Source organism: Dromiciops gliroides, chromosome 3 (assembly GCF_019393635.1).
Source record: "Dromiciops gliroides isolate mDroGli1 chromosome 3, mDroGli1.pri, whole genome shotgun sequence".
In the NCBI taxonomy this organism is placed as follows: domain Eukaryota; kingdom Metazoa; phylum Chordata; class Mammalia; order Microbiotheria; family Microbiotheriidae; genus Dromiciops; species Dromiciops gliroides.
In genome coordinates, this window is record NC_057863.1 from 597,025,938 (window position 1) to 597,098,026 (window position 72,089).

The 72,089-nt window shown below is 40.4% G+C and overlaps 2 protein-coding genes across 2 annotated transcripts; one reads left to right on the top strand and one right to left on the bottom strand.

The window, feature by feature from the left end:
• Positions 1 to 22,207: 22,207 nt before the first annotated feature.
• Positions 22,208 to 22,618, bottom strand: LOC122751191 (histone H3.3C-like). Its single transcript, XM_043998159.1, has one exon. The coding sequence runs from the start codon at positions 22,616 to 22,618 to the stop codon at positions 22,208 to 22,210; it is 411 nt and encodes a 136-aa protein (XP_043854094.1).
• A 13,566-nt stretch (positions 22,619 to 36,184) lies between these two features.
• On the top strand, positions 36,185 to 49,303 carry LOC122750778 (antizyme inhibitor 2-like). The gene is made up of 10 exons (XM_043997597.1): positions 36,185 to 36,198; positions 36,611 to 36,770; positions 40,100 to 40,273; positions 41,178 to 41,350; positions 42,561 to 42,695; positions 43,097 to 43,262; positions 44,871 to 45,018; positions 46,815 to 46,912; positions 48,297 to 48,514; positions 49,226 to 49,303. The coding sequence occupies exons 1-10, from the start codon at positions 36,185 to 36,187 to the stop codon at positions 49,257 to 49,259; spliced, it is 1,320 nt and encodes a 439-aa protein (XP_043853532.1). The 3' UTR covers positions 49,260 to 49,303.
• Positions 49,304 to 72,089: the final 22,786 nt, after the last annotated feature.

Below are 72,089 nucleotides of genomic sequence, written 5' to 3' on the forward strand. Positions count from 1 at the left end.
CGAGCGAGCGAGAGAGAGAGAGAGAGAGAGAGAGAGAGAGAGAGAGAGAGAGAGTGAGCCCACTTCCATTCTCTCCTTGTTTTTAAGCTCGAACCCCAGAAGTGGAGTACTTGGTCATGCTCTCTCGAGCATCAGCTGGTGCAAGGCTGTTCGTCACAGTCTCCTCCCTGAATGGGTGGTCCTTCAAAAACTGGCGGTCTTTCAGTTACTGTTAGCCAACTCTTAAATGTTCATTAAAAGCTTTCATTTTTTACCACACTTCTAAACCCTCTGAAGTCTGGCTTTTTAAACTTATCATTTAACTGAAATGACTCTCTCTAAAGTTCCCAGAAATCTCTTACATGCCAACTCTACATGTATTTTTGTACTCCTAATTTTTCTTGATGTCTCTGTAGTATTTGTCACTCTAGACTGCCTTATGTTCCTGGATACTCTCTCCTCTTTGCATTTTTCCTTTTTTTCATATTTCTAATACCTGTCCAAAAACTCCTTCTTCCTTGCTGGATGTTCATTCATGTGACATTGACTAACTATAGTTATCTCCCAAAGCTCTGTCCTAGGTCTTCTCTCTCTATGTTCTTTCAGTTGGTGATCTAATCAGCTTCCCTAAGATAAATTATCATGTCTGTGTCAATGATTTACAGATCTATTTATCTGTCCCCTAATCTTTTTTTCCTGAGATGAAGCCCTACCTATACATACTGTAAACTGGATGTCTGATAAGTCAAAGCCAGTATGTTCAAATCAGAACAATTATCTTTTCTCACAGACACATATCTTTTTATAACTTCCTGTTGTTTCTACCTCCACAAAATGTTTTATATCTCTCTCCTTTTCTCTGTTCACATGGTCAACCTTAGTACAGCCCCCTTCCACACCTCCCACCTATACTGTTTCAATAGCCTGTTGGTTAGTCTCTCTGACTTGTCTCCCTACAACTCTAGCTCATCCTCCACACAACTCCCAAAATGATTTTCCTAAATGCAAGTCTGCTTAAGTCACTACCCTGCTAACAGTAGTAACACTGTTAGGACCAAATGTAAATTCCTCTGTTTTAGAACTCTTTACACTCTGGTCCTTTCCTATCTTCCTGGTCTTCTTACACATTACTCTCCTCTCTGTACTCTGTGGTCCAGCCATTTTGCTATTCCTCACACATGAGACTCCATCTCCTGTCTCCATACCTTTGCACTGATTATTTCTCTGCTCCCTCCCTACTCATGGATAGAATGTTCTCTTTTTCCATTTCTACCTCTTAGAATCCCTAGATTCCTTTAAATGTCCACTCAAGTATCACCTTATGGAGAAGGCTTTTCCCTCCCCCCAGCTGCTAGTCTTTCCTGGGAAGATCACCTTATATCTCATCAGTATGCATATTACATGCTTCTCTGGATAAATCACATTCATTACCATAATATTCCATTATATTAATGTACCACAATTTGTTTAGCCATTCCTTAGTCAATGCACATCTACTTTGTTTTCCATTCTTTGCCATCACCAAAGGTGATAAGTGGAAACTCTGGTTCAAAGAATATGGGCATTCTACTAATTTTATTTGCCTAGTTCCAAATTATTTTCCAAAATGGTTGTGCTGATTCATAGCTCCATCAACAATGCACTAGTGTGCTTATCTTACTATGATGTCTCCATCAATGACTATTCCCATTTTTGTTATCTTTTCCAATTTGTAGTATGTGGAGTGAAATTTCAGGGTTATTTTGGTTTGCATTTTTCTTATTACTAGTGACCTGGAGAATTCTTTTTTTTTTTTTTTTTCAGGGCAATGAGGGTTGAGTGACTTGCCCAGGGTCACTCAGCTAGTAAGTGTCAAGTGACTGAGGCTGGATTTGAACTCATGTCCTCCTGAATCCAGGACCGGTGTTTTATCCACTGCACCACCTAGCTGCCACTGACTTGGAGAATTCTTATATGTGGTTGTTAATAGTTTAATCCTTTTTTGGAAACTGCTTGCTTATATTCTTTGACCACTTGTCTATTGGGGAGACCTTCTTGACTGGTTCTATCAATGAAAGCAAAAAGGGAAGAAAAATGAACAGTTGCAGAATATACTCAGTTGCCTGGCAAATTCCAATAGAATGGCTTTGGATTATTGTCTCAAGTGAGGAATCAAAAGCCTAAATGAGGTACTTATGGTCTTTCCCACTTTAAGATTCTAAATTTGAGATTTGAAATGCTAACTCAGATTCCACAGAGCAGGAGAAATAAAATTCCTATGTACTAAGATATGAATGAGATCTTATTTACTGGGGTATCTAGGTGGCACAGTGGATAGAGCACCAGCCCTGGAGTCAGGAGGACCTAAGTTCAAATCTGGCCTCAGACACTTGACACTTATTAGTTGTGTGACCCTGGGCAAGTCACAACCCCAATTGCCTCATCAAAAACCCCCCCAACCCCCCAACCTTATTTATTAATAAAAGTAATATTAGTATGGTAATAGTAATATTAATAGAAATAGTAATATTAGTAGAGTGATAGTAATAATTATAAAATGTATTTATTCCATCACAAGAAACACTAATTTATTTACATTCTTCAGAGTATATATAGATATACATATGAATATACATACACACATATTATTCCTCAGAGTTTATTATACACAAAATAAAAACTACATCATAAAAATTATAGAGAATGGATGCTATGGAAAACATTGTAGCAGGTAAAGATTTGTTGGTCCTGCTATAAGCCTAATAAAAACACATGAGAAATTATCTTCTTTCCTTCTTTGAAGAGATGTATGGAACACTTCACATACTATTGAACTTGGTTGATGTGCTGGTCAGTTTTGCTTTCCTGATTTCTTCTTTTTCTTTATTTTAATAAGGGATAATTTTCTGCGTACATGATAGTGGAAGGATATATTTGGAAACAAAGTTTATGTAAAAACAAAATATATTAATAATAATTTAAAAAATAAAAAATGTACTACACTCTAACACCAAAGCCCCATTTTTTTTGGTGGGGGTAATGAAGGTTAAGTGACTTGCCCAGGGTCACACAGCTAGTAAGTGTCAAGTTTCTGAGGCTGGGTTTGAATTCAGGTCCTCCTGAATCCAGGGCCAATGCTTTATCCACTGCACCACCTAGCTGCCCCCAGAGCCCCAATTAAAAGTAACCCTAGAAGATAGGTTATTCTTCTTAGTTACTCTGAATAATAAATGCGGCAGTTCTTAAGACCTAGTTTACAAAGATGAAGGGAATGTCCTAGTAAACAAGACACTTAACTCAAGCTTTTGGAATAGACTGGCAAGCATGAAGAAGGGAAGGTAATCAACCATTTTCATCTCCCAAGAAAACCCTGTATGTATGAAGGGTGCACAAAGAGTAATTGGAATAGTCATTAATACTAACCAACTCTTCAAGAGAAGGACTAGAAGGAAGATCTACAGGTAGAGAGTGATGGGCTCTGATTCATTGAGACATGGAGTGGTGGTGTTTTTTCCACATGGTGTTTTGGTTAATTTTTTTTTGTGAGGCAATTGGCGTTAAGTGACTTGCCCAGGGTCACACAGCTAGTAAGTGTTAAGTGTCTGAGGTCGGATTTGAACTCAGGTCCTCCTGAATCCAGGGCCAGTGCTCCATCCACTGTGCCACCTAGCTGCCCCTCCACATGTTGTTTTAATGTATACAACAATCAACATAAGGGAGAAGGGCAACTTACAATAGGAAGTTGTAAAAACACTGGCAATCACACTGCATGCAAGTAAACACCCTTGCTGGAATAGGCCAGTTTTGCTCACATTCATGTAAAGATGTCAAATCACAATGCTTTCTCCAGGAGAAAGAAATATTGTTAGTCCTTTCATCAAACAAGCAAACCGCACCATGGCCAGGAATTGTAGGAGTAAAAGAATAGCTGTCTGGTTCAGCACTGGGACCATGGACAGCAGCACAGCCTCTGTGGCTGATAGGCTGTGGACATGTAGGGGAAGCAAGGATCAGTTTTGTCTTAAAGGATTTTAAGTAGATTGGCCAACTTCTGTACCTTTAAACAGTTTTATTATTCATAGAGAAAGAACATGTAACCTAGAAAAGTCGTTAGCTTATGTGACAGGGGCAATTGTACTCTTTCCACTTCCTCAAGAGAAATCCCTGCTGTCTCCCCCTCTCCAACTTTCCTCCCTTCTATGTGAAAATGTTGTTTCTTCTCAGCTATGTATTAACTGTTGTGGGTGGCATCTGAAATGACTTAAGAAAGGTTTGAGGACATTTATTTATTAAGCAATGCATATTGATTGCATAACAAATGCCTCCTCAACTTGGCACTGGGCCCTGGATACAAGGGGAAACAGAGTTTTAAGCATTAAAAGCAAACAATTGGGGCAGCCAGGTGGCGCAGTGGATAAAGCACTGGCCCTGGATTCAGGAGGACCTGAGTTCAAATCCAGCCTCAGACACTTGACACTTACTAGCTGTGTGACCCTGGGCAGGTCACTTAACCCTCATTGCCCTGCAAAAAAGGGCAAACAATTAACAGAATAAAAGCCACCATACAAGATTAAGCAATCTGATTTCTAACTGAAGGAAAGATTAATTGCTTTCTGAGTTGGGAGGGAGAGAGGAAAGAGATATAATTCCCTGAAATCCGAAAAACAGATGTCCCACTCTCCACCCACAAGTGCCTGTATTTAAAGGAACGAGGAAATTGTAACAGGTTGATCAGTATGGGACCAGTGTTCAGGTAAAACATACGGGTTGCTCGAGATGCATAATGATGAGAAAACTCCTTACATCAATCTTTGGATCTGACTGAGTTTCTGGTCAGCATAACCTCGGTCCTTAGTTAAGGGTCTCTAAGGAACAAGTAGAGGTGGTCCAGCTTCCCAGCATGCAGAGCTAGGTTCAATCAATGCAAAAGAGTTTTCTCACAATTCCCAGAATTGAATAAGATCTTCTCACAAGATGGAAATGGGGCTACACCCACAATTGAGCAGAAAGGGTGAACTAGATCTAGAGTTGAGTCATGAAATGGAGTCAGTGTGGTTCACTTAGTTCCTGCAATTCCCTCATAACCCACAGGGAAGAAAATGGTAGCATGTGTGTATAGCTGTGCATATGTGTAAAAGTATTTATATACATATTTAAATAAATATGGCTGCTTTTCTGGTATGACTCTGCTTCAGTTTCTTCATACTATTTGAGATTCCGGATGTAACACTGGGTAGGATCTGGGTGAGTGAAGAGAGAGGAAAAGCTACGTATGAGGATAGTTGTAAACCTGGATGATGTATAATAATGACAATGATTATGATAACAACAATAACTTTACACATATATTATCTCATTATATCCTCTCAACAATCTTGAGAAGTAGGGATATAGGCAATTGCAAAGAGACTGATCAGATAAGAGCAGAGACTATGTATTACGAAAAGTGGGAAATAAGATTTGGTGGGTATGTAGGTAGGAGCTGAGTGGGTAGAGCCAGATATTCAGATCATGAGATTTCCAGCTGTAAGGAACCTTTGAGAGCAGTTTATCCAACAAACCCATTTTACAGATGTAAAAACTAAGCAGCATAGGTTGAAGAACTCATTACAGTCTTCCTTCTACTTCCTACCAGCTATACTGCTTTGGGACTCCTTTGCATTTCCCCATCATTGTCCCTGCACTGACTACCTTCTCCCCCACCCCTTCCTTCTACCAACCACCTAATTAGACTGTTAGTCCCTTGAAATCAGGCACTGTCTTTGTTTTCATGTCATTTCTCTGGTCCTAAATTCACCAGACTTCAGTAGTGGTGACCTGTCTGCTTCCTCTCTCTGATAACCCATCACTTGTCTTCTGCCCTGTGGGAGTGTGTACTTGGCCCTTCTCATGAGTATTGCTTTTCTTCCTCTTGTAACGATTGGAATGACGCCACCTGCTGGAGACTTACTGTAGAAAAGTTCCATCATGAAAGGAAGGTCTTTGAGGGCAAGAACATGCAACTTTTTTTTGGCGTCAGGAAGTGACGTTGGCTAGTGGGAGGAAGAAGGAAGAGACTGGCGCTCTGTCTCGCACTCTTTCCTGGGGACTCTGGTGGATAGCGGAGCTAGAAATGTGCTCTCCCTTTAATAGATAGGAATCTAGGCCTTTCTCTTTCTCTTTACCAAATTCTTATTCTCCTTAACAAATGCTTAAAAGTCTAACTCTTGCTAAAGCCTATAATTTATTGGCGACCACTCATTAGATATTTTAGATAGTTTAGCTAGAATTTTAGCCCTTAACACTCTTCAATCATAATCTCTAGATTAGCATATTTTTGGCAGAAGCCTCTGAACCCCAAACCTGTGATGGCTGAGACTCCATTGGCTGAATGCACATGACCACCAGAGCTGCAGCTGGGTGGTTAGCTGGTATTAGAGGACATGAAACCTACACTGTGGATATTCAGGCCTCCTGAGGAACATACCAAACTGACTGGACTATGTACACCATGCCTAGAGTAAGGAGGATTGTTGGAACTAAGTTACAGCTCATGTGGGGGAAAGAGCCCTGACAAGTGAATCAAGAGTCAAGGATTTTTGTCACAGAACTACAGAGTTGGGAGGGATTCCAAAGGACAACCAATCCCACCTGAACCTGAACAGGAGTCCCCTCTAAAACCTCTCCAGTAAGCAGTCATTTGAAGATCTATAATGAAGGGCAATCCTGAATTACTAAAGCAGTCCATTCTACTCTTTCTCTCTCTGTGCCATAGGGAAATCACTTAAACTTTCTGGACCTCAGCTTCCCCCTCCCTTTTAAATTCAGGACATTGGGCCAGCATGAATCTAAGGTTCCTTCTAATACTAAGTTGGAGCATCTTATAGTCCCTGTGATGGATACAAGGGACAATAAATTCTGCTCCAAGAGTTTGTAAATAATGTCTATGGATCTGGAACACTTGCCAAATGGACTCAGTAGATGCTGGGAGGAGGAGGCTCTGTTAGGGAGGGTCTTCTATAGGATCCTGGCAATCGAGGCAGCTGGCAACCTAGGATGGCATGGAAAGTGTAGCAAGACAAACTCCCTACTCCCACCCCAAGTAAATAATGTAATTCAGTTCAACATCTAAAACTCTTGTGATTGTTCTTGTTGTTTGTCCTTCATTCTTGAAAAAGATCATAACATCGGGGTGGTATCATGACTTGCGCTGAATTGGATGTGAGGGAGGACTGTGGAAGGTCACCAGCCTCACTTTCTCCTCCAGAGCTATCTGGGTCCAGTGGCAAGATAAACATCAGGATGACTGGAGATGGCCATGGATGTTTAAGGCAATTGGGGTTAAATGACTTGCCCAGGGTCACATAGCTAGTAAGTATCTGAGGTGAAATTTGCCTGTTCTCCTGACTTCAGGGCCAGGGTTCTATCTACTGTGCAACCTAGTTCCCTTTCTTGTTACATTAAGTCATAGTTAGCAAGCTTATCAAATTTGTAGATGACCACAGAGCAGGAATGAAGGAACAATACACTGGAGGATACTATTAGAAACAAAAAATATAGTGAAAGGGTAGAGCATTGGATTAAATTTTTAAAATGAACTTCGATAGGGATAAATATTGTGTATTTCACTTGGGTTCCAAAAATCATCTTCTCAAGTACAAGATAGGAGGGGCATTGCTAAACAGCAGTTTGTCTGAGAGAGATCTGGGGGTTTTAGCTGACTTTATGTCCAATATCAGCTCCCAAGTATTTGTTATCTCTATGCTGACGATTCTCAGATATATTCATCCTAACCTCTCTGCTGACCTCCATTCTCACATACCCACCTTTCTGTTTTTTTTTTGATAAACATTTTTGTTTAAAGTTTGGAGTTCCAAATTTTATCCTTACTTCCCTCACTCCTCCCTGATGTGGTAAGCAATCGTATAGGTTACACATGTACAATTATGTAAAACATTGCCATATTAGTCATTTTGTACAGGAAAACTTGATGAAAAGAAAAAAGTAAAGAAAAAAGTGAAAAACAGCATGCTTCAGTATGTATTCGATTAATATCAGTTCTTTCTTTGGAGGTGGAATGTATGCTTCATCATTAGTCCTTTGGGGTTGTCTTGGATCATTATATTGCTGAAAGTAGTTAAGTCATTCACAGTTCTTCATCAGACAATATTGCTGTCTCTGTGCACAATGTTCTCCTGGTTCTGCTCACTTCAATATACATCAGTTCATATAAGTATTCCCAGGCCTTTCTGAAATCATCCTGCTTGTCATTTCTTATAGCACAATAATATTCCATTACAATCATATACCACAGCTTGTTTAGCCATTCTCCAATTGACGGGCATTCCTTTGATTTCTAATTCTTAGCCACCACAAAAAGAGCTTCTATAAATATTTTTGTACAAATGGTTCTTTTTCTCTTTTTTGGGGATGGCTTTGGGATATAAACCTAGTAGTGGTATTGCTGGATCAAATGGTAGCACAATTTTATAGCCTTTTGGGCATAGTTCCAAATTGCTCTCCAGAATAGTTGGATCAGTTCACAACTCCACCAATAGTGGATTAGCATTCCAGTTTCCCCATGTTCCCTCCAATAACCAACATTTTCCTTTTTTTGTTATATTTGCCACTCTGATAGGTGTGAGGTGGTACCCCAGAGTTGTTTTAATGTGCATTTGTCTGATCAATAGTGATTTAGAGGGGCAGCTAGGTGGTGCAGTGGATAAAGTACTGGCCCTGGATTCAGGAGGACCTGAGTTCAAATCCAGCCTCAGACATTTAACACTTACTAGCTGTGTGACCCTAGGCAAGTCACTTAACCCCAATTGCCTCACCAAAAAAAATAGTAGTGATTTAGAGCATCTTTCCATATGACTATAGATAGTTTTAATTTCTTTGTCTGAAAAGTGCATGCTTATACCTTTTGACCATTTGTTGATTGGGAAATAGCTTATATTTTTATAAATTTGACTCAGGTCTCTATGTATTTGAGATATGAGGCCTATATCAATGATAATTGTTGAAAAAATATTTCCCAGTCTCCTGCTTTCCTTATAATTTTGGTTACCTTGGTTTTGTTTGTTCAAAAGCTTTTAAATTTTACATAATCAAAATTATCTATTTAACATTTTGTCATATCTGCCTTTCTAAGCTGCCTAATAGACTTCTTAAATCTGAATGTCCAAAACTGATTTCATTCTCTTTCTTCATAACTGCCCTCCTCTTTCTAAACTTCACTATTACTGTCTAGGGCAACATCATCCTCCCACTCCCCCATACTTGCAACCTAAATGTGTCAGAGGTGAGACTTAAACCCGGGTATTCCTGAATCTGAGACCAGCTCTGTATCCACGATGCCACACTGCCCCTCTGAGTGCGATATTGTTTTTTTTTTTAATTAATAAAGTATTTTATTTTTTTCCATTACATGTAAAGATAGTTCTCAACCTTTGTTTATACAAGCTTTACAATTTCAGATTTTTCTCCCTCCCTCCCCTCCCTCCCCCCTCCCCTAGACAGCAGGTAATCTGATATAGGTTATATATATATATACACACACATAATAACATTAATCCTATTTCTGCATTAGTCATGTTATAAGAGAAGAAAAATCAGAGCAATGATGGAAAACCTCAAAATAGAAAAAAAACCAACAGCATCAAAACCAAAAGAAATAGTATGGTTCATTTAGCATCTATACTCCGCAGTTCTTTTTTTTTTTTTTCTTGGATTTGGAGATCCTCTTCCATCATGAGTTCCCTGGAACTCTTCTGTACCATTGCATTGGTGAGAAGAATATAGTCCATCACAGTAGATCAACACTCAATGTTGATGTTACTGTATACAATGTTCTTCTAGTTCTGCTCATCTCACTCATCATCAGCCCACGCAAAACCCTCCAGGTTTCTCTGAACTCCTCCTGCTCATTGTTTCTTACAGCACGATAGTATTCCATTGTATTCATATACCACAACTTTTCCAGCCATTCCCCAATTGATGGGCACCCCCTCAACTTCCAATTCCTTGCCACCACGTAAAGAGCAGCTATAAATATTTTTGTACATGTGGGTCCCTTTCCCCCTTCCATGATTTCTTTGGGAAAAAAGACCCAAAAGTGGTATTGCTGGGTCAAAGGGTATGCACAGCTTTATCGCCCTTTGGGCATAATTCCAAATTGCTGAGTGTGATATTGTATGAGTAAGAGACTACTTCCTGCCACTGGTTTGCTCCGCGTTATATGACCCATCTAGTTCCTCAGATGAATTCCCTTCTTCCGAGAAGACAGTGCTTTGGCCTCCTTGCATGCACATGCAAACAACTACTTCCCTGGATCTTTGGCTGTTGGATGCATATTCTTCTAAATGGTGAAATTGCACTACTGTGTCCATCTCCATGGCTGTGAGAGTGAGACCACCATTGAGCATGCTCACTGCCAAGTGGAATCATTCATTGAGGCTGATGAGATCAACTTCACTAGTAGAGCCACTGATTCCAATAATAGCAATTAAGGGGGTAGCCAGGTTCTACAAGTCATAGAAACAGCATGGGAGCATCACACAGAGCTCAAAAGCATGCTAGACTCATGTGGCTTCCTGGAAATGAAAAAAAAAGCTAACATGACCTCAGGCTGCATTAAGACAGATACTAGGGAAATAATAATCACACTAACTCTGCCCAGGTCAGATTATATCTGAAGTAATGTTCAGAGTTCTGGGTAAGCCATTTTAGGAAGGATATTGATAAGGTAGAAGGTGTCTATAGAAAGACACCAAAGAAAGGCAATGGGTTTGGAGTTCATGTTATGTGAGAATTGATGAAAGAAGTTGGAGGTGTTAAGCCTGGAGATGGCTTAGTGGGGATGTCTTCAAATCTTTCTTTTTTTTCTTTTGTGGGGCAATGGGGGTTAAGTGACTTGCCCAGGGTCACACAGCTAGTATCAAGTGTCTGAGGCTGGATTTGAACTCAGGTACTCCTGAATCCAGGGCCAGTGCTTTATCTACTGTGCCACCTAGCTGCCCCTCTTCAAATCTTTCAATGTCAGCCATGTGGTGAAGCCCTTGAACTTGCTCTGCTTGGCATTAGAGGGCACATCTAGGAATGCTGGGCAGAAGTTGTGGAAAGATGTGCTTAGGCTTGATATAAGGCAAAAGTCCCTAATAATCAGAGCAATCCAAAAATGGGTTGGCTCAAACCCATCAGATAAGGCCTGGATAACCTCATGCATATGTGTAGAGGGGATTCTTTTCGGGGGCAATGTGCTATGTGAAGTCAGAGCAAGAAAAGTTAACGTTGGTCTCTAAATCTGAGTTGGTCTCCAAAGGATGTGTAAGACATTGATCACTTCAGAAGGGAAGGGAGGGCATTCCAAGCAAGGGGAAACATCTGTGCAAAGGAAGAATGGTGATAATAATAATATAGTAGCTATCATTTATATGACTTTAAAGTTTGCAACATACTTTAGAGTATTGTTTCATTCTGTCTTCATAACAACCCTGAGGAGAGTTGCTACTGTTATCCTAACTTTACAGCTGAAGAAACTGAGGCAAACAGAAGTTAAGTGATTTGCCCAGGGTCACACAGCTAGTGTGTTTAAAAATCTAAATGTGGGTTCTAATCTGTCCCCCAAGTTTTTTGGGGAAATTGGCTAAAATTACTGATAAATTTAGCAAGTGTTTAGGCTTTTAAGGGTTTATTAAAAAATATATTATAAGACAGTGAAGAGAGAGAAAGATTGAGAACAGATTCCTTATAGCATGGAAAATCCTACCTTTCCTAACAGCCCATGTGAAGTCCTGCCACCAAGCTGATATCTTGAACCAAAAGAACCAGCTCCAGTCCTCCAGGCTCCACTTCCTACTTTATGTCCTCCTCCCCAAAATGGGAGGTTCTTCAAGTTGATTGGTCGAGAGCGGTTTCCTGTTGATGTTGCAGTCAACAGTCTCTGAGAACATGCTACTCAGGGTTGACCACATGTGATCTCAATTTAATCAACCTTAACTAGGTTCAACTTCTGAGAACAACACCCTACTCAGGGCCAGCCAGGTAGATTTAATCATCACAAGTAGGTACTTAGTCTCTCAGTCTCCCCAGTTCAATCAATTCCAAATAAAACTTCAGGTGGGGGCTCCTGGGCGTCTGCCAAGTCCCATTATTTTATCACACTAGTAAGTGTCTGAGGCTTCGCAAACTTATGTCTTCCTGACTCCAGGTCTAATACTCTCTTTACTGTGCCACTAACTACCTCTAAATAAATAAAACACAGTGTACATGGGTAGGGGTGTGGTGTGGTGGTGAGGGATGGAGCAGAATCATTTAGTTCATAAAAGGGAGTCACATGAAAGAAGTATGGAAAGGTATAGTCTCTCAGATTGTAGGTCTTCAGTGTCAGATAAAAGAGTTGAAATACTGCAGGTGAGATGATAGGGAACCATTGCAGGATTTTGAGCAAAAATAACATAGAATATATGAGGGATAATCAATCCTCTTCTCAATAACCCTTGGGAACTCAGCAGTGATGTGACAAAAGCTTTTTTATTTCCCTCTCCTAAGGAGGCACCCTAGTGTGCAGCTAATGGCTTCCCATAATGGAGGCTTGCAGGCCCCATTTTATCCTCTAGTCCCTAGTGTGAATAGACCCTCCCCTTTTTCATCACTAATTGATTACTCAAGGGTTACAATCTACCAGAAAAGACTAGCTAATCGGAATGCTGTATTCTCAACCCTAATTAATGACCTAATTGAGACCAGTTGAGCTCAATTGAGACCAGCTCAGGCTTCTAGAACCATGTGATTTTGTTTGCCGGAGGGGGAGGAAAGGATCTGAGACCTTTGTCCTACAAGCAGGTCAGGAGGGGTATGATTGACTGTTTGGAGACAACTACCCATTTTCTCACAGAATGCCATATTAAAAAAACAGTCTGGCAGCACACAAACCCTCCCCACTCCCACCTTCCAATCCCAAATGCACATAATATAGAGCTCCTTCCCTTTCCCTTTCTCTCAAACCTAGGGCAGATCCTGCCCCATTCTTCTCATATGTGGAGGCAAGCTCTTTTCCACCCTCTCTCTCAGAAGGGCGGGCTTTCATTCTTCTCGACCAGTCAGACAGGGAAGACTCAACTGCTTCTACCGGAGAAGACAGGATCTCTCCCATGCCCTTCACTTGACATGCCCTTCAAAATAACTTCATAACGCACATTCCCCTCCCCAATACCCGTTCCACTCTTAATATTTTTGTCCTGTCTTTTCTAGATACTCCTCATGTCAGAAACTCCAGTGGAGAACAAAGGGGCAGGGGATCTTTAATGCAGATTTCATACATTTCTAGCTTGTTGCTCTCAACTAAAAAATTGGGAACTTTGTAATAACACCAATAGAATGCTTTTGCAAGCACACAGTTCACAAAAGCTAAGAGAGATAATGTTTCTTTGCAGGATGATAACAAATAGAACTTATTGCAAAATTCGTGGAAAGTCCCAGCATCCATTAACAAGAAGCCCTTTCCTTCCCCAGGACCTATGTGACCTCAGTCATTTACATACTGTAGATAGGGCTCCTAGTGGCTTCTGCCCTTTTTACTTTCCCAGGATTTGGGGCTTACTGCAGTTCTCTAATGCAATTAAATTTTGTTGTTGTTCAGTCATGTTGCACTCTTTGTAGCCCCATTTGGAGTTTCCTTGGCAAAGATATTGTAATGGTTTGCCATTTCCTTCTCCAGATAATTTTACAGATGAGGAAACAGAGGCAAACAGGTTTAAGTAACTTGCCCAGGGTCCCACAGCTAGTAACTGTCTGAGGCTAGATTTGAAGGTCTTCCTGACTCTATGCTTGGCACTCTATCCATTGGGCCACCTAGCTGTCCCAATGCTAGGAGGCATCACTTTTCCTGAAGCTTTCTGCAGCAACCTGGAGGTGGCACCCTAACTCCTCTGTCCCTACATTTCCTCCAACACAGATTATACTGCTTTCAACTCTTCCCACTTTCCATCAAGGAGTGCATATTCCTTATGCAGAGAACTGTGCAGAAGGGTAGCACTTCTGCTGCTATCCAACATCACTTTTTAAAAAAAAATTAATAAAGTATTTAATTTTTTTCCATTACATGTAAAGATAGTTCTCATCTTTTGTTTATACAAGCTTTACAATTTCAGATTTTTCTCCCTCCCTCCCCTCCCTTCCTCCTCCCCTAGACAGCAGGTAATCTGATATAGGGTATATATATATATATATATATACACACACACACACACACATATATACATATATATACATATATACACATATACACATAATAACATTAATCCTATTTCTGCATTAGTCATGTTATAAGAGAAAAAATCAGAGCACTGATGAAAAACTTCAAAATAGAAAAAAACAACAGCACCAAAAACAAAAGAAATAGTATGGTTCATTCAGCATCTATACTCTGCAGTTTTTTTTTTCTTGGATTTGGAGATCCTCTTCCATCATGAGTTTCCTGGAGCTCTTCTGTACCATTGAATTGGTGAGAAGAATATAGTCCATCACAGTAGATCAGCACTCAATGTTGATGATACTGTGTACAATGTTCTTCTGGTTCTGCTCATCTCACTCATCATCAGCTCACATAAGACCCTCCAGGTTTCTCTGAACTCCTCCTGCTCATTGTTTCTTACAGCACGATAGTATTCCATTGTATTCATATACCACAACTTTTCCAGCCATTCCCCAATTGATGGGCACCCCCTCAACTTCCAATTCCTTGCCACCACGTAAAGAGCAGCTATAAATATTTTTGTACATGTGGGTCCCTTTCCCCCTTCCATGATTTCTTTGGGAAAAAAGACCCAAAAGTGGTATTGCTGGGTCAAAGGGTATGCACAGCTTTATCGCCCTTTGGGCATAATTCCAAATTGCTCTCCAGAATGATTGGATCACCAACATTACTTTTTAAAAATATTTTTTATTCCCCACAATTACATGTTAGAATATTTTATATATATATATATATTTTTTTTTTGTGAGGCAATTGGGGTTAAGTGACTTGCCCAGGGTCACACAGCTAGTAAGTGTCAAATGTCTGAGGCCGGATTTGAACTCAGGTCCTCCTGACTCCAGGGCCGGTGCTCTATCCACTACACCATCTAGCTGCCCCTTTAATATATTTTTTAAAAGTTTTGAGTTCAAAATTGTCTTTCCCTCTTTCCCTCCCCGCCCAAGATGGTAAGCAATCAGATATACGTTATACCTGTGCAATAATATAAAACATTTCCATATTAGTCATTGTGTACAAAAATACTCAAATAAAAGAAAAAAGAATGAAAAGAAAGAAAGTGAAAAATAGCATGCTTCATTCTGGATTCAAACAATATCAGTTCTTTCTCTGTAGATGTGTTGTATAATTCATCATTGATTCTTTGGGATTTTCTTGGATAATTATATTTTTGAGAATAGCTAAGTCATTCACACTTCTTCATAGCACAGTGTTGCTGTTACTCTGTATAATGTTCTCCTGGTTCTGTTCACTTCACTTTACATCAGTTCATATAAGTCTTTCTAGGTTTTACTGAGAGCACCCTGCTCATTATTTCTTATAGCACAATAAAATTTCATTATAATCATATACCACAGCTTGTTTAGCCATTCCCCAATTTATAGGCATTCCTTCAATTTCCAATTCTTAGCCACCACAAAAAGAGCTGCTATAAATATTTTTGTACAAACAAACCCTTCCCCCCCTTTTAAAATTTTTTTCTTGGCAGGACAATGAGGGTTAAGTGACTTGCCCAGGGTCACACAGCTAGTAAGTGTCAAGTGTTTGAGGCCAGATTTGACCTCAGGTCCTTCTGAATCCAGGGCCAGGGCTTTATCCACTGTGCCACCTAGCTGCCCCTTCCCCCCTTTTTTGTGTCTTTGCTATATCATCACAGCAGTGGAATTATTGGATCAAAGGGTATGCATAGTTATCATAGTCTTTTGGGCATAGTTCCAAATTGCTCTCCATAATTGTTGGATCAGTCCACAATTCCACCAACAGTACATTAATGTTCTAGTTTTCCCACATCCAACATTTTTTTTTTCGTCATATTAGCCAACCTGATAACTGTGAGGTGGTGCCTCAGTGTTATAAACATTAATTTTTGAGAGTATTGCTTTGCCTGTAGCTCTTTATAGATCCAGCAGAAGGCATCCGTAGTTTTTTTTCTCAAAGGAAAACTGTCAGTTAAGACTGGGAGGGTGGGAGGGAAGGCCTGGGGTTAGTTATAGTTCCATTACTGGACCAGAGTAGGATGTATCCACTCTGAAACTCCTCCCTTACATAATAGTTCCCTCAAACCTCTAATCTCACACAAAAGTTTACCCAGAAGTCAGCCCTAACTAAGCATTCCCTCCTTCATGTACTCTATATTCCAATGAAAATTCCCTTTTCTTCATCCCCCAATTCATTCCTATTCTCTCTCTCTCTCTCTCTCTCTCTCTCTCTCTCTCTCTCTCTCTCTCTCTCTCTCTCTCTCTCTCTCTCTCTCTCTCTCCCTCCCTCCCCCCTCTGTACCTATACTCCCAGGATGCCTAGAATGTGTGTGCCACTTCAATTCATCTGCTCCAGTCACTCCCTCCTATCAAGGCTTCACTTGATTACCACCTCTTCCCAGAAGCCTTCTCAGATTTCTCTATCCCTGTACTCTGCATGCCCAGCCCCATTTTCCTGACCCTCCTTCACTTATTTTATTTACTCTTATGTTATGGTTACTTGTGCTGTGTCTCCTTCATCTCCTCTCCTAATTATATTGTACAGCCCTTGGTAATAGGGGCTATGTCGTATTTATCTTTGTATAACAAGAATCAGAGAACCTTGTACCTAACATAGCCTTAACAATATTAAATTAGAGAATCATTGAATCACTGAATGCTGTGCCCTTAGACAAGTCACTAATTCCACCAATCCCGTTTCTTTCTTTGTAGTATGGAAATAATAGTCCCTTCATTGTAATTTTCTTTTTAAAGAAATTTCACTTTTTTCACTTAGTAAATATTGTAATGATTGGAGTGAAGCCATCTGCTGGAGAGCTTTGCCATGAGGAGAAGGCGTCTGAGGGCAAGCCATGTGGTCAACTTCCTTGGCGTCAGGAAGTGATATTTGCTCGTGGGTACTGTCTATCAAAACTACCAGCCAATCAACTTGAGGAGCCTCCCATTTCTGGGAGGAGAACACGAAGTAGGAAGTGGATGCTGGTGGAGGGCATCTTCCTCTTTGGGTTCAAGACATTGGCTTGGTGGCAGGACTTCAGGTGGGAGGTTAGGAAGGTTAGGATTTCCGTGCTATAAGAAATCTGTTCCCAATCTTTCTCTCTCTTTACTATCTTATATCTTTTAATAAACCCTTAAAAGCCTAAACTCTTGGTGAATTTATCAGTAATTTTAGCCAGTTTCCCCCTCAAACTGGGGAGGACAGATTAGAACCCACATTTAGATTTTTAAACAACACAATATTTATGTTCTCTCTTCACCTGCCCCTTTATTTCCCAGTAGAAAAAATAAGAACAAAACCCTTGGAACACATAGAAATAGTCAAACAAAACAAATAAACATATATACATATAAACCATAGACAAAAATCTATGCTTCATTCTTCGTCTTTCAATCAGGAGTGGTAAAGTACCTTTTGATCTGTCCTCTGGAATCATGGTTGGCCATTCCATTGATCAGAATTCTTAAGTCTTTTAAAGTTGTTTTTCTTTACAATGTTGTAATTATTGTACAAATTATTCTCCTAATTTTCTTCACTCCACTCTGTATCAGTTCACACAAATCTTCCCATATTTCCCTGAAACCATATCCTTCATCATTTTTTGTAGTGCAGTAGTATCCCAATACATTCATATACCATAACTTGTTCAGTCATTTCCCAATTGATAGGCATGAACTTCCAGTTCCTTTCCATTCACCATTTTCCATAAAGTAGAAATCTTAAAGAAATGGAAAGTTATATCCACTCCCATCTACTGTGTGTAGGATATAGGGGATAGAGGATGGGGGAGAAGCAAAGATATATAAGACTCAGGCCCAGTCCCTCAGGTTTTCACAGTTTAGTAGAGAGATGAAACACACACACACACACACACACCTCAAACAGGAATATCCATTTACTCTTATGGCCAAATTCCAGGAAAATAGGAGTTCAGGTAAGAAATTATAAGGAGCAATTAGTTTCTTAGCAACAAAATGGCACATAAGAGATCATTTTGGGAAGTCAAAATTGCAACAATAAAATTTTTAAATTAGAATTTATTAAAACAAGAGTTTTTAACAGGGATTCTTGGAAAGTGCACAACCCCAGGCTGGAGAGGGCTAATTTGTACTCATAGTTACTAGATTGAGATAGGTTTGGCTAGACCGGGCTAGTCTTGACTTAGGTCAAGTCACCTGGTGATGGGTGAGGTTGCTTGGAAATACTAAAAATCTTAGGTGTGGAAAGTTGTCAGTTCAAGGTACTGACTCACAGGTAAGGGGGGTCATTTTAGAGCCTCTGGTCAAACCCATATCTCAAAGGAACACTACAATATTTCAGATAATTGGTCATTGAGTCTTCTCTTGAAACGTCCAGTGAGGGGCATTCATATCTCCTAAAGGTTCTCATTTTGCCTTTGGACAGTTCATATTGTCAGGCAGGTTTCTTTATACCAAGCTGACATCAGCCTCTCTGTAAAATTTCCCCTAATCCTACCTTTTGGTACCAAGTAGAGCAAAAATAATCCTTCTTCCACTTGATATGCTCTTAGATTACTAAAGAAAGCTATTATTTATCATGTTAGACTTCTCTTCTCTGGGCTGATTATTCCTAGTCTCTTTAACTAGTAATCTCCTGGGGTGGCCTCTATTTCCCTTCCCATCATTAAGACCCTCTTCTAGACCTATTCTAGTTTGTCACTAATCTTCCCAAGAGGTGATAACAATACTCCAGGTGTAATCTGACCCAAACCGATTGACTAAGGAAGGACTTACCTTTCTCATTTTGAACAGAGATTTCTATTCATACAGATTAACATGATCTTAATTTTTTTTGTCTGCTTTATGTCTGTGAGAGGAGTAATCAATAGAGTCAGCATGGGAACCAGGTACACCTAGAGTCAAGTCTAGCCTCTGACATGTGATGGCTATTTGTCCCTAAGGAAGTTGCTTGATTTCTCAGTACTCGAAGTCACTCTTAAAGTCTGTGAATTTCAGAGAAGGTACCAACATGCTTTGGTAGAGGGAATTCTTCATCAGCAGTTTATTAATATTGATGAAATCACAGATTCATTCTGTGTCACACTGTTGATGCCTGCTGAACTTGCTGTCTACTAGTATCAAATAATCTACCAGGATCAAATGAAATAATAGTTGTAAAACCCTCAGCATTGTGTCTGGTATCTAGTAGGTGCTTAATAAATGCTTGTTCCCTCATTCACTTTACTGGTACCCCCAAGATTTTCTTCACAAGAACTGTTTCTATTGTCCTTTACTTGTGCAGTTTATTTCTTGAACTCAAGTGTTAGACTTGGCTTTTATTTCTGTTAAATTTCATGTCATCAATTGGGCTCATCTTTTGAACCTGTTGAGATTATTTTGACATTGTTCATGCTTGGAAAGTGCCAGCATAATTTAAATGACAATACTACTTCAATTAACTTACATATTTAGTAATATTACTGAGAAAATACTTTTTAAAACTAGAAAAAGTAATGAAAATTATTTTGAAAAATGGAAGTCTAGAAAATCAAGGGAATTAATGAGGAAAAATTCTGAATGAAGGGGGACATATCATTACAAGAGTTCAAACTATATCTTTTTTTTTTTTTTTAATTTTTAGTGAGGCAATTGGGGCAAGTGACTTGCCCAGGGGCCACACAGCTAGTAAGTGTTAAGTGTCTGAGGCCGGATTTGAATTCAGGTACTCCTGACTCCAGGGCTGGTGCTCTATCCACTGTGCCACCTAGCTGCCCCCAAACTATATCTTAAAGCACTATTCATTAAAACTATTTGGTACTGGTTTCAAAAATGATAAAAATAGATCTGAGGAATAGGAGAAACAATCCAGAAAGAGAAGACATTTAAAATAAACCAAAAATATATAAATTTTAAAGGCAGACAAAGGAACATATCACTTCTTGAGAAGAACTGGTAAGAAAGTTGGAAAGAAATTTGGAAGAAATTGGGGTTAGAATATTTTATAACATATGCCATAAACCCCAAATGTATTTAAGAATTTAGTATAAAATGCCATTAAAAATTTCTAAGTAATGGGACATTTAACAACCTCCAGGATCAAATTTAAAGTTATCTGGCATTTAAAGCACTTCAAAAACCTAAGTCCTGATAGTGAATGGTGTGGTGGTGACATCTTAAGCAAAATTTCTCCAAATTTTGACATTGAGACTGTAATGGGGAAATATCTAACAACTTTCACAGAGCATAAGCATTGCTTGTCCAAGAAATGAGAGTTTAATAAATTAGTACATGGCATAAAAGAATCATATGCTGGCATCCTGAAAGTCATCAAGGGACGTATATTGTCTACAGAACTAGATAAGGTGGCAAAAAGCATTCTGACTTGGAAAATTCCAGGGATGTAGATCGAAAAGTCCTATCCAAGCTTCAAACCTCTCTGCAGCTATGTGAATGATTTGCTTGACAAGTTCAAATTCTTAGAGGCATGGTATCCAAATCGAACACCACCAGTCTTCTGACTATCAGGTTTTATCTTTACTCAAGCTTTCTTAACTGGAGCAAAGCAGAACTCTGTGAGCAGAACCGAGAGAATGTTTTGCACAGAGACAGCAATACTGTTTGATGAAGAACTGTGAATGACTTAACTATTCTCAGCAATAGACAGATCCAAGACAATCCCAAAGGACTAATGATGAAGCACACTACCCACCTCCAAAGAAAGAACTGATATTGATGGAACACAGACTGAAGCAGCTATTTTCACTTTCTTTCATTTTTCCCCTTTTATTCAAGTTTTCTTATTACAAAATGATGAATATTGTAATGTTTTACCATATGTATAACCATATCTGATTGCTTACTACCTAAGGAAAGGGGGAGGGGTGGAGGGATAAAATTTTGAACTCAAAACTATAAGGAAAAATATTTATTATTATTACTATTATTATTTGTGGGGCAACGGGGATTAAGTGACTTGCCCAGGGTCACACAGCTAGTAAGTGTCAAGTGTCTGAGGCCAGATTTGAACTCAAGTCTTCCTGAATCCAGGGCCGGTGCTTTATCCACTGTGTCACCTAGCTACCCCCCAAATGTTTATTATTTAAAAATAAAAATTAAAAAAATTAAAAAGAAATAATTTCATTCAAGAGGAAAACAGGAGAGAAAAAGAAGTGAGAAGGATGAATTAGAGGGAGGACAAATTGAGGGAGAGAATTAGTCCTAAGCAAAACACATTCTAAGGATGTACAAAAATACTTATAGCTCTTTTTGAGATGATAAAGAAATGAAATCTGAGTGGGTTCCCATCAATTGAGGAATGGCTGAACAAGTTAAGGCATGAGAATGTGTTGTGATACCATTGTGCTATAAGAAATGATGAAGAAGATGGTCTCAGAGAAACATGGGAAGACTTGAACTGATGCTGTGTGAACTGCAAAGAACCAGGAAGACAATGTGTACATAACAGCAATATGATAAATACAAAAAACACTCTTAAAGAATTAGGAAATCTGATTAGAGTAATGAGGGAACACAATTCCATTGTAGTAATGAGGAAACATGCTGCCCATCTCTTGACAAAGAAGTAAAATAATCAGTGAAGAAAGAGTTATAAATTTTTCATGACATGACCAACTTGAAAGTCTGTTTTGTTTGATTATACATGTTTGTAACAGTTTTTGTTTTACTTTAGTTCTCATTAGGTGAGAGGGTTGGGATGGGAGGGACAGAAGGATTTTTATGGATTGGAAAAAATAGTATTCTTTTTTTTTCCTCAGAAAAGTTTAGCAGGTTTATTTATAATTGTTATAAAGTTGAATTGTTGAAACGTTCACGGAAACATTTTTGACTGCATTAATGCTTTATGTCCTCGCATTTATATTCAAAATTCACACACAAATGAAAATGGAAAAAAACTTGCCAATACCTGATTCTGTCCCCTATTTTTCCATTCGCAATCATATGCGTAGGTACCTTTTGACCCCATGGGAAAAAAATATCTAATGTTCAGAACTACCAATAACAGGAAGAAGAGATTTTTTTTTTCTGTTTTGAGAATGAAGAATGTTTCCCCTGATAGTGGAGTTTAAGCACGTTCTCTACGTATGCGGTGTGCTAGCTGGACATCTTTTGGCATGATTGTAACACGTTTGTCGTGGATAGCACATAGGTTGGTGTCCTCAAACAGGCCAACCAGATAGGCTTCACTTGCCTCCTGCAAAGCACCAATTGCTGCACTCTGGAAGCGCAAATCTGTTTTGAAGTCCTGAGCAATTTCACGCACCAGACTCTGGAAGGGAAGTTTACGAATCAGAAGTTCAGTGGACTTCTGATAACGTCTGATTTCACGGAGAGCCACAGTACCCGGCCTGTAGCGATGAGGTTTATTGACTCCTCCAGTAGAGGGCGCACTCTTGCCAGTGGTTTTTGTAGCGAGCTGCTTCCTGGGGGCTTTACCACCGGTGGATTTGCGGGCAGTTTGCTTGGTAAGAGTCATGTTCCTGAAAACTTCTTATACACCCCGTCCCCCTCCCCCCCTTCTCTTTCGGCTTGGGCTCGGAGAGTGAGAGGCGGCCCTAGCGCTGTAGAGCTACAGCGGCGGCGGCGGCGGCAGCAGCGGCTGCGAACACAATTGAAAGATCGAAAAAATAGTATTCTTAAAAAGATTTATGGGGGCAGCTAGGTGGCGCATGGATAGAGCACTGGCCCTGGATTCAGGAGGACCTGAGTTCAAATCCGGCCTCAGACACTTAACACTTACTAGCTGTGTGGCCCTGGGCAAGTCGCTTAACCCCAATTGCCTCACCAAAAAAAAAAAATAATAATAATAAAATAAATTAATTAAAAAAGATTTATGGAAATTCAGGAGCACAATGGATAAATCACTGAGTCTGAAGTCAAGAACACCTGAGTTTTACATGTGGCCTCAGACATTTAACTAGATCAACAAGCCTGGGCAAATAATTTTTTTTTTTTGGGTGAGGCAATTGGGATTAAGAGACTTGCCTAGGGTCACACAGCTAGTAAGTGTTAAGTGTCTGAGGCCGGATTTGAACTCAGGTCCTCCTGACTCCAGGGCCCTTTCTTTATCCACTCTGCCACTCAGCTGCCCCCTGGGCAAATCATTTAACCTTTGTCTGCTTCAGTTTCCTCATCTGTAAAATGGAGATAATAGTAGCACCTACCTACCAGAGGTTTTGTGAGAATAAAATGAAAAAGATATTCATAAAGTATAAATACTTGCAAAGAGAATAAAATGAAAAATATTTATGAAGCTATTATTATTCATAAGAGCCATTCCCCAATTCATAAATGGTCAAAGCATATGAATAGGCTGTTTTCAGAGGAAAACAATCTAAACTATCAATAGTCAATCAGTTAGTCAATAAGCATTTATTAAATGACAACTAAGTGCCAGACCCCGTGCTAAGCTCTGAGGATACAAAAAGAGACAAAAAAAAAAAAAAAACCCAAAACCCAAAACTAGTCCCTGCATTCAAGGAGCTTACAATCTAATGCGGGGTGGGGTAGGGTGGGGGAGACAATAAGCAAACAAAAATATGCATATAAGCTACATATTGGATAAACAGGAAATAATAATAGAGAGAAGTCACTAGAATTAAGAGTGATTGAGAGGGGCAGCTAGGTGGCACAGTGGATAAAGCACTGGCCCTGGAGTCAGGAGTACCTGGGTTCAAATCCGGCCTCAGACCCTGGACAAGTCACTTAACCCCAATTGCCTCATTAAAAAAAAAAAAAAAGAGTGATTGAGAAAGGCTTCCTGGAGAAGATGAGATTTTAGTTGGACTTGAAGGAAGCCAGGAAAGCAAGGAGGCAGAGATAAGGAAGGAGATCATTCCAGGCTTGAGGGAACAGCTAGAGAAAATGCCTGCACCTAAGATGGAGTATCTTCTTTGTGTACAGTAAGGACATCAGTGGCACTGAATTGAAGAGCAGTCATGAAAAAATGATCCAAAATCACTAATAACTAGGAAAATGCAAATCAAAACAACCATGAGATTCTATCTCACACTCACATTGGCAAAGTTAATGAAAGAGGAAGGGTTTGCAGAAAGTAAACCCATTCATGCACTGTTTGTGGAGCTGTGAGCTGATCAATATAATGGATTCTGTTGAGATTCTCAATGATTCCATGAGCCAACAAGAAAGATGAGTGTAGCAATGTTAAGGGGTAGCTAGGTGGTACAGTAGATAGGAGTCAGGAAGACTCATCTTCCTGAGTTCAAATCTGGCCTCAGATATTCACTGGATTTGTGACCCTGGGCAAGTCACTTAATCTTTGTTTGCCTCAGTTTCCTCCTATGTAAAAATGAACTGGAGGAGGAAATGTCAAAACAATCTAGTTTCTCTGTCAAGAAAACCTCAGATGGGGTCACAAAGAATCAGACATGACTAAAACGACTGAGCAATGTTAAAGGGATGATGTGGTGATAAATGCTGTTCAATAACACTTTTTCTGCCCTTTACCCTCCAACTGATTCATTGCCCAGGTGGGTTTTTCCAGTATAAAAATTCCTTCTCCATCCTGGGAAGTAGCATATAAACACCTTGAATTCTCTTTAACTTTTTATTAGCTCTGAGGCAGTAGCAGCCTTATATCTGTAAGTCCAATTTGACTCTTTTCTCATCCTACCTCTGACTGTATCTCCTTGGTTTGGTTGTCCTTCATTCTGGAAAAGGACCAAAATGACATAGCTATGTTGGAGTCAAGGTAAAGTGTGTCTAACTGTGGCTGATCAGATCACTGTGAATTTGGAAGGCTCTACAGAGGTTGGTCACAATTAGTCTACGTCTCCTATTTCTTGTTTCTAAGAAACTACCTGTCCTGTACAATATCTCTCTTGGTTTTTCTGAAAGCTAACCAATAAAGACCATCTTTAGAGTGATATTAGCCCCCTGTCCACAATACAAAACTCTTTTGTTACAAAAAATTAAAATGATTAAGAACAAAGTAAGAAACATTCTGCCTAAGTAGTCTAAAGTTTCTCTGCTAAGAAAGTTGCGTATGTTTTGCTATTTTTTCTCTGATACCATTACTGGTTTATCAGGTACTTGATGTTTGCTTTCCTTTGAATTAACTTGTCATTTACAGAGGATTTTTTAAATTGGTGTTGGGAAGTTGAAGCACTGACCTTTAATTTTTTTAAAAAATAAATTTGTAGGGGCTGCTAGATGGTACAGTGGATAGGCCCTGGATTCAGGAGGACCTGAGTTCAAATCTGGCTTCAGACACTTGACATTTACTAGCTGTGTGACGCTGGGCAAATCACTTAATCCCAATTGCCTCACCAAAAAAAAAAATTGTAGGGGGCAGCTATGTAGCACAGTGGATAAAGCACCAGCCCTGGATTCAGGAGGACCTGATTTTAAATCCAGCTTTAGACACTTGACACTTACTAGCTGTGTGACCCTAGGCAAGTCACTTAACCCTCATTGCCCTGCAAATAAATAAATAAATTTGTATCAATACCTTTTTAATCAGTTACATTTCCCAATATATCTCTGCATCTGACTCTTCCCCAAAATCCATCCCTTACAACAAAGAATAAAAAACTGGGAAGTGGAAATCAGTTCAGCAAAGCTAACTAGTATATCTAAAAAGTAGAGCCTTATTACAGTGTTCTACAACTACAATTCCCCACCTTTGCAAAGATGCTTCCTAACATCCCTTCTGGTGAGCCAAGCTGGGTCATTATCATTTCATAGTGTTCAGTTTCAATTGTTTTCCTAATTTTCTTTCAATTTGCATTGTTGTGGTCATGGTATAGATTATTTCCCTGGTTTTGCTTACTTCAATTTGCACCAGTTATTATAAATCTTCCTATGCTCCTCTATATTCATCAAATTCATTATTTCTTACATTATAGTACAATTCCATTACATTTATGTACCACAATTGTTCATTCATTTACACTATTATAAGCATTGCATATATTGTTTTTCTGATACTTCTTATTTCTTCATCAGTTAGTGAAAATCTTCCCATACCTCTCTCAGTTCTACACTTGTCTTTTATGACTGCATAATAATATTCCATATTCTTTTGCCTGGTCCTTCTTCATTCCTACTGCTAATACCAGCCTACATTATTTTATTATTATTAATTTTTATTTATTTATAATTTTTATTTTTTCCAAATTACATGTGAAAACAAATTTTGACATCAATTTTTTAAAACTTTGTGTTCCAAATTCTCTTCCTCCCTCCCTCCCCCCAAGAACTCAAGCAATTCAATATAAGTTATACACTTGTGGTCATGCAAAACATTTCCACATTGGCCAGGTTATAAAAGAAAACAGACAAAAATAAAACTTCAGATAAAGGAACTAACAAGATATTATGCTTCAATCTGTATTCAGATACCATCAGTTCTTTCTCTGTAGATAGATTGCATTTTTCATAAGTTCTTCAAAGTTGGATCATTGCATTGATCAGGATGAAACACTATTGTGCTGTAAGAAATGATGGGGTGGGGCAGCTAGGTGGTGCAGTGGATAAAGCACTGGCCTTGGATTCAGGAGGACCTGAGTTCAAATCCAGCCTCAGACACTTGACACTTAACTAGCTGTGTCACTGTGGGCAAGTCACTTAACCCTCATTGCCCTGCCAAAAAAAGAAAGAAAAGAAGAGAGAAATGATGGGCAGGATGCTATCAGAAGGTCTTATGAAAAATGCAATTCATCTACAGAAAGATAACTGATGGTATCTGAATATAGATTGAAACATATTTTTTTGTTAGAAGTTTTCATTTCTTTCACAACCTGGCTAATGTGAAAACATTTTGCATGACTGCTCATGTATAGCTTATATTGAAATCCTTGAGTTCTGGTGGGGGGAGGAAGGAGGAAGAGAATTTGGAACAAAAAGTTTTTAAAAATTGGTGTCAAAATTTTTTTTTACTTGTAATTTGGGAAAATAAAATTCTAAATATTAAAAATAAAATATTGAAAATATATCAAACTGGAAAAATTAAAACATAAAATAAAAAACAATTACAATAGTCCAGCAAAGTAAGTACTATACATTTTATCATCATCAGTCAATCATCGTCACTCACCATCATCATCATCACCATCTTACATTGCTCTTACCTCTGCTTCAAAATTTTTTTCACAGTTACTATTGCTAACTGTGTTTCCCTCCATCCTATTCCCTCCCCATGATATTTACTCTATTTTCTATCTTCTTTCACCCCTCCCCCCTTATTCCCTTCACCTCCTATTTTTCTGCAGGGTTAGATAGATCATTCTACCCAATTGATTGTGTATTTTATTCCCTCTTTGAGCTACTTCTGATGAGAGTAAAGCTCACTCACTCCCCCTCACATCCCCCATCTTCCCCTCCACTCCATAAGCTTTTCCTTGCTTCTTAATTTTAAAATTTTATTTATTTATTTATTTGTTTGTTTATTTATTTATTTATGCAGGTTGATGAGGGTTAAGTGACTTACCCAAGGTCACATAGCTAGTAAGTGACAAGTGTCTGAGGCTGGATTTGAATTCAGGTCCTCCTGAATCAAAGACTAGTGCTTTATCCACTGTACCACCTAGCTGTCCCCCTTGCTTCTTTTATATGAAATACTTTACCCCATTCCATCTCTCCTTTTCCCTTTCTCCCATTGCATTCCTTTCTCACCCCTAAATTTTATTATTTTAAAGATATCATTCCTTAATATTTAACTCACACCTGTGCCTTCTGTCTAAATATACTCCACCCAACCACCTTAATAATGAGAAAGTTCTTATGAGTTATAAGTATCATCTTCTCATGTAGGAATGTAAACAGTTTATCCTTTTAATATACCTTATGATTTATTTTTCTTGTTTACCTTTTCACGTTTCTCTAGAGTCTTGTATTTGAAAGTCAAATTTTCTATTCAGCTCAGGTCTTTCCAACATGAATGCCTGAAAGTCCTCTCTTTCATTGAATTCCCATTCCCCCCCTGAAATATTATACACAGTTTTTCTGGGTTGGTGATTCTTGGTTGTAATCCCAATTCTTTTGCCCTCCAGAATATCATATTCCAAGCCCTCTGATCCTTTAATGTAGAAGTTGCTAGCTCTTGTGTTATCCTGACTGTGGCTCCACCATACTTGAATTGTTTTTTTCTTGTTGCTTACAATATTTTCTCCTTGACCTGGGAGTTCTGGAATTTGGCTACAATATTCCTGGAGGTTTTCATTTTGGGATCTCTTTCAGGAGGTGATCGGCAATTCTTTCAACTTCTATTTTACCTTCTGCTTCTAGATAATCAAGACAATTTCCCCAGACAATTTTTTGGAGGATTATGTCTAAGCTCTTTTTTTTTGATCATGGTTTTTAGGTAATTCAATAATTTTCAAATTATCTATCCTGGATCTATTTTCCAGGTTAGATGTTTTTTCCAAGGAGATATTTCACACTGCCCTCTATTTTTTTCATTCTTTTGGTTTTGCTTTATTGTGTCTTGATTTCTCATAAAGTCATTAGCTTCCATTTGCTCAATCCTAATTCTTAAACAATTATTTTTTCAGAGAGCTGTTGTATCTCCTTTTCCATTTGGCTTTTCAAGCTGTTGATTTTTTTTTATGTCCCTCCTGCATCACTCTCATTTCTCTTTCCATTTTTTCCTCTACCTCTCTTACCTTATCTTCAAAGTCCTTTTTGAGCACTTTCATGGCCTGAGACCAATTCACATTTTCCTTGGAAGCTTTGAATGTAGGAGCTTTGACTTTTTTTTATCATCTTCTGAGGGTGTATTTTGATCTTCCTTGTCACCAAAGAAACTTTCTAGTGTCTGCATTTTTTTCTGTCTGTTCATTTTGCCAGCCTATTTCTTGACTTTTAACTCCTTCTTAAAGTGAGGCACAGCTTCCAGGGTGCACTGTCCCAAGCTTCAGGGGCTCTCAGGTGGTACAATTTAAGGATAGGTATGTTCTACACTTCCCTGGTCTGTGCTCTGGTCTGTAAGTAACCATACAGCTTAAATTATTATAATAGCTCCTTAACTGACTTCCCTGCCTCCAGCCTCCCCTACTCTATTCTATACATGCTGCCAAACCATATTTGTTGATTGACTCACTGATCTTAAGGCACATGTTCTGGACCACATCATTTTTCTGCTCAAGAACCTTCAGATGTTCCCCATAACCAACTGATTAAAATAATACATTCCTGGTTCTAGTGTAAAATACCCCTACAATCTGACTATAACATATCTTTTCAGAAACACACTTGATATCTATGACACTTAAACAGGGTGGAAATTTTTTCATGGCTTTTGATGACCTTTAGTTTCAGTTTTAAATGAGAAGTTTGATTTAAATGGTTTCAAAAGTGCCTTGTATATGACCTTATGAACCTCAAGCTATTCCTTTAAACAAAGGCTCATCTTATTATTACTGAAATTCTCTTGATGCTACAAGTTGGTTGTGACTCATGGATTGCAAGAATTCAAGAAGAGGGTCATACAGAGTACAATGTAGAGGAAGGAGGATAAAGGTGATATGAAAATAGGCTGAGAACTTTACAAAAGTATCTGCATAAAGGATGGTACTAGGGGCAGCTAGGTGGCACAGTGGATAGAGCACCGGCCTTGGAGTCAGGAGTACCTGAGTTCAAATCCGGCCTCAGACACTTAACATGTACTAGCTGTGTGACCCTGGGCAAGTCACTTAACCCCAATAGCCTCACTTAAAAAAAAATAAAGGATGGTACTGGTGGGATACCTGACCTGAAAAATGTGAGGGACAATCCAGGAACAACCATTGAACTCTGTTGGCATCCACAGAATGTCAAGAGAAATAGAGAAGGTCCCCAGTACATGGGGGTGAGAAGAAACCTAGGTTTTATGGGAGCTTAAAAATGTCCCATAAATTGAGAAGATGTAGATGGTTTGTAATCTACATTATTGGAGAGAGTACCTACATGGATGAAATCACATATCTATTAAAATGTTGAATTATTATTGTTGTTCAATAATTTTCAGTCATGTCTGACTCTTTGTAACCCCATTTGGGGTTTTCTTTGCAAAGATACTGGAGTGGTCTGCCATTTTATTCTCCAGATCATTTTACAGATGAAGGAACTGAGGCAAATAGGGTTAAGTGATTTGCCCAGGGTCATGCAGCTAGTAAATGTCTGCAGTCAGATTTGTACTTAGGAAGATGAGCCTTCCTGGCAGGACTCTATCCACTGTGTCAACTACCTGAATTATTTATATATGATAAAAGCTCAAAATCTATATAGGAGAGCTCTAATTAATCTAGATGTTTGATTAGTTTAAAGATTGAAATGATGATAGGAATTATAGACCTAAGACTTTTTTTTTCCGGGGCAATGGAGGTTAAGTGACTTGGCCAGGATCACAGAGCTAGTAAGTGTCAAGTGTATGAGGTCGGATTTGAACTCAGGTCCTCCTGAATCCAGGGCCGATGCTTTATCCACTGCACCACCTAGCTGAATCCTACACCACAGACTTTTAAACATAAATACTTGGTTCATAGGATATTTATATTGTAAAATGATGATAGTTCTTCATTTATAATTGATATGCAATATTTTTCTCTATTCATATGTCACCCAGGGCCCAGTGATCTAAGTTCTGGGTTTACATGGATTAGGTTCAGAAGTAGAAGCCTATGCCAAGATTGGGACAGCTAAGTAGTACAGTGAATAGAGCACTATGCCTGAAGTCAGGAAGACCTGAGTTCAAATTCAGTCTCAGACACTTCCTGGTTGTGTGACCTTGAGCAAATCACTTAACCTCTGTCTGTAAAATGAGGATAATAACAGCACCCACTTCCCAGCATTATTGTAAGGATCAAATGTGATAATATTTGTAAAATGCTTAGACCAATATCTGGCACATTGTATTTGCCATATAAATGTTACCTATTACTATTATTATCTCTGTGACTAATTTTTTTCAAACCAAAAGTTTCTGCTAGGAACCTCAGAATATAGCTTGAATCTAGGTCTCCAAATATGTGAGGAAAAGAGTCCCCCCAGTTCCTATGAAAACACTTAGGCTAACAGCATATCAGGGAAAGGGATGGCTTTATGTCCTCCCTGCCCTCTGAAAACAAAAAAAAAAAAACACAAGAGAAAAGATTCACAATATTCAATAAATAGCTGATACCATTCTCTTCCCCTTTCTGATGAGTCTTGCCTTCCTTAGGACCTTATACAATATCACTATTTTAGAGGAATATCTTAAGGATTTGGACACCCTGTGAAGGAAACACATTTGGAGGTAACCCCCTGGCATTCTGGTAAGTCGCATCTATTCCTCAGCCCTCCAGCTTTATGTTACTGTCATAAGGCATTGCACTCCCCTGAAAGAAAGTGAATGTGGGGATGGTGGAGATAGCATCCACTTCCCATCAGGCCTATGTGATGAACAGGAAGTTCAGAGTAATTTGTATCATGGCTCTTTCCCTGGCAAATCCTTTAGCTCCAGGGTCATGAACATGATCCTCTAGACTCATCCATAAGGCTATTGCTCAGAAACGTCCAATACTCCTCCAGGAACCTGAAATCCAGCCTTTTCTACCACTTAATCATGAGGTTACTCTCTCATAGCTGCTGCCTGTTGAGCTGAGAGGATTTTTTGCTGATGCTTGATCCAGGAATCCTCCTGCAGAGACTACTGCCTATCACTGAGGTTCTGTGAAACTGAGAAAAGTCTTTGTTCCAAGGTGATCATGAACTTGCCTTGGGACAAGGCTCTCAGTGAGTGACTTTGCAGTTATTCCCAGATCTCATCTTAGGACTCCATCTTATGGTTCATGCTCAGCTATCTCTGGATCAATTTGGCAAGTTTAAACTGTCCGTCAAGTGGTGTGAAGGCGGCTTTGACCCCCAACATCTGGAATCAACCTGTTCATCCCCAATCTAATCATTAATCCTCAGGGAAATAAGATGAGGCAACAAATACCTAGCATAAGGGAATGAGGAGGTGTCCAATTGGCATGTCCATACCCTTCTTAGGAAGATGCAGTCAACATCCCAAAGCATCCCAAAGAAAGATTCACCTCCCAGTCCAGGCATACCTGGTTTTTTGGGGAGGTTTTGTGAGGCAATTGGGGCTAAGTGACTTGCCCAGGGTCACACAGCCAGTAAGTGTCAAGTATCTGAGGCTGGATTTGAACTCAGGTCCTCCTGAATCCAGGGCCGGTGCTCTATCCACTGTGCCACTTAGCTGCCTCCATACCTGTTTTCAAATGTGCTTTGCTTTATTATACTTTGCAGGCATTGTGGTATTTATAAATTGAAGGTTTATGGCAGCCCTGCATCAAAGAAATTTACAAGAGCCATTTTTTTCAAAATCATGTCTCAGCATTACATTTTGGTAATTCTTGCAATATTTCAAACTTTTTCATTATTATTATTATTATAGCTATTTTCTTATCAGTTCTCTTATCAGTGATCTTTGATGTTACTGTTGTAATTGTTTGGGGACACCGTGAACCACCCCCATATTAAATGGTATATAAGAACTTAATTAAAAATGTTTTGTGTATTCTGACTGCTCCAACATCTCTGTCCCCATCTCTCTTCCTCTTTCTTAGGCCTCTTCATTCCCAGAGAGACAACAATATTGAAATTAGGCCAATTAATAACTGGCAATGGACTCTAAATGTTCATGTAAAAGGAAGGGTCAATCCATGTGGCAAACTTCATTATGGTCTTATTTTAAGAGATTGCCACAACCACCCTAGCCTTCAGCAACCACCACCTTCATTGGTCGACAGCCATCAATATCAAGGCAAGACCCTCCAGAAGAAAAAGAGTATGATTCAACAAAGGTTCAGCTGATGGTCAGCATTTTTAGCAATGAAGTCTTTTTAATTAAGGTATGTATATTGTGTTTGTTAGACATAATACTATTGCACACTTAATAGACTACTGTATACTGTAAACATACCTTTTATATGTAGTGGGAAACCAAAAAATTCCTATGAGTGAATTTATTGCAATATTCACTTTATTCTGGTGTTCTGGAACCGCACCAACAATATCACTGAGGTATGCCTGTACACTCAGCAATTTATTCATTCCCCAATTCAATTCATTCCCAATCCAATCACTCATCCTCAGTGAAATAAGAATGAGGCAATTGATACCTAGAAAAAGGGAATAAGGAGGTGTCCAATTGGCATGTCCACACACTTTTTAAAGAAATTTTATTTATTTATTTGGTTGTTTATTTATTTATTTATTTATTTGTTTGTTTATTTATTTATTTATTTATTTATTAGTAAGGCAATTGGGGTTAAGTGACTTGCCCAGGGTCACACAGCTAGTAAGTGTTAAGTGTCTGAGGCCGGATTTGAACTCAGGTACTCCTGACTCCAGGGCCGGTGCTCTATCCACTGTGCCACCTAGCTGCTCCCACACACTTTTTAGGAAAATACAACCAGCATCCCAAACAAAGGTTCACCTCCCAGTACAGGCATACCCATCGGATGTAGAAATAGCACAAGGAAAATGCAAGTAGAGAAAAACCATAGCCAGTGCTAACATTCCCTTGGCTAGGATACAGACATAAAAGAAAAGCCTAGTGTGGGTTGGGAAATCATGAGAAAGATCAAACAGCAATACCTTGAGCGTTCCTAGAGGATGGAATCTTAAATTTCCTCAATTTGCTGTCTTCCCCTGAACACAGCATGCAAAGAATTTAAATGAAAAGTCTAGATCAGTGAATTCACACCACACAAAAGGAGAATGATTTCCATAGGCAAAGGAAAAAAACAAACTAAATCAATTGATGTGAGATGGTGCATATTCACCCTAACCTTTCATGCTTCTACAAATTCCTTAGAGTCAGGAGCTATCTGATTTTGTATTTGAATCTGTAATTCCCAAGAAATGGCTGACACATAGTAGGTGTTTTCATAAAAGCCTGTTATATTTGAAAAGCTATTATCTAATTACAGATTCTGAACTACTGGGGGAAAAAAGGTGAGAAAGAAGGCTGATACTCTCCCAGCTATTGGGAACATGATTTCATCCAATAGAAGAGGCACAGAGAAGGAAATGTTGGGCACTCTGCTGATGGGGACTTAAAGAAGAAAAGGAAGACCTGGGTCTCCTATGGATGGAAAGTTGTTCTTAGATTTGGAAAACATTGACAGACAATCTCTCTCTCTGTCTCTGTCTCTGTCTCTGTCCTCTCTTTCTCTCTGTGTGTCTCTCTATATATGTCTATATAAACACATGCATACTATATACAAACATATATATATATATGAGAGAAGAGCACTGGGTTTGGAGGCAAAGGACCTGCACTTGAAATCTGGCTTCACAGCTTGCTACATGTGGCACCTTGGGCAAGTTAATTTTTCTAGGCCTCAGTTTCCCTAGTTGTAAAATGGGAAAGTTGTACTAGATGATGTCAAATGCTATTTCCAGTTCTAAATTTGTGATTTCAGGCAACTACGCCATATTACATGTATAGAACATTGAAAGTGGGTTCACCTCCTACTTATTGATAAATCTGTCCCTATTACTAAATCAAATTTATTAGAATGCAAGTCATTCCCCAATTGAGAAATAGTCAAAGGATATGAACAGGCAGTTTTCAGATGAAGAAATCAAAGCTATTTATTGCCATATGAAAAAATTATCTAAATCGCTACTGATTAGAGAAATGCAAATTAAAACAACTCTGAAGTACCTATCAGATTGGCTAATATGACAAAAAAGGAAAATAATAAATGTTGGAGAAGCTGTGGGAAAATTGGAACACTAATGCATTGTTGGTAGAATTCTGAACTGATCCAACTATTCTGGAGAACAACTTGGATCTTTGCCCAGCAGGTTATGGAGCTGTAGATACCCTTTGACCCAGTAATATCACTACTAGGTCTGTATTCTCAAAAGATCACAAAAAGTGGAAAAGACCCACATGTACAAAAATATTTATAGCAGCTCTCTTTGTGGTAGCAAAGAATTGGAAATCAAGGGAATGCCCATCAATTGGGGAATGGCTGAACAAGTTGTGGTATATGAATGTAATGGAATACTATTGTGCTGTAAGAAATGATGAGCAGGCAGATTTCAGAAAAACCTGGAAAGACTTAAGTGGACTGATGCTGAGTGAAGTAAGCAGAACTAGAATATTTTACACAGTAACAACAACATTGTGTGATGAACAACTGTGATAGACTTGATTTTTCTCAGCAATACAATGATCTAAGACAATTCCAAAGGGTTCTTCATGGAAAATGCTTTCCACATCCAGAAAAAAAGAACTGTGGAATCTGAATTCATATGGAACCATATGGTTTCTACTTTTTTTGTTTTTTGAGGTTTTCCCCTTTTGTTCTGATTCTTCTTTCACAGCATGACTAATGGCAGAAATAAGTTTAATGTAATTGTACATCTATAACCTATACCAGATTGCTTTCTGCCTTGGGGAGTGGGAAGAAAAGGGAGGGAGGGAGAAAAATTTTGGAACTCAAAATCTTACAAAACCAAATGTTGAAAACTACCTTTACATGTAACTAGAAAATAATAAAATACTTTCATGATTAAAAAATTCCCTCTCTATTTCACGAATCAAGTTCCAGTCATCAATTTTCTGTGTGCAGTTGGACAGGTTTCTTAATCTGTATGAACATCAGATTCTCTGAAGTGCTGCCTGAGGTTACTTCTGAGTTCCTTCTAGAAGTTGGCCTTGCCAATGTCTATCTTCTGTGATTTATTTATGTCCAGAAAAGTGAGTGAAGGTGTCATCCCTCTGACCTCACCCTGGACTGGAACAAATTAGAACTTTACATGGTGACTCTCCTTTGGGGAATCTAGGAAGCTGTGTGGAGAGGAAGGCTGTTGATATGTAAAGGGCAAGAAAGCAAGACTCAGGATCCTAACAGACCCAAAGTGGGTGGGACAGGTTTAAAGCATAATTCCTTAAGTAGTCTCCTCTCAGTCCACTGCCTGGAAGCACTAGCCTTACCTTGCCTGGATTCTATTCCCCCCTTGCCAAAAGGTCTGCTTCCACCTGAAGCAGACATTTCATCACTTTCTAGTCCAGAGGAATCAGTGCTGCCACAGAAGAATGTTGGCCAAAAGGTGAGGGCAGCATTGGATAACAATGCTTGCATGGGTATGGGGCAGTCTCGTGGCTCCCACAGGTTGATGGGTAACCCTAGTGCTCTTAGAAGAAGAAGATACGAGGGTTCACAAGGGCTAATGGTGGGGAATTCAAAGTCCTCAGAAGCTGAGAAGAGTATACTAAGACTCTTAGGATCTGAGGGATATTGATCTCTGAACTCCCAGTCTTGGTTCTTCTTCAGCAAAATGAGAAATCAGATGAGATGATTTCTGAAATCTTTCTCTTCTCCAAATTCTAGAATCCATTAGAGAAGATCGTTTTTAGCAAGGGAGGGAGGTGAAGTCCAGTGTCAGGTTATGGGCGGGGGGGATTGGGATGGGGTATTAGAATGAACCAGAAGACAGAAATCTCACAGCCATCTCTTTCCAGAACCTGTCTTCAAATCCTCTCTGAGGGGCCAGAATCCATCAATGAAGCTCCTAAGGGGTTTGGAAGCCCTAGGGAACTACAAGAGCAGGTGATCCACCTACAGCCAGGAACCTCTGCTTGGAACCTTGTCCAGGAAAAAATCCAGGCACTCTCAGACTCGGTAAGAGAAGATGACGCACGAGTTCTGAGGATGTTGGGAAGTCAGGGAAGGAGGGACTCCATTCTTGAAGGATCAAACCTATTTGCCATCTGAAAATGGAGAGTAAAGATGGGAGCCAGAGTGCCTGGGTTCATCTCAACTCTCCCAAGAACTCTTTGCATAACCTTGGGCAAATGACTTCCCCATTCTGATCCTTAGTTTCCCAAGTGAGGAAATGAGGAGGTTGCTGCAATTCTCTGAATCCTTCCCACTGACATTCTGTGTTCTAAGATCCTTCTTTGTTCTAATAGTTTGTTCTAAGATCCCTCTCTTCTCTAGTGTTCTATGTTTTAAGGTACTTCCAGCTTGACAGCCTATGTTCAGTGGGCTTTTTTCCCAATCAAGACCTTTTATGTTCTTCTATCTCATGTCTGTCCAAGCCCAGACATCCTATGTTTTATGTTCCAAAATTCCTTGGATTCTCCTATCCTATCTTCCAAGGGCCCTTTCATCTCTAACATTGTCCTTCCCAACTCAAACATTCTGTTTTAAGATTCTTTCCACCTAAGAAATTCTATTTTCTTTTATTTTCACAGGAAAATCTAGCTTCTCTCCCTCCCATTTTGCCTATAGCCCACATTGAGAAAGGAAGGAAAATAAAGCTCCCATTACATGTGTAGTCAAGAAAAATAAGGTCCCACATTTGACAATGTCCTCATTTTCCCTAAAGTTTTCCCACTTCTAGTCCAAAGGGGTCAGTGCTGCCACAGAAGAATGTTGAATAAAAGACAAGGGCAGGGGCAGCTAGGTGGCGCAGTGGATAGAGCACCGGCCCTGGAGTCAGGAGTACCTGAGTTCAAATCCGGCCTCAGACACTTAACACTTACTAGCTGTGTGACCCCGGGCAAGTCACTTAACCCCAATTGCCTCACTAAAAAAAAAACAAAAAACAAAAAACAAAAAAGACAAGGGCAGCATTGGATAATGATTCTTTTTTGGGTATAGGGAGACCTCAGAGCTCCCACAGGCTGATAGGGTTACTCTAGTACTCTTAGAAGATGAAGACATAAGGGTTCTCGAGAGCTGATTAGAGAATTCAAAGCTGTTAGGGGTTGAGGAGAACACACTAAAATTCTCAGTTTCTGAGGGATAGTGATCCCTGAAGTCCTTGGGGCTAAAGGAGGTCCCCAAGCTATCCAGGATTGAAGAGAGCCTTTTAACTCTTCAGAGTCAAGGAACATATGTGAGGAAAACAATATAGATTATCAGGGAACTCACTAACCCAAATAGATTTAAAAAATATAAACCCAAGGTAATAATACTAATAATAACATTTATATAACACTTTAATATTTGCAAAGAACTTTACAAATACTATCTCATTTGATCCTCACAACAACCCTATTAGGTGGGTACTATCCTTAACCCTATTTTACAAGATGAAGAAACTGAGGCAGACAGAGACTAAGTAACTCTCTCAGGGTCACACCGCTAGCAAGTGTCTGAGACTGGATTTGAACTCAAGTCATTATAATCTGGGTCCAGATCTCTATTCTGTGAACCAGCTGAATAATAGAAAGGACAAGTAATAGCAAATGAGTATAGAGGTGTGAATTGCTCCTGTAAAATTGTGTCTGGAATTCCGATAAATTCGGAATGACATGAGGCTGGTGAGAAAAGAATGCCAAAATTAATTTGGCATGTTTTAAGGGCTACAGAATTTTGCATACCCTTTTATGCAGGAATACCACTGCTAGGTTTATATCCCAAACACATCCCTGAAAAGAGAAAAAGACCTATTTGTACAAAAATATTTAAAGTAGCTCTTTTTGTGGTGGCTAAGAATTGGAAATCAAAGGAATGTCCATCAATTGGGGAATGACCAAACAAGCAGTGGCATATAATGGTGATGGAATATTATTAGGCTATGAGAAATGACAAGCAGGATAAAGTCCCGGAAAGACTTGTATGGAATGATTGATAGTGAAGTGAGCAGAGCCAAAAGAACATTGTGTACAGAGACAGCAATATTGTTTCATAAAGAACTGCGAATGATTTAAGTACTCTCAACAAGACAATGATTCAAGATAATCCCAAAGGACTACTGATGAAACATACTATTGACCTCCAAAGAAAGAATTGATATTAATGGAACACAGACTGAAGCATGCTATATTTCACTTTCTTTGATTTTTCCCCTTTATTTGCATTTTCTTATACAAAATACCTAATACGGTAATGTTTTACATAATTGTATATGTATAACCCGTATTTGACTGCCTACCACCTCAGGGAGGGGGGAGTGGAGGGAGGGAAGGAGGGGAAAATTGGAACTCAAAACTAAAAATAAAAAGTTTTATTACTTAAAAAATAAAAATAAAAAATTTAGAAACAGAAGTAGAAAAAAAGTTGAATTAGAGGGAAAAGAGATATTGAAAGAAGAATAGGAATAGTACTTTAGGTGGATGGAATGATGATAATATTTGAAGGTGAGAACTCAGAATCAATACACTCATTTCATTTCTGTATTCTCTAAAGACTAGAATAATGGTGGATCTGCCACACTAATCACCTTTACTTTTTTCATGCGTAGTAGACTAGATAGTCAGGAAAAGTCTCAAGATACCTAGATTTCAGTAAAGCATTTGATAAAAAATTTCTTATGCTATTTTTTGTGGAAAAAAATTGAGAAATACAAGATATGTGATTACACAATTAGATGGATTCAGTAATGGTTGAATGGCTGGACCCAAAGAGTAGTTCTTAACAGGGTCAAAGAGATGTGTACTTGGTAGGTCTTTTGCTCAGTCCTCCGTAAATGTGTACTCGGTCCTGTTATATTTAACAGGTTTATCAATGACTGTATAAAGGCACCAATTGCAGGCATAACAAATTTGCAGAAAGCAGAAAGCTAAGAGGCATAGCTAAAATCAGAGGAATACAGAAGATTCAAAAAGATCTTTGTAGACTAAAATATTGGGATGAACCAGAAAGGATAAAATTTGATGGCACGAGTATAAAGTGTCCCACTTAGGGAGTACCAGTCGTACTATGTTTACTTTGCAAGATGAGGACACATACTCTGAGAAATTAAGTGCCTTAATAAAGGTCATATGGTTAGAAAATGTCAGAATTCCAATGTGAACTCAGACCTCCTGATTCCCAGGGCAAGTCTCTGTCAATCATACCATGTTTGATTGCCAATGCTTCCTTATCCACAACCGCAAAGAACAGCTTTAATTAATTGCAATTTCTAGTAAGCAGAATACAAAATATCATAGGACAACCAGGATTAGAAAAGTTTTTCCTTATCCCACAGAGATGACCCTACCCTACTCTTTCACCCACAGGTTGAGAGAAATGCCTTCATGGTGGCTGACCTGGGAGTTCTGGCTGAGCAGCACCAGGCATTCCTAAAAGCCTTGCCCCGTGTGACTCCTTTCTTTGCTGTGAAGTGCAACAATAGCCCCAGTGTGTTGCAGGTGTTGGTCAACCTGGGCACTGGCTTTGACTGTTCAAGTCTGGTGAGCTCCAAGGAGGCCTGGGAGTGTGGGTGCATGATGGGAAATCAGGAGATTCATGAGGGGCAGAAAGAAAACGTTCTTTGAAAGACTTGGCAGCTCTGGATTGAAAAGAGTAGCTGGGGGGGGGGGGGAGGCACAGCTAGGTGGCACAATTGATAAAGCACTGGCCCTGGATTCAGGAGTACCTGAGTTCAAATCTGGCCTCAGACACTTGACACTTACTAGCTGTGTGACCCTGGGCAAGTCACTTAACCCCCTTTGCCCCGCAAAAAAAAAAAAAAAAAAAAAAAAAAGAGTAGCTGGGGGCAAAGGAGAATTATAAAAGAGCTCAGGCTGTGGGTCCATGGGGTTGAAAGGAAATCATATTGTGGGCGACATACTTACACATCAAGAAGGGCCACTTCTTACCTTTTCTTTTCCCATTGGTGATATCTCCAGTAGAATTCATCTAGGGGTATGGGGCAGGGGAGATTCAAAACCACGAACAGGAGGCTACCAGTGAAAAGAACATCTATGTGTATGTGCTTTTGGACAGGGAGGAAATGAGAACATTTTGGTCACTTCTCCTTTCCCTCCTCCTCCCTTTGCTTCCCCCAACCAAGAACTTCTTGGGAGCTCTCATCCAGGGAGCATTAAATCCATCTATGCCTCTCCAGTAAGACTACAATATTTCTTCTAAGGGACTCGTGTTTTCTAAATGGAATAGGAAGGAATGGGGGTGGAGTAGGACCTAAATGTCCAGGATCTCATGACTGTATCCAATCCTTTTCCCCTGGGCTTTCCAGAGCTCTTGGGAGCTTGGGCTGGGGAGGGGAATGCTCCATTGTGTCTAATGAGTCCCCCAGATTGAGGATGTGAGAAGGGTGCAGCCCCTAGAAGGATGACCTCTGCTCTGCTGCCTTAGGTGGAGCTGGAGCAGGTTCTGAGGATGGGGGTTGCCCCCAGCCGCATCATCTATGCCAATACTTGTAAGCAGATCTCTCACATCCAATATGCTGCCAGCCATGGAGTCCAGCTGATGACTTTTGACTGTGAGGAAGAGATTGCCAAGGTTGCCAAGTTTCACCCCACTGCCAGGTAAGGGTGACAGAAGAAACCTGGAGGACACCAATGTTAGCATCAGGTGCTGGCCAATGGGATCATGGGACAGGCAGAGATGGTCTGAACCCAGAGTCCAAGTAGACCTGACAAGCAAGAGACAGAGAAGGGGGAGAAGCTTCCTCATTTGTAAAATGGGGATTGTTGTGAACATCCAATGACATAACATGAAAGTGCTTTGCAAATCTTAAGGCATAACATAAAAATAATAGCTATTATTGTTGTTACTGTTAGTAATAATAAATGAGTGAGTGAATAAATAAGATTGCTGGATGATAGATGGATAAAAATATGTGTGCCTGGTCACTGGACATCAAGGAGATCCAGGGGCTAGTGACAGATGGATATCCCAGCACATTCATAGAGCCACAGCATCAGAAAGTACTTGACACAAGTGAGAGGCAGAGGTCTGCTACAGGTGATATGACCAGATGATGGAGTCCCAATTAATAACTGGTGATAAAAGGAGGTATCTCCTCCTGCTCATGGACAGGGAGGGACATTGGAAAGTGACGGGCAACAGCCTTTAGAGCAAAGCAGGAGAGGGTCAAGGCAGGAGGTAGCTAGGGGAAGATAAAAGCAGGTGCTGGGCCCTGGGGTATGAGCTGTGTGCTTAGAACAAGGGGAAGAAGCCAGACAATAGTTCTTAGTAGGTGAGCATAAGGTCTAGGCAGAATCAGCAGCTAGGGTGACTCAGGGGAGTGAGGGAAATGAGGAAAAGTAAAGATGGCATGGGGGGTGGGGTGAGTTGAGGACTAGATTTGTCTAGGAGAGTCTTCAAGAGCCATGGGTGTTCCTCTGTCAATGGCTTTCTATACTGTAGAAGTAGGATGAAGCTTTAGAAAGAGCACTAACCCTGGAGTCAGACCTGAGTTCAAGTTCTGTCTCTTACACTAGTAATAAATAGGACTCTGGGTAAGGGGCAGCTAGGTGGTGCAGTAGATAAAGCATCAGCCCTGGATTCAAGAAGACCTGAGTTCAAATCTGTCCTCAGACACTTGACATTTACCAGCTGTGTGGCCTTGGGCAAGTCACTTAACTCTCATTGCCTCACCAAAAAAAAAAAATGAATCTGGGTAAGTTATTTCACCCCTAAGGGCCCCTGTAAAGTGGGGATAATATTTGCACTACTTACCTTAGTAAACCTTGTTAAGGCATGAGAGAAATGTGGGCTGTGGTCTTTTGGCAGGTTGGTCCTCAGACTCTGGACTCAGGACAGTGAATGCTTGTTTCCCTTGAGCGCCAAGTTTGGGGCTCCCCTGGCCCAGTGTCGCCATCTGCTGACTGTTGCCAAGGACCTGGGAGTGACTGTAGTTGGCATCTGGTGAGTCTGTCTTTAGGGACTTCTACTTCTCCCTGGGTGCTGGAAAGGCAAGAGGCCTAGACTAGGAGCCAGAAGGCCTGGGTCCAAACCCAGGCTCTGCTACTGACTTGCTGTGTCAATGACCTTGACCTTTGGCCTTAAACAAATCTCTTTCTTTCTCTGGGTCTCAGTTTCTACTCTGTCATCCAAAGACAATGATGTCTGCCTTGTGCTCCTCACAGAGGTTTTGTGAGAACCTATGAAGGGCTTTGCAAACAGAAAAGCATGCCTGTTTATGCCTCTGTGTGTGTCCATATGTATGTATTTGTGTAGGAATCTTTCTATGCAAATGTGTAGACAAGTACAGAGGCAGCCATGTGTCTTCATGCATGCACACTAACAGTATGCTTGGCTCCACTCAGTTTCCACGTGGGCTCAGGCTGCCAGACGCCACAGAGCTTCCACCAGGCCATTGCAGATGCCCGGCATGCGTTTGACCTGGGCCTCCAGACTGGGCACCCAGTGAGCCTCCTGGATATTGGAGGGGGCTTCCCAGGCAAGAAGGACTTTGTGCTTCCCTTTGAAGAGGTGAGCAGCCAAGATGCAAGGCCAGAGGGAGAAGGCAGGAAAAGACAGCTTAGGGCTCAACCTACAGGAATGGGAGAGATGTGTTCCCAGGTCCAATCATAGCACTTCATTAATTGACAATCGATCATTAATTAACTGATACTTAATAGTAATTGATCATCTTTAAGAATTCTCTATCTTTAAAAACCCCATCTCTATTTTTTCAGTGAAATATCCCTCACATAGAGGCCTCACTTATAACTGAGAAGTACAATTAAGCAAAAGACATTGCTCATGTTTAACCACATAGACTTCATTCTGCACCTATAGTTCCAATTCTCCCCCACTTTCTTCTGTGAGGCAGGAGTATTTTGTCAGGCCTCTGAAACCCCTGTGATCACTGCATCTCTGAGAGTTCTGTTGTCTTTCGAGACTGTTTTCCTTTACCTTGGAATATTCACTTCCTGCCCCTTTCAACAACCAGAATTCATGGATACAAAAGCTCCTCATGAAAGGCACCTCAGAGCATAGCCAGGCTGGTCCTTGGCCAGCAAATGTATAGTTCACCCTTGGTCCCATATCTGAAAACCTCCCAGTCAGCTAGGACCTCCCAGCAGTTGGCTCCACTGTCAGGGCCTCTCAGAACTCCGGGTCATCTTCATAATTTATGGCCTTGGAGAAGGCTTTATAGTCTATGATGAATGGAACTTACCATGATTTCCCAAATGGAATAGCTCTGAAGAGTTGCTTATAAAAGTGTCAGCTCTCTGAACACTCTCTACCACCTGCTGGATGACTCAGGTATCAGGTGCCCAGCCCTCAGCTTAGCTGGTGCTTGAGATGGGAGTTAGAAAAAAGATGAAGAGACCTTGTCCCTGACCTCAGGGTGTTCAGATTCTGAAGAAGAAAGAGGAAGAAGAGACCCAGACGTTAATGTGGAGGACACTTCAGAGAAGAAGATCCCATCTCTGCTCTTTGGGAGCTTACATTGTGTTGGGGAGACAGAGAAAGAAAGAATAGACCCAATCCATGATCACAGAGAAGTGGCAGACTCAGGCTCTACCCTTGAGAAGTTCAAATGCTCAGTAGGGTGAGCAGCCTCCCAAACACCAAGAAGATTCAAAGGTGGAGATATGTTGCTCTGACCTCAGGAAGGTTGCCTGAGAGAGTTGCCATATAAGCTGGGTGGGCTCTAGAGACAGAGGGGATGAGGGAAAACCTTCCATGTATTTAGGGTAGAAGGACAGGGCAAGGACAGCATCAGCAAAGTCTTGGAGTCAGGCACAAGCTTTGTGTGTGCCCATGTACTGGTAGGGTGGGTGCCTGGTGGTAAAGTGAAGGGGAGGAATACTGGGCCTTGGGCTGATCTACATAGATCAATTCTAATATCATAGGAGAAAGATGCCAAGTCCTGAGAGATGTGAGATTTCTGCCTGCCATGCCACAGTGCAGGACCCCCAGTAACATCCCCATGGGACAAGTGAGCACCAGGCATGAGACATAAGCAGGCATATGCTGAGGGTCATGGAATAAGTGGGTCCATGATAATTGGCTTAGCTGGAAGGGAGTAGAGGCTTGGTGCCCAAGTAGGGTGGTCTGTACTGATGGAGAACATTCTCTTTCCAACAGATGGCAGTTGTGATCAACAGAGCCTTGGATCAGTATTTCCCAGAAGGCAGTGGAGTGGAGATCATAGCTGAACCTGGCCGCTTCTATGGCACCAAAGTGTGCACTGCTGCCATTAACATCATTGGCAAGAAGGACGTGATGGAACAAGGTGTGCCAGGCTGTTGTGCAGGTCTTGTTAGACTGGGATAACTTCCCCAACCAGGTCATGGTCTTTGGACTTGGTCCATAGCGTGGCCGAGGGCCAAACTGATACCCCAATCACAGCATCATGCAAGTAATCTCAGAGGAATCTAGTCCAACCCCCATCTGAATACAAACACCTCATTTTCCTTCTCACCCATTTCTGTCTGGTACCACTATTCCCATGACGGCGCAGCATCAATGCCTTGGGTTATGCTTGACTTTTCACTGATCCTCTCCCTCCTCTCTCATATCTAGTCAGTTATCAAGTCTTGCCAAACCCACCTCTGAATGGTCCTTTTATTTTTCTGTTTCATAGTCTCTTCCTACCATCTGCCCAACTACTTCAGTAGCCATCTAAAATGTCTGGCCCCTTCACTCTTTTCCAGCTGATCCCATCCAGCTAGAATATATCTACATATTATATAGGTATAAATAGAGATAGATATAAAATACAGGATGATAGATGATAGATAGATATAGAATATCGATAGATGATAGATATAGAATATAGACAGATATATTATAGATATAGATAGATGATAGATAGATAGATGATAGATAGATAGATAGATAGATAGATAGATAGATAGATAGATAGATAGATAGATAGATATGGAATATAGATAGAGCTAGAATGGACCTGAGAGGCCATCTGGTTGAACACCTTCGTTTTACACAGGAGGAAGTAGAGGCCCAGGGAAGCTAAAAGATTTGCCCAGGCTTACACAGATGGGGTTTGATTTGAGCCTAGTTCTTCTGACTCCAGAACCCATTCTCCTCCCACTTGACAATATTGCTGCTCCCTCTGATGGGTCCTTTGCAGGCTGCCAGGATCAGCTTTATTAAGCAGAGACCTTACCATGCCAGTGCTCTACTCAAACATTGTCAGCTGTTCCCTCCTGCCATCCAAGTAAAGTTCAACATTCTCTGCTTGGTATTCAAGGCCCTCCCAAGCAGACGCCACATTCTCTTTCCAGCTCTATCCTATATTATTCCTATCCAAATAATCTATTCTATTTTCCAGAGAAAATGTGCCTAATATGATACAACGACAGAAATAAAACATTCCATGTCCTCAAGGAGCTGATGTTCTACTGGTGTTGGAGGTGGGGTGGGGAAGGGACTTGGTGCAGATAAGTAAATACAAGATACATAAACACATACAAAGCAATTGCAAGTGGAGAGGATACTAACAACTTCATGGATCATGGAAGACCTCATGGAGTAGGTGGTACCTGAGTTGTGCTTTGAAGCAAGCTAGGGATTCTAAGAGGCAGAAGTGATGAGAATAATAGTGGTTGCATTTTAGACACTGGAGTCTATTCATGCAAAGACACAGATCGAAATATCTATGAGAAGAATATGTCACTCCTTTGCTCAAGAATCTTCACTGGCTCCCCATTGCCTTTAGGATAAAATAGAGACTCTTCAGTCTAGAATTTAAAACCCTTTACAATCTTGATCCCATCAGCTTTCCAGGCTGATTACATATCATAGGAGGGATTGTGTTATACAAATTGTATATTTCCCCAGTGCTTAGCACCAAGTTCTGTATAAGGAAGGAAGGCTCTCAGTAAGTGTTTGTTTATGAACATTTTCCAGCCTCTACATGCAGAACTCCAGCCCTGGAAAACTCTCTGGAGAATGGACAAGCCTAAAAGGGAAAAGAGAGAGAGCCTTGGGGCAACATGATAACAGGGAAGCACAAGCCTCCTTACCCCCAAACATCCTCCTGACTGAGCTCCTTTCTTTTCCCTGAAGGTGGCCGGAGACTGATGTACTATCTCAATGATGGCTTTTACACCTCTTTTGGAGCTATTCGGAGGGAGAAAGAAACAAGGATACCTCATGTGGTGAAGGTGAGAGGGGCAAGATGGCAAGGGCTGATTGACAGCTCTGGAAGTAGGGTGGGAGAAAGCTGGCATAGAACAAGTCAGCTGGAAGGGGCTTTATTTCCTAAGGAATTCAGTCACTAAAGAGTAAGTTTCCTAAGTTTTCTAGGTCAGGTGTGGTTCCTCAGATATAATCTTGACCACCCTCCCCATGCCTCTTCTCACAACTCACCCCTGAATTTCTCTACTCACAGCTTGCCATAGAGAAGAGAGTAGTGACTCTGTAATGGCTTCCAGTGTGATCAGAATGTAACTGGTACTTCTACATTCTTAGTACCAATCTAGCTCAGACACAACAAATTTGGGTTGCTTAGGAAAGGCTATAGAAATGTTTGAAAAAACATTAAATTGATTAAAATTTTAAAAACCCATTGATTGAATTGATTAAATTCACTGCCTATCTTTTCCCTACATTTAGCAGCAATTGCCCTCTGAACGAGTGATTTTTGAGTCATTTAGCTGACACCAAAGTAGAAAATTGTCTATGCACAACTGACATATGGGTAGTGAGATTTATTGAAGGATATGCTTTACAAACTGAAGCTGACAGAGATTTAGTGATTTACTCAGGGGTATCTAACTAGTAAATGTCTGAAGCAAGGTTAGAATTTAGGTCTTTCTGACTCCAAATCAAATGATTTAAGCATAGGTTTAGGATAATCTTTGAAAGTGTATCTTTTGGAAGTAGAGGTCTTAGCAGTTTAGGAACACAGAGCAAAACATTTATAAATTTTACAGTTATAAAAATCCTAAACAGTGAGCATATACTTATGATAAATTATGAAAAGGAGTATAGCAAATTGAAACCATATACTATGGAATGCATTCTGGCATTCGTGATGTACCTGGCTCTAGTATACCCAGCTATGGTCCCTTGGAACTTGCTTCCCCCCACATCTCATTCATTTATTCATTCATTCATTTAACAAACATTAAGTAAGCATGCACTGTTCAGGATCCTATGCTCAGGTATACTGAGAGAGATGTAAAATTTCAATAAGACCAAGAGCCTGCCCTCATGAAGCTCAAAGTCTGGTAAGGAAATAAGCTTAAAAATAACTGTACTATGCAACATTATCTTTTCATGAGGGGATGAAGGTTGGGGTGGAGTGGAAATGTAAGAAGAAAACCTGATGGGGGTGGTCTTTGGGTGGAGTTTTAAAGTAAGAATGCAACAGGAAAAGTGAGTAGGAATTCAGCAGGGAAAGAAGGAGAGGGAAGACATTTTAGAAACAGAGACCAGCACGCTCTAAGACAAAAAGAATGGTAGGGAATAGGAGATGGAGGTGGTGTGAGCTAAGAGTCATTTTATTTTGGTGAATCTTCATTCTCTCCTTCCCATCTGGTACAGAAGTTTGATGGCAAGCCACTCCTTTACCCCTCCACACTGTGGGGTCCCACATGTGATGCCTTTGACCGTCTGGGTCCAACAGACATCTTGCTGCCTGAGCTTCATGTGGGTGACTGGCTGGTCTTTGAAGACATGGGGGCCTACACCCACACCTTAAGTTCCAATTTCAATGGTTTTGCACGGCCTCAGATGAGTTTCACCATTCCTTCTGAGCTACAGTGAGTAGGAGTGTAGGATTGGGAATGGGGATCTAAAGAGGTAGTCCTTCAGCTACCCTCTCCTTTAACCCTGAGCCCTTTCAGGAGAGAAAGTTGGGGGTCCTGGCTATACTCCCTAATGCCACTGACTTGTAATGAAGATGGAAAGGGGCTGTCCCTGGAACTCTGACCAAAATATAGCCCCTGCCCCTGGATCACCAGGCAGATTCTTTGACCTAGTAATCTGCCGCCTTTTCCCATACAAACACACACACACACACACACTATTTGTTTGTTTTTTGGGGTTTTTTTGCGGGGCAATGAGGGTTAAGTGACTTGCCCAGGGTCACACAGCTAGTGTCTCTGAGACTGGATTTGAACTCAGATCCTCCTGAATCTGAGGCCAGTGCTTTATCCACTGTGCCACCTAGCTGCCCCTTACATACACTATTAATGGTAGGCATCAGAAGAAGTTTTTGTAGAGCTAGAGTGATTAACTACTCTGGCTTGAATACCAGAGCTTCCATAAGACCTCAACCCCACTTCCCTTCCACCTAATCCCCATGCTCTCTCCCCACCAACATCTCCTAGCCCCATATCCCTGACCCATAGAGCTTTGTGACTTATTGGAAAACAGCAAATTAATTTAAAATCCAAATCTTGTGTAAATATCTTGAGGGTGGCTGGGTGAATTTCTCCCCTCTCCCATGTAACACAGATCTATTTTCACAGATACCTTCTGAACCCTGTGCCTTTAATTCCATGAAGAGAATTCACAATGGATGGAACTTTCAGGCAGCCTGACAAGCCAGTAAAGAAACTATTTAGGGAGGGAATATGGGAAATGGGAAATGCTGAGGACTTTTGCACACCAAAGGGTCACACCAAGAAGCCTGTCAGACCATGTATCATGACAGAAAAAGTAATTTCTGATAGTTGAAAATAAAGTCTTGCCTGAAATTGGGCTTGAGGTGGAACAGAGAAAGAGGAGGGGCACAGGCTAGAATCAATGCAATGCATTTGCAATCTTTGCACAGAGACTTGAGAATGTAGTGAAAGTAGCCCTGAATTTGCAATCAGCAAACTGTGCTCCACTCCAACACCGTCACTTGTTAGCTCTGTGACTCTGGACATGCCATTAACCCTCTCTGGGCATCAGAAGCTCAACTGTAAAATTAAGGGGCTGGATGAGATGGTTGCAATGGTCTGTTTCAGTTCTCATTTTCTTACATACATTCAGGATACTAAGAAAAGTCAATGTTACATATATTCATCTCCCCAAATTTCTGCCTCCTCTCTCCAAAGAAAGAGGCCCAAATCCCAATATTACTTTTCTCTCATGATGACAGTGCCTGATGCAGTCTCTTGTATATGACATAATAAATATGTACTAAATTGTCCACTTATGCTTGTTGGCTTAATTTGTGCTGCCTCCTTTATAACATACTAGGTGACAATTGTCATATAGGTAAAAATCCAGTGAAGGCATTTGGAGGAATTAAGAGTGTAGTTGTTGGGGCAGCTAGGTGCTGCAGTGGATAGAGCACCAACCCTGTATTCAGAAGGACCTGAGATCCAGCCTCAGACACTTAACACGTACTAGCTTTGTGACCTTGGGCAAGTCACTTAATCCCAATTGCCTCACCAAAAAAAGAAGAATGTAGTTGTTTTCATTTTTTTTGCAGTCATGTCCAACTCTTTGTGACCCCATTTAGAGTTTTTTTCAAAGATATTGGAGTGGTTTGCCATTTTCTTCTTCAGCTTAGTTTGCAGATGAAGGAACTGAGGCAAAGAGCATTAAGTGACTTGACATGGTCACACAGCTAGTGAGTGTCTGAAGCCACATTTGAACTCTGGTCTCCCTGAATCCAGGCCCACCCCTCTATCTACTCTGCCACCTAGTGGTCCCCAGAGTGTAGTACTTGTGGATATATTCAAGCTGTTCCCTCCTTGTAGGGATTGATTGAGCAGCATTCTCAACCTTTCAGCTGCCTGCAGTGTCCCACTTTGTCCACTAGGTGACATTTACAACCCTAGCTCTTCAACACCCCCACTCCTATCCATCATATATCCCTTGACCCCTAATTTCATTCCCCCACTACCTATGGTTACCAGTCACTTTTTAGCTTTTCTCTTTACTACAGGAAAACAGGTTTACTTTTGTGAAGTGTGTGGTTTCCTGAGTTCAGGGTCTAAAGGATGAATAAAATAATACTATTACCAGCAATTGTTACAATTACTATTCCCATACCCCATATTTATTTGCTCTTTTGATTTCTCTTTCCATGGGCCCAATGATTTGAATAAGCAACGTATAGATTACTGTCCTTTTTTTTTTTTTTTGGTTACTGTTCTTAATATAAGTAAAAGACAAACACTCCTACACCCAAATGACTATTAACCACTCAAATTGAGAGAACCTTTTCTGTTTCTTTCATTCCTTTCCTTTTTCCTATGCTATTACCTGTTTTAGGAAACTTTTGTCACCCTCACAGCAGATGGAGTATTGAGGAAGGGAAGGGCATTCAAAGAATTCCTCAGTGACAAAGAGAAGTAGAGAAGCACACTCTTGCAAGGTCTACCGATCTCTTAGCAAAAAAGAAGAAATAGCAGTTGACAGAATAACTGAAATGACTATTAGTGCTAACCAGTTTTTCAAGAGAAGGAAAAGAAAAGTCATGGGAACCTAAGTGATGGGCTCTAGTTCAATGAACCATGTATTTGGGTCCATGGTTGTATGGAATGGCCAACAATAAAGTAAATGGCTTTAATAAAAGAACATTCACATCCTGGCTGAAGCAAGTCAATTTCCCCCAGATTCATGTGTGGTTGGCTTGCATCATGGAACACTATAGAGCAATGTAAACCTGAAAATTGATTTTAATCCTATTTTGAGGATCAATATTCTCTTTTGTTCTTTCTTCCCCTAGTAAACTTCACCCATCATCCACATTCCAGAAAAAAGTCCCTAAAAATCAAGCTTTTGTCTTGTAACTATCTCCATCTTTATAAATCCACCCATCACCAACTTTCCAGACAAACTTAGTTAACCTAAAGGCCAAATATTATCAATTGAAACTATTGTAGCAACTCCCATCTCTTGAAGACTATTTCAATTGCCTGGGAATCGTTGTCTTGGTTAAGGGGATTTCAGAAGGGGAGTTCCAAATGATTTAATCTCAATACTGACTATGGCATAGATAGCCAATCAGAAGAAGGCACCTATGCTGATTGAGATTTTGCTCTGTCATCCTGCTAATTTTTACAAAAGACCCAGTCAGTCTTTTTTTTTTTTTTTCTGCGGGGCAATGGGGGTTAAGTGACTTGCCCAGGGTCACACAGCTAGTAAGTGTCAAGTGTCTGAGGCCGGATTTGAACTCAGGTACTCCTGAATCCAGGGCCAGTGCTTTATCCACTGCGCCACCTAGCCACCCCCCCCAGTCAGTCTTAATGTCTCTTGCTTAGCTGATGTAGTCATTGACTACCTTTATTAATATATCCACTTTATTAATAAATTGATAATTCCTAGAACTTTTTGCCTCAGTTAACCTTGATTTTAATCACAATAGGAAGCAATGAGGCAGCTGATGGTTCAGTGGATAGGCTTGGATTCAGTAAAATATGAGTTCAAATCCTACCTCAGACCTTTACTAGCTATGTGACTCTGGGCAAGTCAGTTAAGCACTCTTTGCCTCAGCTTCCTCTGCTGTAAAGTAAGTATCATAAAAACACTTGCCTCCCAAGGTTGTTGTGAGGATCAAATGAGATAACATTTGTGAGATCTCTTATACTTCCTGTCATATGGTAGGAGTTACATAAATATTTAGTCCCCACATTGCCTAGAAAGCTAGACTTAGACTTAAGTTGACCTGAATTCAAATTTCACCTCTGGTACATATCAGCTTTGTAACCTTCAGCAAAACATTTAGCCTTTCAGTCCCATCCTCCCCAAGCACTCTCTACCCTAGTCTCTAAGATTAGCTTGAACTTTAGTTAATCACCTATGGACTTGCATTGGTAGAGGGATAGTCCTTACCTGATAAGAATGACATTACAAGTGTAGATCATGTAAGAAGACCAAATCACAATCTTCCCAAGGAGAAAAAAAGGGAGGGAGAGGGGAGAGAGACAGAGACAAAGAGACAGAGAGAAACACAGAGAGACTATGACTACTGTTAGTTGTTATTGGACTTATCAGTACCATGGTCAGCACTCTGCCAAGAGCAGAGACCTGATTCAGCACTGAGAATATGAATAGCAGCTAGGCCAAGCAACAGATCTTAACTGCTTGGTGGAAGTGACTCAGCTTTGCCCTCGGGGCATATAAAAAGAAGAAAATCCTATCAGTACTGCCCAAATACTTAATCAGGTTGACTCACTTTTGTATATTTAAGTGATTTGGATTGTTCATAGAACAAAAAAAGATTCAGAAGAATCTCTGGGGGGTGGCTAGGTGGCGCAGTGGATAAAGCACTGGCCCTGGATTCAGGAGTACCTGAGTTCAAATCAGGCCTCAGACACTTGACACTTACTAGCTGTGTGACCCTGGGCAAGTCACTTAACCCCCATTGCCCAGAAAGAAGAAGAAGAAGAAGAAGAAGAAGAAGAAGAAGAAGAAGAAGAAGAAGAAGAAGAAGAAGAAGAAGAAGAAGAAGAAGAAGAAGAATCTCTGAATATGAGAAGGGTGCTGTGGCATATTCTGGATTTCCTAAATAGAAATTCTCCTAAATCAACCAACCAATCAATTAATCAATTAACAAGCATGTGATATGAGGGTCTTATCTTCCTTACTAATCCATAAGAAACCATATGGAAAAGCTTACATGTGCTCTTGTGTACATTCTGCTAGCACTTGGGATCCTGTGGAAGGATTTGGTTCTGTTCTTTGATGTAAAGGTGTCAATGTACTTGGTAAAGGTTGCAATTGGAAGGTCTATCAGTGATTGCTTAAACTGCCCTTCTGTTATAACTCTGATTCTGAGATTCCACCTCAGAGTGCTAAGGGTGAATTTGAAAAGCAAGATGTAACAATGGGTAGAATTGGGGCAGCTAGGTGGCACAGTGGATAAAGCACCAACCCTGGACTCAGGAGGACCTGAGTTCAAATCTGACCTCAGGCACTTGACACTTAGGAGCTGTGTGACCGTGGGCAAATCACTTGACTCTCATTGATAACCCCCCCAAACAAATAAACAAACAAAAAAAATGGGTAGGATTTGGCAGCATGCCAAATTGTAGGATGCTTCTGCTTCTCCACATAATTTTTCAAATAGAATAGATAAGAGCTCAGCCTTTACATTCACTTGTAGTAGTAGTACTACTAGTAGTATAACAACAACAACAACAACAACAACAATAATAATAAATAATAGAAGCACCTAGGTGGCACAGTGAATTAAACCCTAGGCTAGAAGTCAGGATAGCCTGACTTCAAATGTACCCTTAGTCCCTTGCTGTGTGGCACTGGTTAAGTCAATCAACCTATGTCAGTTTCAATTTCTTCAACTGTAAAAGGGGAATAATAATAGCACCGACTGTCCAGGGTTATTGTGTCGATCATCTGTAATCATAGCACTTAACAAAAGGAATGGCATACAGTAGGGGCTTAGTAAATGCTTGTTCCCTTGCCCCTAATAAGAAAAGCATTTATAGAGCACTTCAAAGTTTGCAAAGCACATTACGCATATCTCTTTTGATCCTCACAACAACCCTGGAAGGCAGATGCTGTTAGGATCCCCATTTTATAGCAGAGAAAATTAAGGCAGATGCATTAAGGGACTTGCCTAGTGCCATACACATACTAAGTGCCTGATGCTGGATTCAAATTTAGTTCTTTCCTTCTTAATTTCTTTTTTTCCCCAACAAACATTTATTTTAATTTTTTCAGTTACATGTTAAGGTAGTTTTCAACATTCATTTTCATAAGATTTAGAGTTCCAAACTATTCTCCTTCCCTCCTTTTCCTCCCCCTTCCACAAGACAGCCACCAATCTGATTTGGTTATATGTGTACAATCCACAAGTGCTTTTTTTGTCTGTGTTCAATCAATATCAGTTCTTTCTCTGGGAGTGGATAGTATGCTTCATCATTAGTCCCTTGGGATTGTCTTGGATCATTGTATTTCTGAGAGTGGTTAAGTCATTCACAATTGCTCATAGAAAAATACTACTGTCACTGTGCACAATGTCCCCCCCAGTTCTGCTCACTTCACTATACATCAGTTCATATGAATCTTTCCAAGTTTTTCTGGGATCATCCTGTTTATCATTTCCTACAGCACAATACCATTCCAGTACAATCATACACCACTACAGCTTCTTCAGTCATTCCCCAATTGATGGACATTCCTTTGATTTCCAATTCTTAGCTACCACAAAGAGTTGCTATAAATATTATGTGTACAATTTCCTCCCCTTTTCTCTTTTTCAAAATTACTAGCGTTAACTGTTTCCCTCCATCCTATTCCCTTCCCCATGATATTTACTCTATTATCTATCTTCTTTCACCCTATCACTCTTCAAAAGGGATTTGCTTCTGACTGTCCTCTCCCCCAATCTGCCTCCCTTCTTTTGCCCCTCCCTCTTTATTTCCTTCCCCTCCTATTTTCCTGCAGGGTTAGATAGATTACTCCACCCAATTGAGTGTGTATGTTATTCCTTCCTTGAGCCAATTCTGATGAGATTAAGGTCTTTGAGCCTATTCTGATGAGTGTTAGGTTCATTTACTGTACAGTTTAAATAGATTACTCCACCCAATTGGGTGTGTGTATTTTTTTTTTTTAGTGAGGCAATTGGGGTTAAGTGACTTGCCCAGGGTCACACAGCTAGTAAGTGTTAAGTGTCTGAGGCTGGATTTGAACTCAGGTCCTCCTGACTCCAGGGCCGGTGCTCTATCCACTGCGCCACCTAGCTGCCCCCGGGTGTGTGTATTAATCCCTCCTTGAGCTAACTCTGATTAGATTAAAGTCTTTGAGTCTATTCGGATGAGTGTAAAGTTCATTTGCTGCCTGCGTCTCCCCCATCTCTTCACTCTCGCCATAAGCCCTTTCCTATTTCTTTCACGTGGGATTTCACCCCATGTTACCTCTCCCCTTCCCCCTCCCCCAGCGCATTCCTCTCACCCCTCAATTTTACCCTAAAGATGTCATCATGGGGAAGCTAGGTGACACATCAGACAAAGCACCCACTCTGGACCCAGGAGGACCCCAGCCCCAATCCAGCCTCAGAGACAAGACACTCAGCCACTGTATGACCCTAGGCATGTCACCTAATTCCAACTTTTTATGGTTCTCTAGGATTTTGTATTTGAAAGTCAAACTTGCCATTCAGTTCAGGTCTTTTCACCACAAATACCTGAAAGTCCTCTTTTTCATTGAAGTCCCATTTTTTTCCTCTGAGAGATTATAATCCGTTTTGTTGGGTAGGTGATTCTCGGTTATAATCCCAATTCCTTTGCCCTCTGGAATATCATATTCCATGCCCTCCGATCCTTTAATGTAGAAGCTGCAAGATCATGTGCTATCCTGACTGGGGCTCCACAGTACTTCTTTTTGGCAGCTTGCAATATTTTCTCCTTGACCTGGGAGCTCTGGAATTTGACTATAATATTCCTGGGAGTTTTCCTTTTGGAATCTCTTTCAGGAGGTGATCCTTTTTGAGCACCTCTATGGCCTGAGACCAATTCATATTTTTCTTGGAACCTTGAGATATAGGGGCCCTGTCATTGCCATCCTCCTCTGAGGGTGCACCTCTATCTTCCTTGTCACTAAAGAAACTTCCTATGGTCCTTACCTTTCTCTGATCTTGCCTTTTTTTACTTGACTTTTCATTCCTTAAAGTGGGGCTGGGTTTCCAAGCTGCACTATCCCAAGCCTCAGGGGGTCTCAGATGGTATGATTTAAGGAGGGGCAGCTTCTTCACTCACCTGGTCTGTTCCCTGGTCCATAGATAACCCCAGGCCAACAGGCTAATCAACCAGACATCAAAACCTTGTGTGTTGTGGTTGTTAGCTCTGATGAGCCTGTGCCCTTCTCCCACCTGGGCCACTGCTACTCAAGCCTACCTCCTGGTTCCCAATAGGGGTGAAAAACCCAAGTTCTGCCTCAGCACCAGCAGAGAGTCCTGTAATCTCCCCACTACCAAGGGCTCAGCACTCTCACCAGACCATGAGCTTAGTTCCAGACGACACTGGCACTGCAGCTGATTCAGAAGCTCTGGGGGGTCTCTTTTTCTGGTGAGGCCTTCCTGGGACTCTCAGTTCTTTCTGAATCCAGGTCCAGTCCTCTATTTACTATGCCACTTCCTTAATAATGAACTATTCAGAAGCAGTCAGGGGGCTCTCTTATCTTAACTATCTTGGATTTCAACTCCCTAATTAGCCATTTCCTCATTTCACCAGGTGGAAGATCATACTCCTTGAAAGGAAAAAAAAGTATAGATACAAAACCAAAACTAGACACCGTTCTGCCTTCTCTCATTCATGATTAACTTTTCTTTCTTTCTTTTTTTGAGGCAGTGAGGGTTAAGTAACTTGCCCAAGGTTATAGAGCTAGTAAGTGTCAAGTGTCTGAGACTGGATTTGAACTCAGGTCCTCTTGACTTCAGGGCTGGTGCTTTATCTACTGTGCCACCTTCCTGCCCCCCATTCTCTCATTGTTACTATACCATCCCCCTGTAGCAGTGGCCCTGTCCTTTTCTTGAACCTCCTCTTCCCTAATAAGGCTTTTCAAACTCCACCCTTTTTTGTCCTTAACTTTCCTACCAGCTTCAAGACATTTAAAACTTTACTTTTATAGAACTTTCTCATGCTTCTGTCTTTATCTCCTGTTACACTGGAGACATGTTTCTATGTCTTTTCTAAGTCTCCATTGATTAATGTACATTTATGTTAGTCTCTTTGGTCACCATTCCATCCTCTTCTCTATCAGAATTATATTTGTTTATCCCTTCAGAAGTTCATTATTACTTTCCATTCCTCCTTGAAAGACTTGTGTTAGTAAAACTTAGACCCCAAGAATCATATATATCCTTTCTGTGAACTATTTGAATTCTACTTTCTAAAATCCAGGTTGCATGTGTTAATATGAATGTATGGATCATCTGGAATTGATGGAGGTACCTTATTGTCCACAAGTATTTTTTATGAAACCCTGGGTTAATAGGAGCAAAATGTCCTTCAAGTGAACTCCAAAATGAAGCCAGATAGCTATCAGATAAAAGTCCCTACCTGGTGACTTCTTACCTCAGGATAGTAAGTCCCTATCTTATGGGGAAATTTGGGTATCCTCATCCTTTCCAAACCCTTTTTGGGAATCCTGTAATCTTATCATGATGCTTCTGTATTTCCTCCCTATTTGTTATAACTGAAATTGTTAACTGCTTTTGCTTCAGGGGTGATTTTGATTCATACTATTGAAACTGATAATGCTCTGTAACCAGTGGACAAAAAACCTTATATACCCTCAGAAAGAGGGTGTCTCTGAGCTCCCTTCTTAGGAGGGAATCTCTAAATGATCATGTTCTTTCTTCTTGGGACAAAATAAATTGGTATTATATTTTCCTCTCTGTCTCTGATTTGGTTTATCCTGTAGGAGACATTACGTTCCCTGATCTGGTTTTGTTTTGTGGGAGACATGTCTCTATTTATTATTATTAATTTTTGTAGGAGATATTATAAAATTTATTTCTCTGATCTATTTATTATTAAATTTTTGTAGGAGACAGACAGATAAAAACGATATTTAATTTTCAACAGTAAAATGGTGCCTACAGCTCGGATTTGATTGGAAATGGAATTCGTCCTGGAACACAGGTCATGACAAGGAGCCCTGCAGGAGTTTTTCTCCTGAATAAGCTATGGACTCTGACTTGCAGGGTGAAAATTTATTTTCAGTTTTTAACTCAAACCTCGAACTCTTTCTATTAGTTTGATTTTTTTTGTCCCATGAAGAAACTCTGAAGTGCTTAATAGAGGATAGCCATCACAAGCTATTTCTCAAAGGTAGGAATTCCTCAGGTTGGGGAGTATCCATTTCAAAATTTTCTAATTCAGCTAAGTCCCCTTATAGAGCTGTTGCATTGCAAATAGTTAAGAAACATGTTTTTGATGTGCATAAATATTGCAAAAAAAAATTAGTAGATTTGACTAAAGAGAGTAAATGTCATGGGAAGGGAGTGGGATGGAGGGAAATAGTTATGATGATTGATTATAATGGCAAAACGTATGGTATCTACTTTGCTGGGCTTTTATGAAGAAAACTCTCTGTCAAGCTTAAGGTACTATATACAGGTTATGATGAACAGGATACTATCAGAAAAACCTGGAAAGACTTACATGAACTGAAGCAGAGTGAAATGTACTATATACAAAATAACAGCAATAGTGGGGGATGATCTGCTGGGAAGCATGTGGTTATTTTCAGCAAGGCAATGATCCAATATAACCCTGAAGTACTTATGAACATTGCAGCCCATCTGCAGAGAAAGAACTGATAGTATCTGAAAACAGATGGAAACACATTTAAAATTTTTTTTCTTTTCCTCTTTGACAATTCCTTAATCTGAAGTTTTGGGTTTTTTGACTGTTTTCTCTCACAACTAGCTAATATGGGAATTTTTCCATGACAACTCATGTATAACTTATTTTGAATTGCTTGAGTTCTTGTGGATGGGGGGGGTAGGAATGGAGGGGGGAAGAGAAATTGGAACACAAAGTTTTTTAAAAATTAATGTTAAAATTTTGTTTTTACATATATTTTGGAAAATAAAATTCTATTCAAGAGAATAACAAACTAAATTGTCCTAATGGTGCTCCCTTGACCAGTCTAAATTAGGTTAAATCAGATTATCTTTTTTCTTTTTTTTGGTGAGGCAATTGGGGTTAAATGACTTGCCCAGGGTCACACAGCTAGTAAGTGTTAAGTGTCTGAGGCCAGATTTGAACTCAGGTACTCCTGATTCCAGGGCCGGTGCTCTATCCACTGCTCCACCTAGCTGCCCCCAGATTATTTTAAAGAAAAGCTAAAAAGAAAGTTTACCCTTTCTCTCTCCTCTTCTTTCTCCCTTTTCTTATAAATACATTAATACAAATTAATCAAAATTAATTAATAAATACATCATTAGATAATAGATTGATACTGGAACATCTCTGAGTTACCATAATAGGACACTAGTATGAACATTTTATAATTTTAATCTCTATTGTGGTCAAATTATAATATCGAGACGATATGTTCATGAGGGGAAAATGATTAGACAAAGTCATATGAAAAATATGTAATGTAAAAGTTTGTAAATAAGTGGAACAGTTAATTTTGGGAAAAGCAACAGGATTAGACATTTTTTTTTCTAAGAATTTTACACATATGTTTATGATTGGTTTCCAAATTTAACTATTATGAAAATTCGGACTTTGAGTATGTTTTAGCAATAAGTTCTCAAAATTAGATTAAGGATTTATTAATTAAAGATTAATTGGATTTTATAATAAATCGTATTGATAATGGTAAAGAAAGTGAAATTATTTCCCATTTTCAAGTCTCTGTTTGATAATATTAAAAGGCCGGAGAGTTCATTTTATGGTTAGACCCTCATGCTTGTTTTTTCTTTTTGCTGGGCAATGAGGGTTAAGTGACTTGTCCAGGGTCACACAGCTACTAAGTGTCAAGTGTCTGAGGCTGGATTTGAACTCAGGTCCTCCTGAATCCAGGGCCAGTGCTTTATCCATTGCACCACCTAGTTGCCCCCCTTCATACTTTTTGTTTGTTTGTTTGTTTTTTGTGAAGCAATTGGGGTTAAGTGACTTGCCTAGGGTCACACAGCTAGTAATTGTTAAGTGTCTGAGGGCGGATTTGAACTCAGGTCCTCCTGAATCCAGGGCCAGTGCTCTATCCACTGCACCCCCTAGCTTTCCCTTCCTTCATACTTTTTTATAAAAAGATTCTTGTGTCAGGTATGGGATTTAGGACAAAAAATAGCAAATGGAATATATAAAATGAAATTCTCTTAAGTTTTAAAGTTGAGAACCAGATTTAAGTGATTGTACCAAATTGTTTTAAGTCTTGTTATTAGCAGAATTATCTAGGAATCTCTAGATTTGGAAACAGAGAAGAAGAGGTCATTTGGAGCTGTTCTGAGAATAAAGCCTATTGTCCAGGAAAAGCTATCTAGGGACCAGATAACTACATGAGACACCTGGGACTCAAAATGTGCTAGCTCAATGGATGTTGAGAATGGATTACTAGAATACAAGGAGACTTGATGTCAATTAATATTTGTGATAACTCTTGTATTGCTGTGGTTTTTTGTTTCAAGATCTTTTATGTTTTCCAGGTTACCTTGGTGACATGTAATTCTCCCTTTTCAAAACTAGTCCATTGTGAGCCCTCTAAGTAGCTTGATCTATAATCTGACATGAATGTAACTATGATTATGAATTTATAAAAAACCTTATTGTATTGTTTGATCCTAGTGTGCACTGCTAGAAAACTGGACCATCTATATATGCAATCAGTCATTGTTTCTTAGGGGCCCAACCAGGTCCTTCTGACTACACCCACGGCTGCCAAACTTGTGGGTGTGTATTCCTGGATCATGGCTCCTGAGTGAACCCCCCAGGGATGCCAAAATTTGTCTAGTATGAACTCAGAAGCAGCCAACATCCAGATAAGACATCTCTCCCAAAATTCCAGATGATGGCTGAATATACCATGTTAGTTTTTATTCTCTTCCCTTTTGTTATGTGCCCAACTACCAAGGTCCTGATTCAAGCATGTGTTGGCATTTTCTCCCTCTACATTCTTGTCCTCCACCTTTTCTGCTTGCAAACAAACAATGGCTCAGAATAATGCCTGGGGTATGCTTCCCTTATAGGTCTCCTCAAGGAGCTGATCCCTTGGACAACATCTCATCCTGACCCAACTGGCCTCTTGTGGCCTCTTGGCTTATACCTACCAGTCGTTTATTGGCAAGAAGGAGAGGGGTGTTTCAGACCCCTTCCCTTTGGCCAAAAGGGGAAAATAAAACAATATTAGGAGACCCCTTGTTTTCCAGAGCTGATGCCCAGCAAACAAGCTGTGTCCTTAGCTTAAAAAAACAACAATCCTTTGCACTCACTATCTGGATGATCTCACCCTCTGGCAAAATCGCAAATTACTGTGTTGCTTTGATCAGTACCAGGTTTTCTCTGACCTCAGACAAGTACTAGACAAGCTCGGACAAGTACCCATGTTCCAGCCATGTAGTCCTGTTATGAATCAAACTTATGACATTGTTGCTCATTGTCAGTGACACAGCTCACTGTGTATCCACTAGTATAAGTACTGAGAGCTCTCCATACTGCCTTGGGCCTCCCCCCCCCAGCCCTGGCTCTAATGTGTTCTTCCTTGCAAGCCATTTGCCTCACTCTGAAAATGGACCTCTTTATTAATTCTTGACTCACCTGTCTCTTGACTGCTCTGTTTGGCTCTGACCATCCTCAGGTTATAGGCCAGTTCTTTTCCAGTTGACAGAACTATCTAGAATTTGGAATAATGGACAAATATGTCCCAAAGCACTCCCAGTTTATTTTCTAGGGACAACAAATGTTTAACTGGAGGGAAGAGGAAGTAGATGAGTTGATCTCTGGACCAAACCAGAAAGCCCAGATTGTAATCTTAGAAAGTAAAGGGCAGGGAACAAAGTATTAAACTAATTGTCATGATACAGCTATACCTGAAATTACCTTTATGAACTGTGAGAGGGATCCTGCTCATTGGCTGAGCAAAAGATTGGCCTTCTCATGGGAGACCCTTATCTTTAATAGGTAGTAACAAAAATTGAGAGTTATTCAGGAGAGGTCAGGGCAGAAGCAGATATGTGGGGTCTGATTCCTATACCTATTCCTTAGGGCAAATTGTGTGTGTGGGGGGGGTTATTTCTTTTCTCCTTCCCCCTTCAGCCATGGTGTCTAGTGGCACAGCTATTTGTTTAGTAGGAGATACTTCTTCCTTTTTTTTTTTTTTTGAGGTGCAATGAGGGTTAAGTGACTTACCCAGGGTCACACAGCTAGTGTCAAGTGTCTGAGGTCAGATTCGAACTCAAGTCCTCCTGAATCCAGGGCCAGTGCTTTATCCACTGTGCCACCTAGCTGCCCCAATACCTATTCTAATAGTTCATTATCGCGTGGGCATGGTGGTTCATATTTTTTATTCCAGATATCAGGAAGATCGAGGTTGGCAATTTCTTTTCCGGGGTGGGTTGGGACAACCCCCTTCCAGCTAATTTCTTAATCTCTGTAGTTCAGAGCTGCAGTGGCCCAAGAAATATGGGTGTCTGAACTAAATCTTACATCAATATGGTGAGCTCCTGGAAGTGAGAGGCCACCAGGATGCATATAGGTGGGTAAACCAAACTGACTCACATCAGAAATGAAGCATGTCATAGGGCTGAGACTGTTAGCAGCTCTCCTCTTCTAGCCTGAGTGACTTAGGAAAACCCAGTCTTAAAACAAACAAACAAAATCAGATAAATACATGGATAACCAAATAAATGATCATTGTCTGGTGAATTTTCAGAACTTTTTTCTCATTTCATCAACTTCTATAAGATTTTCAAATATTTTTAAAAATTTAATAATAAACATTTTTATTTATAGTTTTGAGTTCCAAATCCTATCTCTCCTACCCTCCATCCCTTGCCCCCTCCCTGAGGCGGTAAGCAATCAGATACAGGTTATACATGTGCAATTAAGTATAACGTTACCATATTAGTCATTTTGTATAAGAGAACTGTTGTGGGGTCAGATCCGGAGACTATAGAGAAAGACTCAGGGACCAATCTTACAAGCAAGAAGGCATTTTTATTGGCAGCAGGCTGCTCCAGGACCAGCGTGGGCCTATCTATCCCATGATTAGAGTGTTCTTCTTTAGCTCCTAAAGAGGTGCTCTTTTATCCTCCAGAACTGCAGCTGCTAGTCACATGAAACTATAATTTTGTTACACTAAGTTTCTTATTCACACCCCCTGGGCTTCCTGTTTGGGCTATGAGCCTGGATCCTGCCTGTGGGACTTCCTCCCAGTTCCGGTTATCTGTACAAGCCTGTGCTCGCTGTTCTTTTACCATACTGATGTAGCAACTATGTTGCTTGTTTTGTTCCAGAGTTGGACTGGGGCCCTATGGTCACAAGATAGTGAGACCACCTGGCTTTTTATCTGGCCCTCTGAGTTCTCTACAGAAAACCTTCATTTTTAGAGCTTTATAGGAGTGTTATTTAGGTCCTAATCTTCCCATAATTCCCCTAGCCAACAATTCAGGAGGTACAGTGGAAGGTGCAAAGATGCACACTCACAGAATGAGAGAAGCAGCAAGGAAGCATCTCCAAGCAGTGTGACCCCTGCCCCCTGGCAGCAGAGAAGAAAGCCAACCTTGTCAATCAAGATGCAACTTGCATGAGCACCCCACACAGAAAGAAAAAGACATTGAGATCTCACAGTATCAGAAGCATGAGCTGATTTCTCTGAGTGTTTTCCCTATTTATGTGTTTCACTATAATTGAACTCCATCTGTACCCACTCTTCCCACAGACACGGTCACTGACAGAATCTTTTTGTGGGAAAGTATATTCCATTTTTATAGGGGAATGTTTTGTAGCTAATGTTTTTACTATGCCATCTTGATAAATGTCTTTGCTGTGACCTAATTGTGTCTACTGACTGTTGGTAAGAAGCATATCTATGAACCATGCTTTTGGGAATGAGTATCAATAGAGTACCCCACTTACAATCAAAGGGTAGGAGCATGCTTCCCCCATCCTGCCCTGGGGGTGGGGTGAGAGGTTGACCCACAATACAAATTGAGAAGGTCACCCAGAGGGAGCACTATATTTGGATAAAAGTATAAACACACAACATATATTCCAAGTACATGGCATACATTCTATAAATACATAGCCTATATACCAAAGTTGCAGATAGCACAGTTGAGAGGACAATCAAATCACAGGATGACAGGATCCAAAATTATCCTGACAGACTAGAACAATAGGGCAAATTCAGTGAGGTTGAATGTATTAGAAGTCTAACACTTGGCTCAGTGCTGCCACCCTTAAACATACAGGGAGAAAATGTTTACATGAGCAAAAATGCAGACGAGTAAGGTATGACAGAGTATGATATATTCACAAGGTGGCACTGTGCCTGAGTTTTTTCTTCCCTAATCTGAACATGGAAACTCTTGGAACCTTCTGGTGGCTAAAATAGGGCACTAAAACCCAGAATTGTTCCCCTTTATGACAACCAATTTTCTTTTCCCTTTGTGCTGCCCAAAGCAGATTTCCCTCAACTGTGCTTCACTGCTTCTCAAATTTAACATTTAGGAGATGATTGTTAAAATGCCCAAATCCATCATTGCTTTAATTTTCTTTGCTCAGATATTAATAATTTTCTCTCTCAGTTTCTCTTCCTCTAGTAATCCCAATGAATTCAGTCAGGCAACATATAGATTACAGCAATTTAATCCTAGAAAAATGCAATGAATGTGAAAACAAATGTACTCCTCATTTCTCACCTATAAAACACCATCTAGTTGAAATAGAGAATCCAGGGGCAGCTAGGTGACTCAGTGGATAAAGCACCGGCCCTGGATTCAGGAGGACCTGAGTTCAAATCCAGCCTCAGACACTTGACACTTACTAGCTGTGTAACCCTGGGCAAGTCACTTAACCCCCATTGCCCCGCAAAAAAAGAAAGAAATAGAGAATCTATGTTTTGTTTTCCTTCTTTCTCCTATTTTTCCATGCTAGAGATTTCTCCATGTATTCCTGTGGCTCATCCAAGGAGGGCAAAGGAGAATGCTGACAATATTCCTCAAGGACAAGAATTACAAAGGTACAAGAACTTTCATGGTTCACCCAGTGTGATCCTAGCTGATCTCTAGACTAGACTCATGGACTAGCCACAGCTTTTCACAGTCTTCAGCAAGCTCTGGGTGATGCCTGATTCTTCTAAATCATCTCCCAGTGGCCAGACTCAGTTCATTATCCAGTGACCTCTGAAGTATTCAGTTCAGTTTTTGGCACCACATTTGAGAAAGGCCATTTTCAAATTGGAAAAGATTCATTAGAGGTGAAGGGATGGGAGGCACAATCATATGTGGTCCACGTAAAGGAACTGGGACATATTTAGCCTGGAAAAGATGAGAATTTAGGGAGGGGGCAGGGATATAAGAACTATCTTTAAGTATTTTAATGGTTGCCACGTGGAATGACCCAGCAGGACAGAATTAGGAGCAATGGAGAGAATTTGCAGAGCAGCAGATTTCAGCTTGATATAAAGAAAACTTTCTAACCATTTGAACTAGTCAAAATGCAATGGACTAGGGGGCAGCTAGATGGTGTAGTGGATAAAGCACCAGCTCTGGATTCAGGAGGACCTGAGTTTAAATCCAGCCTCAGACACTTGACACTTACTAGCTGCGTGACTCTGGGCAAGTCACTTAACCCTGATTGCCCCACAAAAACAATGCAATGGACTATTATGAGAAACAGTAGGTTCCCCATGGCTGGAGATGTCAACTGAATGAGGAGTGACCACTTTTCAGTGATGTTGCAAAGGGGTTTCCTTTAGACATTCAATGGTCTCTTGAGATCCCTCATGGCTCCAAGAATCAGTGACTTGCACTGTTGAGTTTCCACATCTTGGATCTGTAGCATGTTGAAGTAAGAACACTCAGCTCTGGATGACTTGGCCTGAATAATCCCAGCCTAACTCAGTCCAATTTAGCTTTGGGCAATGAATTCCCAAGATTCCCTTTAGTCCCCTGTCTCTGAAAAATCCAATTTTGAGCTCCTATGATCCCAACCTTGACTGTCCAGTGATGTATCTTGTCTGTGGTACTTTATTGCTAAGTCAATGTCCAAGTGTCTACTCACCCAATCCTGTGCCCTTAAGAGGTCCTGTATTCACCCCAGTAGATATATGTATGTGTATGTGTGTATATTTATATGTACATATGTATACATATACATTTGTGCTTACATATGTACATATATATATGTGTATATAAGCATGTAAGCTTACACACACTCGTGTGTATGTACTTATACTTAGTAGACTGAGTGTGGGATCCCTCTATGCTATAAGATCAGGTGAGTAGACACTTGGTGATGGACTTATACCCAATGGCATAGATTATATATACATATACATGTATATATGCATAATAATAACCTGACCCACTGGGTATAAGTGCTGACCTAAACCCCAGAACTACATTCCACCATTTTTATCAAAGGTTATATGGATTTGTGTATTGTTTTTTTTTGTTTGGAGGGGCAATATGGGTTAAGTGACTTGCCCAGGGTCACACAGCTAGTAAGTGTCAAGTGTCTGAGGCTGGATTTGTACTCAGGTCTTCCTGAATCCAGGACCAGTGCTTTATCCACTGTGCCACCTAGATGCCCCCTGGATTTGTGTATTTACCCAATAAGATTAACTCTTCAGTCATCACTTGACTGGTCAAAACCTGCCTCCTTCTTGAACTTATTATATTTCAGTGAACATTATTCAAGTGACCTTGGCATAATGGAAATTGGTTATCCACAGAAGCCAGAAGACATGCTTATGATGCTTTTGCTCTTGGCATAGAAGAGTTAAGTAAATAAACAGCACAAAATTACAATACATACAATACATACAATACAAACAATACATAATAAAATAACACTTATACAGTCTGTAATCTACTTGACCTCAGAAGCTTCCAAATAGTATTTCATCTGAAACCAGGAGACTAAGAAGATACTCATCCTGATGTTTTCATTCCCTGAAGTGATCCCCTTGCAAGTGTGCAATTGAATGCTCACTGGAGATTTGACTCACACTTCAAGTAGTGCCAGTCTTTAAATAAAAACACTGAAAACCTGGACTCAGGATCTCAGCTAAGTCCTGGGCATGGGACTTTGGACCCATTGCAAACTGGAATTTCCAAGGATCAATGTATTCCTGTCTTTAACTATCAATGGAAGAACCATCCGAATGCTTCTGGCCATAGTTGACAAATAGGTATGTGATGGGTAAAACTAAATGTGTGTGGTCAACCTACCTGTCCCCTTGAGGAGAAAGCTAACTAGGACAACAGTTTAACAGTTTAGGTATTAAACATTTATTACAATATATTAGAGGTTAACAAAGAGAGAACAAGTATCTATGAAAGAATAGGAAAACCCTAAGTACCTCAACCACTCCTGGTTCAGCTGCCAACCCCACAAGGTTCCCACCACCAACTCCCAAGACCAACTGACCAAACCCACTGCCTTACACACTGCTTCAAGTGGATTGATTGAAGGTGGTCACATGCTCACACAGCAGGGGGCCTCTATTATTAATACTATTATCACAGGTAAGTAGACTGAGCAGCTGGCCCTAGAAAGGTACGGTATTCCATCCTAGCATCCCTTTGTCATGCTCTGGAAAGTCCAAGTTTCCAATCTCAATACTCTAGTCCATATGTTAGATGTTGTCCATGTTTGCACTCCAAAACTAATATAAGGCAGGGATGATGAGCCAGAGCAGCCATGGAACGAGCCAGGAATGTCAGAGACAGAGCACAAATTATGACAATTCTGGCCCAGCCAACTATTCATTTTACTTCAGTGTCTTCTATAGTCAAAGGTGTAAGGGGGCACATGCTTCTATTGCCAAATGAAAATGGGATATTAAAAGCACACTTGCCTGACTTCCTCTGGTGTCAGTGCCTTTCACAAACAAGTGGTGCTTATTCTAGGGCCTGAGCCTCTATTGCAAACCTGGGAATCCTACTTTTTATACTGGTTCCCTCAGATGGCTCCACATACCCTGGAGAAGGAACTGATATCCTCCTCAAGTAGCAGGCTTCCTTTCATCTAGAATAGTTCAAACAACTCAACCTTAGAAAAGACGGGGTAGGGCAGCTAGGTGGCACAGTGGATAAAGCATGAGCCCTGGATTCAGGAGTACCTGAGTCCAAATCTGGCCTCAGACACTTAACAACTAGCTGTGTGACTCTGGGCAAGTCACTTAACCCCAATTTCCTTACCAAAAAAAAAAAAAAAGACTTGGAGGACTCAAAGGATAGTATTTTGGGGAGGCATCCTGTTTTCTAACAATGAGGAGGTGAATTTTTGTCATATAACTTGAAATGAAGAGGATCCTCTAACTGTTTTGGTGATAATTTCAATTCCCTGGATGGGGGTGAAAGTCATGTTTTGGTCTCTATGGAATAAGGAGACAACTCCTCCATAGAATCTCCTAAAATGACAAAGATGTATTAACATTCCCCTAATTTGGCTATCAGGGAAGGGTGGGTGATCCAGGGAATATTCAGTGGGTGATGGTATGGGGAAAATCTCAGTATTGACTTAGACTCCAGACAAGTTGCCTGCAAGAGGCTGGCCATACAAATATGAAAGAAGAAAGATGGTCTTTGACTTCAAGGAGTTGACAATCTAATGAAGGAAGAAAACACAAAAGAAACCTGAAGGGGATGGGAGGGGGAAGGGAGAGAAGATGATATTATATGCTGATGGAGGAGCCAATGAAGTCCACAATGACCGCAGGCAGATGGGAAATGAGATATCTAAATAGCCAGTGCTCTTCAAATGTGGGACCACTAGGTGACATGGTGGATAGAGCACAGGGTCTCAGAGTCAGGAAGACTTCTCTTCTTGAGTTAAAATCTGATCTCAGACACTTACTAGCTGTATGAACCTGGGCATGTCACTTAACCATACTTGCCAACTAAACAACAAAACAACAACAACAAAACTTCAAAAGTAGAAGTGGTTGCTTTGGGAAACCTGGAGCTCGAGAAGCCTAATAATGTCTTATTTGGGCCACCTTTTGGTGCCTGTTAATAAGTCCAGTGCTTGCTTTTTATGCACAAAAATGTCTAGTGTAATGATTGGAATGATGCCACCTGCTGGGGAGTTACTGTAGGAAAGCTCTGCCATGAGGAGAAGTCATCTGAGGGCAAGCCATGTGGCATCAGGAAGTGACATTTGCTCGTGGGTACTGTCAATCAAGGCTACCAGTTGGGGCAGCTAGGCGGCGCAGTGGATAGAGCACCGGCCGTGGATTCAGGCGGACCTGAGTTCAAATCCAGATTCAGACACTTAACACTTACTAGCTGTGTGACTCTGGGCAAGTCACTTAACCCCAATTGCCTCACCAAAAAAAAAAAAAAAAAAAAAATCAAGGCTACCAGACAATTAGCTTGGAGATGTGTGTGCGAATGGATGGAATGTTCCCAGCTTCACAGGAGGTGTTGGGTCCTTTTTTGTTCCTGACCTCACCATGGTGGGTTGGATGATGGGGTCTCTTAGAAATAGTTAGATTTTTACCTTTCTTTCTTATCCTAATGCTCTTTAATAAATACTTAAATACTCTTGCTAAAGCTTATAATTTATTGGCAACCACTCATTAGATATTTTAGATAGTATAGCTAGAATTTTAGCCCCTTACAGTAGGAACATGGACTTTTCAGGGTGATAAGGGACTAAGGGGAGAGATTTATGGACAACATACCTATCTTGTAGGGCTGAAACTTCTCTTGTACCCATTTATAAGAGATAGATGTGTGGATGATTCAGTAAATAAGGACTGTCTGGAAACCTGGGTGGGGAATGTAAGTTGTCCAAAAGCTGAATAGTCTAATAAGTTCCTACACGTATCTTAGATATGGGGAAGCAAATGTCAATTGGCATACTTCAGGCTATGACTAGAATTCTTTAGAATCTCCCCACCCACTATATTCACAAAAACATGACTGAATTGAGTGAAACTTGGGTTTTCTTAGGGGTGATTTTTCACCCCTTGTCCTTCAAATGGGCCACACTATCTGATAGGCTTCTTTCAGATCCCTGGCCACCATAATGCAGCTTTATGAGGGAGAGTTCAAATAATTATGAAGAAGGATAGTGAAGATATAATGGACACCCTCCCAGATGAAAGCAAACAGCTTTTGAATAGTCTTGGCCACGGGAAGAGAGTGGGGGAAAAGCATTGACAATGTTGATAACTCCCTTCCATTCACCCTGGGCCTGAGTTACATGGCCTACAACAATGAAGCGGCCTGGTACGTCTGAAGTGATGGGCATGCCTATTTTGTTCAGATACCTGTGATCTATCATAAGATGCTAGGTGCCAGTTGCCTTCCTCCAGGTAACAAAGATGCTGTACGGGGAGCTGTTTCAGTCATGTCCAACTCTTCAACGACCCCATTTGAGTTTTTCTTGGCAAAGATACTGAAGTGGTTTACCATTTTCTTCTCCATCTGCATCTCTAGAGACCTCCCTGGGGAACTGATATTGTCTGGTGCTGACTACATGGGATGGTTCAGGTAGCCCTAGGGGTTTCAAAAGATGCAGGAAGAACAAAAAGAAATTTAAAATTCCCATAACATCGGAATATATTTTGGTCGTCAATGATATTTGATATACATATTTTCCCACTCTAATATTTCTCTTCAAAAGGGATTTATTTTATTTGTGCAAAAGGCTTCTTTTAGTTTTATGCAGTCAGAGCTGTCTACTTTATTTTCTATAATGCCTTTCACCCTTTGTTTAATTAAGAATTCTCTTCCTTGTCAGTTCCTTGGTCAACAAGCATTCACGAGGACCTGGGATGTGCTTAGTCCCAGTGCTAAGCATTGCAGTATGGCAAATGTGGTTCCTGCTTTCAAGGATTATACATTCTCATGGGGGAGACAACAAATAAATACCTAGGGCTGTACAAGACATATATGTAGATGGAAGACAATCTGAAAAGAGAAGGAAGCAGCAGCTCAGCTAGCTGGGTGAGGCCTCCCACAAAAAACAGGCTGTGAGCTGAGTCTTGAACAAAGCCAGAGAGACCAAGAGGTCAGCATGAGGCAGAGCATTCCAAGCATAGGAGACAGTCACTGAAAAGGCATGCCCAGTTCTTAGTACAGTGCTGGGCATATAGTAGGTGCTTAATAGTTGGGGCTACTAGGTGGCACAGTGGATAGAGTGTTGGACCTGAATTCAGGAAGACATATTTTCAGGAAGTCAAATCTGACCTCAGATACTTACTAGCTGTATGACCCTGGACAAGTCACTTAACCCTCTTTGCCAGGGTCATGCAGCTACTAAGTGTCTGAAGCCAGTTTGAACTCAGGAAGATGAGCCTTCTTGTCCCCAGACCCAACACTCTATCCACTGTGTCACCCAGCTGAATTGTTAATTTATGGTAAAAGCTCAAAATCTGTACAGGAGAGCTCTAATTAATCTAGATGTTTGATTAGTTTAAAGATTAAAATGCTGATAGGAACTATAGACCACAGAAACATAAATACTTTGTCCATAGGAGCTTTATATTTTAAAATGATAATATTTTCTTCATTTGTTACTGATATGCAATATTTTTCTCTATTCATAAGTCTCCCAGAGACCAGCAACCTAAATTCTGGGTTTAAATGGACTAGGTTCAGCAGTAGAAACCTATGCCAAGATCGGGACAGCTAGGTGATACAGTGAATAAAGCACTGTGCCTGAACTCAAGAAGACCTGAGCTCAAATTCAGTCTCAGACACTTCTTGGCTATGTGACCTTGAGCAGCAAATCTTAA

Coding starts and splice junctions, on each gene's coding strand:
- LOC122751191 (XM_043998159.1), bottom strand. CDS start 22,618: ATGACTCTTACCAAGCAAACTGCCCGCAAATCCACCGGTGGTAAAGCC.
- LOC122750778 (XM_043997597.1), top strand. Junction 42,696..43,096: donor GTGACTGTAGTTGGCATCTG/GTGAGTCTGTCT, acceptor GGCTCCACTCAG/TTTCCACGTGGGCTCAGGCT. Junction 48,515..49,225: donor ACCATTCCTTCTGAGCTACA/GTGAGTAGGAGT, acceptor CTATTTTCACAG/ATACCTTCTGAACCCTGTGC.